General features: G+C 39.0%; 6 protein-coding genes and 1 non-coding gene across 9 annotated transcripts; 2 read left to right on the forward strand and 5 right to left on the reverse strand.

The window, feature by feature from the left end:
- Positions 1 to 3,726: 3,726 nt before the first annotated feature.
- On the forward strand, positions 3,727 to 27,301 carry LOC131689334 (uncharacterized). 3 transcript variants are annotated; one of them, XR_009305377.1, is made up of 4 exons: positions 3,727 to 4,002; positions 4,076 to 5,382; positions 5,441 to 6,709; positions 26,058 to 26,174. XR_009305377.1 is itself a non-coding variant. In XM_058974354.1 (2 exons), the coding sequence occupies exons 1-2, from the start codon at positions 23,833 to 23,835 to the stop codon at positions 27,293 to 27,295; spliced, it is 2,679 nt and encodes an 892-aa protein (XP_058830337.1). In that variant the 5' UTR covers positions 23,599 to 23,832; the 3' UTR covers positions 27,296 to 27,301. The 3 variants fall into 3 exon arrangements, 1 of the variants encoding a protein (XP_058830337.1); XR_009305376.1 differs by having other exon boundaries at positions 3,727 to 5,382; XM_058974354.1 differs by lacking the exons at positions 3,727 to 4,002; positions 4,076 to 5,382; positions 5,441 to 6,709 and adding an exon at positions 23,599 to 25,273 and having other exon boundaries at positions 26,058 to 27,301.
- On the reverse strand, positions 8,057 to 14,212 carry LOC131689336 (transient receptor potential cation channel subfamily A member 1-like). Its single transcript, XM_058974355.1, has 2 exons — positions 12,582 to 14,212; positions 8,057 to 12,526 (listed from the first exon to the last, which is right to left on the reverse strand). The coding sequence occupies exons 1-2, from the start codon at positions 14,011 to 14,013 to the stop codon at positions 11,289 to 11,291; spliced, it is 2,670 nt and encodes an 889-aa protein (XP_058830338.1). The 5' UTR covers positions 14,014 to 14,212; the 3' UTR covers positions 8,057 to 11,288.
- A 5,058-nt stretch (positions 27,302 to 32,359) lies between the features above and the next one.
- LOC131688133 (ankyrin repeat and death domain-containing protein 1B-like) lies at positions 32,360 to 34,442 on the reverse strand. Its single transcript, XM_058972285.1, has 2 exons — positions 34,128 to 34,442; positions 32,360 to 34,034 (listed from the first exon to the last, which is right to left on the reverse strand). Exon 2 carries the CDS (start codon positions 33,860 to 33,862, stop codon positions 32,360 to 32,362), a length of 1,503 nt encoding a protein of 500 aa, XP_058828268.1. The 5' UTR covers positions 33,863 to 34,034; positions 34,128 to 34,442.
- Positions 34,443 to 43,566: 9,124 nt separating this feature from the next.
- LOC131689344 (rutC family protein UK114-like) lies at positions 43,567 to 44,571 on the forward strand. Its single transcript, XM_058974368.1, has 3 exons — positions 43,567 to 43,703; positions 43,991 to 44,220; positions 44,317 to 44,571. Exons 1-3 carry the CDS (start codon positions 43,639 to 43,641, stop codon positions 44,433 to 44,435), a joined length of 414 nt encoding a protein of 137 aa, XP_058830351.1. The 5' UTR covers positions 43,567 to 43,638; the 3' UTR covers positions 44,436 to 44,571.
- Positions 44,572 to 47,433: 2,862 nt separating this feature from the next.
- Trnas-aga (transfer RNA serine (anticodon AGA)) lies at positions 47,434 to 47,506 on the reverse strand. The gene has a single exon. It is a non-coding gene; the product is annotated as a tRNA-Ser (tRNA).
- A 989-nt stretch (positions 47,507 to 48,495) lies between these two features.
- LOC131689342 (rutC family protein UK114-like) lies at positions 48,496 to 49,889 on the reverse strand. The gene is made up of 3 exons (XM_058974365.1): positions 49,120 to 49,889; positions 48,822 to 49,051; positions 48,496 to 48,767 (listed from the first exon to the last, which is right to left on the reverse strand). Exons 1-3 carry the CDS (start codon positions 49,263 to 49,265, stop codon positions 48,649 to 48,651), a joined length of 495 nt encoding a protein of 164 aa, XP_058830348.1. The 5' UTR covers positions 49,266 to 49,889; the 3' UTR covers positions 48,496 to 48,648.
- A 7,682-nt stretch (positions 49,890 to 57,571) lies between these two features.
- On the reverse strand, positions 57,572 to 58,379 carry LOC131689343 (ninjurin-A). The gene is made up of 2 exons (XM_058974367.1): positions 58,117 to 58,379; positions 57,572 to 58,024 (listed from the first exon to the last, which is right to left on the reverse strand). The coding sequence occupies exons 1-2, from the start codon at positions 58,171 to 58,173 to the stop codon at positions 57,662 to 57,664; spliced, it is 420 nt and encodes a 139-aa protein (XP_058830350.1). The 5' UTR covers positions 58,174 to 58,379; the 3' UTR covers positions 57,572 to 57,661.
- Between the last annotated feature and the right edge of the window lie 4,311 nt (positions 58,380 to 62,690).

The raw sequence follows: 62,690 nt of genomic DNA on the forward strand, positions 1-62,690 counted from the left end.
AAAATCCAAGGAATCCGCCATTCGGCGTTTAGCTCGTCGTGGTGGTGTAAAACACATCTCTGATTTAATCTACGAATGTTGATGGTGTGCAGGAAAGTGTCATCCGAGATGCCGTGACCTACACTGAACACGCCAAGCGCAAAACCGCAATGAATGTCGTCTATACTCTGAAGCGGCAGGGACGCACTTTGTATGGATTTGGAAGTTGAAAAGCTAGAACTCACTTGCATCATTATAAAAAAGGCCCTTTTCAGGGCCACCAAAATCATTTCAAAAAATAAGTTTGCATTTTCTGTTTCATGGACTGTTTCTACCTGGAGAGCATTTTGGGTTAAACCCTAAATTATGATGTAGTTCAGTACGCAAATTGCAAATAAATCCAGAAACAAACTGGAGTGAAGTGGAAAACCTTTTTACTAGGCGCATTCAGAAAAGGTTTCAATTCTCAAACATTTTACCAAGGTTCCGTATTACATTACTCTCTTTACCCTGAGTGTTTCATAATCTCCGTATTGGAAACACAATTTCAAATTTGTTCTTTATCAAAAATATGTGGTCGTCCTGAAAAGGACGGTTTTTACAAGAGCATTTCTTTCTCAGCGTTAAATTTATACTTTCTTTTCGGTCTTCTTGGGCAGCAGTACAGCTTGAATATTGGGCAACACACCGCCCTGAGCAATGGTCACTCTGGAAAGCAGTTTGTTCAACACTTCGTCGTTACGAATCCCCAGCTGCAGATAGCGTGGAATAATTTTTGTTGCCACGGGCAGCATTTCCTACCAATTCCAACACTTCAGCAGCAAGGTTTCCATTACAGCTGCTAAATGAACGGACGCTCGGACACGTTCAGCATAATTTGCTTTCCACAGTAGACGGTGAATTCGGCCCACGGCAAATTGAAAACAGGCGCGATTCGAGCGGACTTTGTCTTTCCCTTAACTTTGCCACCTCCGTTCGTAACACTAAAATAGAGCGAACACTGTTACCTTCCGCGCGAAAAGCCCGTCTTTATATACCCGCTTTGATGTGTATCGAAGGGGTGGAGCTTCGAAGAACACATATTGAGGACAACACAAAAAAGGACGAGCTTACATTGTGCTGTAGTCAGGTATAAAAACTCAGCATGCTGTTGCTCACGCTCAGTTCGTTTGCAGCATCGGAACTGTGCGTCGGTCGAACCTCCGAACAATAACCTCCCGCGAAATTCAAACCGCCGTCCGTTTGCTGCTGTCAGAATAGTTGGCCAAGCACGCCGTCTCAAATGGCACCAAAACTGTTACCATATACAGCAGCTCCAAGTAAATTCCGAACACTTCCCAAACAAAATGCCCTTTTCAGGGCCATTAATTTATCGACAAAGAATCGAATTGAAGTTTTGTTATTACAAGCATCAGAAAGTGGCTTGCGTTGGATGGTAAGTGAGCCACTTGTGAACAATATCGTCGCTTTCACGTAGAATGGCACAAAATAAAACGTTATTTGTGTGAAAATTTTCGGTCAGGATGTTGCCTGTTTTTTTAAACGTGAACGTACTATTGTACTGACTGAAAATCTTCTATTTTTGCGCTGATTGGAAATAGTTGTGACTAATTCTGTAGAATGTACAATTACTGAAAATAACGGATTTTGTGAAAGCACTGGTTGGTCCGTACAATTGGATTCCAAGCGAACCAGACTAGTTATCGTTGGAAGGTACACCTCTGACAATAGAAGTAAACTATTTTATTTTGGATTCAACTACAAACAACTTCCTTGAAAACAGCACAGCTGAAAAACTTTTGGGAAAAACGCGCAAACCTAAATTTTCCACTATAATGGAAACTAGTGCCCCGCCGCACAGCATCATCAAGATTGATAGTAATACACGCCAAAGGAAAGGTGGAGGGAGGTTGTAAGACAATGGAAAACGAAAATTTCATTTATATCTTACTGGACTATAAATAGCTGGTCCTGAAAAGAACTTGTTGGTTTGTTGTTTATTTTGAGTCACAATTTAGGCTCACTCGATTTCTGATAGTTGTGAATTTCTCGCAGGGCGACAGTTTCTGTTCGGTAGCGATGAGGCTTCCTACGCCAACCGTGGCTGGGGCACTTTTACACGGACTTCGTTGCCAGCTGCTTGCGAGGAAGCTTTCCTCCGATAGACTTACGAGCGGTCTGTTTGGTACGGGCCATTTAGCGAAAAATGCTGATCTGCTACTTCTTTGATGCTGGTAGTAGGACGACGGTCAAACGCTCGTTTTCGTGCCTTCATTCATAAAAGTTCAACAATATTTTCAAAGAATGTTGCAAATTGACAACTTGATAATTCCAAAAATTCTCCAAATAAACTATGCATGTGCAAAAGACAAAAACGCATAGAAATTGCTTGTTCCAGCACAGAATTTCCTGTCGGGAAATGTTTTTTGGCGGGTAAATTTGCTCGATAGACATGCAGTTCGCTGATTAGCCCATTCAAATTCGCAATTTCGTCCTTTATCAAAAATGTGTGATCGTCCTGAAAAGGACGATTTTTACAGCAATATGCATTTCATTTGCAAGTTTCAGCGTTCGATTTATGCTTTCTTTCGGTCTTCTTGGGCAGCACTACCGATTGGATGTTTTGCAACACACCACCTTGAGCAATGGTCACTCGTTTGTTAAACTTTTCGTTGCTACGAATCGCCAGCTGCTGAAGACGTGGGATAATTCGTCTTTTTGTTGTCACGGGCAGCATTTCCTTCCAATTTCAACACTCTAACAGCAAGGTAATCCATTACAGCTACTAAGTAAACGGCACTCCAACGCGTTCAACACAATTTGCTTGTCTATCGACCAACGAAGGGGAGGAGCTTCGAAGAATACATATTGAGGCCAACACAAAAAGGACGAGCTTACATTGTGCTGCTGTCAGGTATAAAAACTTAGTATGCTGCTGCTCAATATCAGTTCGTTTGTATCGTCGTGCCACATACGTTCATCTATATGTTTCCGAACATTGTCAAAGGATACAAGAAAAAGCGGCCGTCCGTATGCAGCTGTCAGAAAAGTACGCCAAGCACACCGTCTCAGATGGCACAAATACACCAGCTCCAAGTAAATTCCATAATACTGCCCAAACAAAAGGCCCTTTTCAGGGCCATCATTTATCAAAGAATCGAATTGAAATTTTGTTATTACAAGCATCTGATAATGGCTTGCGAAGAGCGTTGGATGGTAAGTGAGCCACTTGTGAACAATATCGTCGGCATGTCGTAGAATGGCACAAAATAAAGTTATCATTTGTGTGATTTGTTTACAGTTTCGTGTAATGATTCAATTTTTAATAACATTCATTAAATGCTCTTTTTAGGATTACCATATGAGGATAAATATGTTCGAATTAGATTTCGATGTACGGGTATCGATATTTCGGTGTTTCCATTAGAAATAACGAAATAACTGCTTTTAATTCCTATACCTAACCTATCAGAAAATAGTCAAAATTGTAGCATTTGTATAACCAGTCTTAAGTGTATTCTACTTCACTCCGGTTATGTCTCTGACATTACCCACCCATCTTTTTTTTCTGTGTGCAGGAGACATCAAAAATCTGTAAAATACAGACATCTGGCATCGCTGCCTTATACGACGTTTAGTTTTGTCGGACTGTTTCGTGAATGAGCAAAAGATAAATGAACAATCCATTCATAAATTTCGACACTCATGAGTGTTTACATCGAAGACCGGACTGACCGGACTCGTAAGGCGCATAGTTCATTTCATTAATTTTCTACCACTAAAAACAAGACCCCGGTTTATTATGAAATAATTGTTAATTCGTGTATCAACGTTGTGAAATCATTTTCAGCAATATTTAATTCAACATATGTATTGTAGTATCAGTAGTTAGAAGTAGAGCGGTCAATACGATGTTTGTTTTGACGAAGAGAATTTACATAGATTCATTTTAAAAAAATACCCGGAAACAGACAGAAAAAAATAGTTAATATCTTGTTTCGAACAGCGATATGAAACCTAATTGTGAGTGTGGATCAAACGAGCACTGTATAAAATTTATAAATCACGTCGAAATCGAATTGGACATGTTCAACAGGTTGTTAAGTTCCAATACAAATGTATACGAACCGGTGCATGGAGGTGACACTGCCCTTCATCTTGCCATACGAAAGGGAGACCAGGCGCAAGTCAACGTACTATTAGCAGCATATCAAAAAGATTTCGAAATGTTCAGTACCTATTTGAAAACTAACTATCAATGGAACCCAGAGAACATGATATGGCACAATAAAACTATCCTAGTGGCAACCAACGCAGATCAATGTCGAGCAGTTAAAGAGATGGCGAGTTGTCCATTAACAGTCGAAGAGCTACCCCGAGCTGTATTTATCCTACTTCAAACTCCAATAGAGGGGGAAAATGTTGCAATGATTCTTCCCAGCAACAATGATCGACTGGCACTTTATCAACTATTCACCTCGCTATTGCCAAATGGATTTCTGACGTGGAACAACGTTGGACAAGGATACAGGCAAACATACGTTGAGGAAGCCGCCTCGTGTGGCAGCATCGAAGTTATCCAACGACTTGTTACCTTGGGAGCTAAGCTTGCCATTCCAAATCACAGCGCTCTGTTGGCAGCTTGTCGAAATCTTCAGAAAGAGACCATTCGGTGGCTGTTGGATGCGCATTTGGATTGTGTATTGCAAAACACCGATCAAAAGCAAGCACTTGTCATACTTTTAAAGAAACGAAACGTCGAGATGTTTGAGTTTGTTCTGGATAAAATGATTGCGTATCGGCGAAAGCGATACAGCGAACCCGATTCAGAAGCGTTGGCAAAAATTATTCACTATGAGTTTATTCCCATCGTTTTCAAACATCTTAGAATGGGTGCAATACGAGATAAAATTGAAGAGTTTATTGTTAAATATAAGCTGGATCTATCCTATCAGTGGAATGGTGGTTCCATGTTGGTATGTGTAATGTGTCGACGACTAGCACTGAACTACTGTTTTGATGTCATTCGTCAAAACCACGAATTGCTTGGAATCAGCAATAAAAATGTTACTGTGCTACACACTTTGATCGCCTTGGGTCATATCGAATTTTTGAAAGAGATATATGAAAAACATCCGATGGTTAAATTATATTTTCAAACCGATCAAGCATTCGTTGAGCTTCAGAATGCGATTTTGGATGCAGATCGAGTTACGATCCAATTTATTCTGGCACACCACTCTGATTACCTAAAGAGCAATTTAGATAAGTTCAAAAGAGAGATATTGTGCCATAAATATCAAACTGAAGCATTCCTTGAACAACCTGGGTTACTCGTTGATTTTTTCCCAGAATTTGAAATAGCAATTGACCAGCAGGTGCCGAAGCAAATATCTAAGACAGGTATGACTATTACTTTAAAAGGGTTTATGCATAACTTAGCATTGGACTCCCATTTCAGAATCAAACTGTACAACAATAAGAAGTGTTGATCAACTGCATTCGGCTGTCGATAAGAGTGATAAACATCTCCTCGTTCAATGTCTAGAAGCTGGTTGGGATATCGATATGCTGGACAACGAAGGAAACCATTTAATTCATTATGTTCGAACCGTAGCTATGCTTAAATTGCTACTCGAGCGCCATCCTGAGGGTACTAAACTAGTGAAACGTTTAAACTATGCCGGATATTCGATTCTTCATCGTGTTTGTTCTGCCGATATTGACCTTGAGAAGCAATATGAGTTAGTGGAAACAATACTGGATTACGGGGCTGACGTGAATCAACTCACAAAAAGTGGGGACTCCGCAGCATTTATGACCAAACATTGCAGAATTTTAGATATCCTAATAAAACACAACATCAAATTAGATGTTGTTAATGATAAAGGTGAGACAGCTCTACTGCGACACCTGTTGAACCGTAACGCTGCAATGGCCAGTACCATACTACCTGTAGTATACAAATTGCCCTCTTTCGGAAAGTACGCCCACCAGTATCTAGCTCCTATGATGAACAACGATCGAATTTCATTTAGTCTCGACTATCAGCCGATACTGGTTAAGCACCCTGAAATAACCGAGTTTCTACTGGGCGCAGTTTATCGCCATTCCCGAGACGAAGCATCGCGCCTTTTTGCCAAGGCTTGTTATGGATCACTTAGTTTCATCGTTGAAAAAATTCTCGATTTTGGCTTTGATCTGGACTACAACTACAAAGCTGATTATGGATGCACACCATTAATAGGCCTGGTGGGCTATGCGCAAGAACGCAACGATCATCTCCTGAAAAGGTTGCTCGAGAAAGTTGTCGATGTGAATCTACGAGATAGCTCAGGAAGAACTGCGCTTTTGTCGTTAGCGTTATTTTTTTGTTCCGTGAAGCGATACGGACATGGAACGCACACGGTTCAGATGTTGCTGGATCGAGGGGAATTGGTCAACGCGAAAGATGCGGATGGAAATACGGCGCTGCATTTTGCTTTCGATAGGAATGAGTGGGAATTAGTGGAAGTACTGGTGCGGAATGGGGGCGATTTGAAGATTCAAAACAGCGCCGGCAAATTACCGTATCAGACAGGGTCCAGCATAAACCAAGAGCTGTTCAGTTTTATGAGTTGATTGGTTCTGTGATTGTTTGGTTTTATCCAGAGGTGTTGTTTATTACAAAAGGCCCACTGAAACCGAAGACAAATCTGTATATCGAACGTGTTAATGGCTACAAATCAAGGTAAACCAACATTTTTACTTCGGTTGACATACAAGAAAAAATTTAGTACCTATCGGTAGAAAAATTATTGTGATCGTTTATTTCATTCGTCTGACAAAAACTTCATTTTATTATTCTATTTTATTATGTATAATTTGCTCTAGCTATAAGGTCCGATTTTCTCACACACGAAAACCACCCCCCTTCTAAGGACCTAATGTGAGTTGGTTGGGTTGTTAGGACATGGTGGGGTATGCGCAGCCTTGGGCTCTGTTAAACCTGTAAAAAAGCCATATTTAGAATAGTAACTCCGACGAAGCGAGCCTGTGCAGCTTCTGTTGAAATCCTATTAAAGAATGAAGATCTTAGCATAAAAGCATCCTAGCCCAACCAGAAGGCCAACCGGCACATCAAGATCAATGCCAGTCACGTCCTGATAACGGCATTCTGGTCATGGCGAACGTCAACGGACAGGACACGGATCACGAATTGGACGGCAATTTTGGGCGAATAGGCATGCTGTTCTAATCCCTGGATAAGATAGGATGACACCGAGCTGAAATGACAAGTGGGCTAATAGTACGGCTCCATTCGTCCCGTTAAAATTTTGGCAGGTCTCCCGGTACGTTCAAACCACCACTGCTGATTTTGCGGCGATCCGGATCTGAATACTACCTCCCATGAAGGAAGTGTCAACCCCAGCATGGCCTCCCTGCTTGCATAGATAACCGTGGGATCATAGGAGGCGACCACGTAAAGCGAGTGAAGATAGTGGCACGGAGTTGGGACCCAACAAATTGGAAAGGGAACAATAAAATCACACATATGGAGGCGGTGAATCCGTTCACCAGCGGTGGTTTGGTGAGGTCGCCAGTACCAGCAGCTGAAGTTATTCAGCAAAAGCAAGAGAGAAGCCGCAGCAATAACCGCATCAGCAACAGTAGCTGCAGCAGCCAACGCAGAGTGGGATGAGCAATACTCCACATCAGTCGAAAATAGTGACAGAAGGAGCAACCCAGTAGAACCCAGTAGAAGACCAGGGGGGCAAGAGGCAGAAGCGCGAGGACGCTCTCACTGCTGAAAGGAAGGAAGTCACTCAGCAAGGAGAAAACTTGAGTACCGTTGTATGTCGGAAGGAAAAACACAAAGCGGAAGAAAGAGAGAAAAGTGAGGCAGAAGAGGAAAGAAAAACCTTCGGCTTGTTAGAAGAACGACTTTTGCAGCGCACCTCAAAAAAGTTAGAGAGGATCCGGAGCTAAGGGATTTAAGGGAAAACGTGATAAGAACCAGGCGTACCCAAAAAGGTGATATGATCTTCGAGTGGAAGGAGGATCCCACGATTGACAACTCGACTATACAGGAGATTATTACCAAATCACTGGAAAACGAAGCAGAAGATAAAAGCCTCAAGCCCGGAAACGGCGATCGTGTGCAAGGACCTGGATGAGATCACGACGGTAGATGAGCTACGAGGGGCACAGAAGCAACAGTACAGCCGAGGTGCACATGGGGTACGGAGGAACTCAGGAAGCCATGATTCGTCTACCGGTAACTGCTGGAGGTAGGCAAAGTTACGGTTGAATGGTCGAGATGCCTATTGAGAGCTGCCCATGAGTGAATAAACAAGCGCAACATAAAAAATAGGATACACAAGGACTGGTTTTGAAGATACAAGGAAAGCCAGGATTAGCCGTCAAGGATTGGAGAACCGAAAGCAAAACCAGCCAAACAGCCAAAACCCCAAGAAACGGAAACCGCGTTCTTCTGTACGCCGAGGAGACCGAGAGTTTCGTCAGGTGATGTGAGACCAGGAGATTTCAAGAAACACAATGAGGGGAACAAAGGGACGAAGCAAAGGTGAAGTATTCATAGTCAAAGCTAACGATGATTCGTACGAGAAGGTACTGCGCGCAACGCGGATAAACCCGGCACTCAACCCAAGTAACCAAAAGTTCGTGTAAGGGAGCTGCATAAGCTTCCCGTTTAAAGTAATTCTGCAATACGTTTTATGTTCTAATAGCGGCTTAAGCAGCTTCCAAGTTCCATTAAAGCTTAAGCAGCTTGAAAGTTCGCTAAGAACTTTATGTGAACTTTGAAGTGTGCTTTTTAAGTATTATCCACACTTCTGGTTGCTTGGGAAGAAGCTACGCTCAGACTTTAAGAAAATCCGGCGCTCGTACCGGAGATGATCCTGGAATTGAAAAGGGATCCGATGTCAAACAGCTCTGCTTATAAAGAGCTCACCGAGAAAGCCATGGGCGACGTAATGGAAATGAGAACCTTGTGTCCGGAGGCAACCATCCAAAGAAAGGACCTAGATGAAGTATCCTCGGAAGAAGAGATGAGAGAAGCTCTCCAATAACAGTGTGATCTTGGAGATGACGATCCGAATGAGACACACCTGGATGAAGTATTCTCGGAAGAAGAGATGAGAGAAGCTCTCCAATACCAGTGTGAATTTGGAGATGACGATCCGAATGAGATAGGGACCTTTCGACATGCAAGTGTCTTCAGTTAGGCTTCCAGTCGAAGCAGCAAGCAAAGCACTAAAAACCAGGAAGATCGAAGTTGGCTGGTCGGTATGTCAACTGATTGTCTCTCAGCAACCGGAAGTGTGCTTCAAGTGTCAAAAGTTTGGCCAGCTGGCTAAAAATTGCACTGGACCTGATAGGAGCAAATTATGCAGAAGGTACGGGGAAGAAGGTAACAACATCACAAGAGGCCCACGATGCCCGGCCTTCAAAGAGGCGATTGCAAGGAAGTCACAGTGGAGGTAACGCAAAGCAATCTCAACCAATGTGACAACACAACACTTGCTGCGACAATCTGTAGCAGAGTCTAAGTGCGATGTAGCTATCATCTCGGTACCATAGCGTATCCCGGCCAGCGATGGCAACTGGATATCAAATATCAGATAACGCAAAATCGGATTTGGACGACGGTAAGTGGTTTATCGCGCAGATGAAGGCTTTGTTATATCCAAAATCAATGGCGTCTTTTTCTGCAGCTGCTACGCACCTTCGCGGTGGAAGATAGACTTCCGATAAACTGACAGAAGAGCTTATCGAAGGGAGACTAGTAGTCATAGCTGGCGATTTCAACGCTTTGGTAGTAAAATGGGGCAGCCGCTTTACCAACTCAAGGGAAATTAGTCTACTCGCTGAAACTGCCAAACCGAAGCTGAACGTAGATGTTTCCAACGATGGTACAATCAGCATCTACCGCCGGGAACGTAGGCAATAGCCGCCCTTAACAAGGAAATCAAGTGAGAAAGCCTGTCTAGAGAAGTTTTACCACACTGCCAATCAGTTGCACAGCATGAATTGACGGCCTGGCCGCCTACACCGTACGGGGCTTAGGATGACCACGAAGAAGAAACTCGAGTGACCAACGAGGAGCTGATAGCAGTGGCAAAAGCTTTGAAAACCAAAAAGGTTTGGGACCAGACGGTATCACCAACGTGGCTCTGAAAACAGCAATCTTAACGAACCCGAACGTGTTCAGGACCGCGTTTCATAAGTGTAACGACGATGGAAACTTCCCCGACGTCTGGAATCGACAAAATCTGGTGTTGTTGCCGAAGCTAGGTAAGTTCCTTTGAAATCCTGCAGCATACAGGCCGATATGCCTGTTAGATATACAGTCGGTAAGGTGCTTGAAAGAGTAATCCTTAACAGGCTTACAACATACACGGAGGGCGAGAATGATGGATATGCAGTTCGGCTTCCGGGAAGGTAGATCCACTGTGGACGCAATACGGTACTGTATAATGGTTACGCTGAACGTAAAACACGCCTTCAACAGTGCTAGTTAGACTGCAATCGCCGATGCGCTACATAGACTAAGATTTCCCGTGCATCACTGTAGGATTCTGAGGCACACTTCTACCGGAATCGTCGGACCGACCTCGATACTCGATAATTCTGGTTACTGAAAGGAGTGAAGGAGACCTGCGGGTGCGACCGAAGTAGGCTAGATCCACCGCCGGGGTCTAAACTGAGAATCACGTATCGTCGATGATAGGTCGTCGGGGCTCCTGAGAGCCACTCCACCCGGAATCGCAGGACTGATCTCGGCGCCTGACCGACCGCCGTCGAGATCACTTTTGAGATAACTTTCAACGGGAAATTTTTCCGTCGGAGTAGGCTAGTAGTATTGTGTGGCGGGCCACCTGTGAGCTGAAAGTCACCCTGCTCTCCCCAAGTAGTGGTCACTTCAAATGGTTCCGGAATGATCAAGCAAATGTCGGTATTTTGGTGGGGGTTAGAGGAGTAGAGTACAGAGTTATCTTCTCTGTTCAGAGTCCCTCACTCTGACACGCGATGGACAAAATCTATAATCAAACTACTGAACGTGTGCTGGTCGGCTCAAAAGCTTCACCACCAAGAGAAAAAATACACACACCTTCACAATTATATAAGAAATTCTCTATTTACGTTGGCCCTTCCATCCAGCGGGAGGGTATACTTTTTATTTATTTCAATCCGCCTCTCATTATTCCCTTTTGGTATCCCTGTCTTAATATGTAATTAGATGGTCTAATTTCAGTGTTTCGAAAGGTTTCAGCCTATTTCCTACAGTTAAATCCCGACTGCCTCCATCAAACCATGAAGTAGAACAATTCCTGATTTAAACGCGATCCCATTTGACAAGGAACTTTCCCATCTTTATTCCTAGCCTTCAAATCACCTCCGTTCCTTATCAAACTTTCTACCAACTCCAATTCACTCGAAGAGAAGGCTAAATGCAAAGCCGTGTTTCCATTGCTATCCGTCGCATTAACGTTTGCTCCGTGATCCAACAACAGTTGTACCGTTTCAACACTGTGGCCGTACCATTTCGCCGATCTGAACCTCTCCACAAGCGTAAGCAACGCATTTCTTCCCCAGCTATTGCGCGTTTCCAAGTCGACACCTTTTTCAAGTAAGCGTTTAACTAAGTGGACATTGTTTTCCTCCATGTAGCTAAGCAGTCCGATAATAGGCGTGTATTCGTAGTCATCCTTATGGTTATAGTCCAGGTCGTAGTCGTAATCCAAGAATTTTTCCACTGCAAAATTGAGTGCTTTGGAGCATGCATCGGCGAACAGCCGAGAAGCATCTTCTCGCGAATGAGCGTATGCCGAATCGAACAACAGTTTGGTAGTCGCTGGGTATTTTTCCAGAAATCGCTGGTAATCACAGTAGAAGGTATCGAGACTTCTAGATCTTATCATTAGAGACAGACATTCGTGGGCATGCTCTTTGAAACTGGGAAGTTCGTGAACTAGTGGTAACAGAGCAGTCACCATACAAGTATGCCTGTTGCGTACATGTCGCAGGAAAGCGGTTTCACCTTTTTTGCTAACGATGTCCAATTTCACACCGTACTTTTCAAGGGCATCCAGAACAGTACAACTGGAGGCCATGAAAAGGGGCGATTCGCCACTGTTGTTCAGTTGATTCACATCCGCTCCGCAGTCTATCACTTTTTCTAGCAGTGAGGTTAACAGTTTACGTTCCAAGTAACGAGAACATAGCCGATGTATGAGGGCATTGCCGTCGGAGTTGGTCAAATTGACCAATTTTTTACCTTCCGGGTAACGATCTATTAGCAGATCCAGCATGGGTATGTCTTGAACGTAATGTACAGCATGGTTTCCATCACTGTCTAGAGCATCCGGGTTGACGCCACCTTCTAATAATTCGGTGAAAAAAACTGCATCATTTTTAGCAACCGCCAAATGTAGCAATGTTTCTCCATTTGCGCCTCTAATGCTGTGCAAAGGTTGTGTGCTTTGCACTTTAAGAGGAGACGCCGAAAAATCTATAGCTAGACTGGAAAAAGCAGCTTCTATATCTAAAATGGACAGTTGGTTAAACAACAAGAATGGTTTTAATTGTTAGACTCTTACCATCTTTATAATAAACTGGTTTCGACGAATCCAATTCTCCAATATTACTTTGAAGCTCGGGAAAGTGTTCAAACAGAACTTCACGTAGACTGTCCGATGCCTTGAGGCCACAGCCCATTGCTTCCCGCATTTTCTCCGAATTTTCTTGTAGGAATGTTAGATGGTGCGCTGCTAAAAACTGAACTGTATCTCGATTTCCACCGTAGATTGCCTTTTGCATGGTCGTAAAGCTACCGTCAGTCTCGAAATATTTCTTCACTTCCGGTTTTAGTTTATACATTTCTACAAGAAAATCCAGATAGCCCCAATCTATTAAACATTGCAAAATTGTCTGGCATCCATAGTCTACCAGTCCAAGTAAGTCAGGGTTTTCACGAATTCCATCCAAACAGTATTCTACGGCTAACTTACGTCCTAGCAAGCAAGCGAGCGTCGTAACGTTCTCCCATTGATAGAATAAATCCAGTTTGTACTTCACAATACATTGCTCAATCTTTGCTAGCAAAGGCCCCTTTCCAACATAAGTTAATATTGATAGGCATGTGTACTCCGCGTTTTCGAAACGGAAGATCATGTTAAACGCTTCCGATTCAGATTCGTTGTAATACTTTTGCCGATAGGCGATCATTCTCTTCAGAACAAAATCAAACAATTCTTCGTTTCTCTTCTGCATCAATATAATCAATGCGTTATGTTGTCCACTATCCCTAGTCGTACAGTCAAAATGATCAAAGTGTTCTGTTAGTAACCAGCGGATGGTATTCTTCTGAAGTCGTCGGCAAGCTGCCAAAAGTGCATTGTGATCCGGAATAGCGATTTCAGCTCCTAAGTCAAACAATTGTTGAATGATATCAGTTCGACCACAAGACGCAGCAATTTCCATGAACGTTTCGCGGGTTTTCTCGGTGCACACACTGTTCCATGTCAGGAGTCCATTGGGTATTAAGCCTGAGATCAGCTGGACCGCTGCTAGACTGGTGGTCTCATCCGGATGAATCACAGCTACTTCTTCTTCATCTATGGGTATTAGTAGTAAAACAAACACTGCGTGTGTTAGATTTTCCTTTGAAAGCTGGCGGTTCTCTAGTTGCTTTGCAGACCGACATTGATCTTCACTAGCTGCTATCAGAATATTTTTCCTGAGCCACAATTTATCACTTGGATCCCACTGATATTTGGACACTACATAATCACGAACCTTGTCAAAATCTGATTGATACGCAGCGAGCAAGACATTGATTTCGAACTTATTGCCACTTCGGATGGCGCGATGCAGTAATGTTTCGCCTTTCTCCGGCTTGTAGATATTGGTTTTGGTGTCAGTCAATTTTTGCCGCATATCTTCCTCACTTTCATAGTCATCTATTTGCAACGGATGAATTTCGTCTTCAGAGAAGTCGTCGAACAATCCGAAATCACGGATAGATTCCATTTTGAGGTTCTCCAACTCCCGTATAACGAATTAGTATAGCTTCTTACTCCAGTTCAACTAAATTACTAAACAATTATACCGCCAGGCTGGTCCCTTTAAATACGGAACAAGTAGTTTTATTTCGTAACGTTGCACATCGCGGTGCAACTTTAGGTTCGTGCATCATATTTGCCAATGATAACAAAACACAACTACACTAGCAAACTTACTACTGCGTCTGCGAATAGTTCATTTCATTCATGCTGGTGGAACTCAGGGAGCTCAGTGTTTTCTTATTATTTCTATCTACGTGATGAATAAAAACAACCTTTCATTCATCATGATTAGGGTTGCCCGCTTGAAATAGGCGTAGACCCGAAGGTTTTTACCAGCCCCGTGAAAACTGTTTGTTGCCTGAAGCTGCCACCAAATGCCAGTAGCGCTAGCTATGTTTCAAATGTTCAAGGTCCCCTCTAAGAACGGTTGGTTTCAAAATCGTCCAATGAAGGACGTTCGTTGGACCAATTTGGACAACGTCCAAATAACCGTTCAACGAACGTCCATCGTTGGACCCGTGTTGAACGATTTTAAAACAATTTTTTGGACGTCTCAGTGGGTCTGTTCACATGAACTGTATAACACTGTTTAAAAATTGGAATCAAAACAAGTAAATAATGACAATATATGAGAATTCACGCTTTCTCTTGCATCGCTTCTTCTCCACAAAATCCGAACGCTTTTATAACCTGAGTACCAATTAAGCACATCAAAATGAAGTTTGTTTGCATTCGGAAAGTTTCAGGTCGAATTAACAACATTGGCTCGTAGCAACCCAATCAAACCATTCGGAATTTGATTCGGAATCCTGAATGGAGTCAGTATGGATTCCAAATCAAATGCAACAACCGATTCTGAGTCGGAATCGGTTGTTGCATTTGATTTGGAATCCATAATGACTCCATTAAGAAATCCGAACCGGTTCCGGAATGAGTTTAACTGGGAATGTGAGCGTTGCTTAAAGCGCGTTCGCTGTCATTTTTGACAACTAGCCGAGCCAGAAAGCCAGCTTATGTTCGCTTCACTCATTTTTCAAAGAAACGTCGAAACATTCACCCTCTTGGTTTTTACTAACTTGAAAAAAGTTTCAAAAGATGGGAGATTACGAATGTATAACGAATATGAAAAAGATAACATCGGTTAGATAACCGGAATGTCGTGACTGCACTTCGGACATGTTATTTCAAATCTAATGATATTTAACGGTATCATTAGATTTGAAACGAGATATTTGAATGAGGAATTTTCAAATTATTCTTTATTTTTTTTTTTAATAATTATTAAATTTATTTAGGCCCAAATGCGGTAGCTCGACAAGGCCGATTGTTCGTTTTTTACAATAAATTAAAAAAAACAACTAAGTCAAGTTTTTTGTCTCGTTCAGACGCAGCTTTCTGCTGCGTGTTGAGATCCTTTTTCTAGGGGGCGAAATATTGCCAGTGTTGTCCACTGCAATTTGAGGTTAGATCCGTTTGTCTTCTTTCGCGTTGTCGTTCATGTCCATGTCCTCATCCGTAGTACTTTCCTGCTGCTCGCGGTCAGATGTTCCAGTTTGTGTCTTACTCTTATCGGTCGTTATTGTATGTTCGTATTTTTCGGCATTCGTTTCGTTGTTGTTGTTGCTGGTTGTTGGTGCTTGATCCGGAGATGTTGGTTTTGCAGCTGTTAGTGGTTTAGCGTAAGATGGTTCTGGGCTGATTTCAGCTGGATTGGTTAAGTTTTCCTTAACAGTTTCTACGCAAGGTTTTCCGAGGTGCAGCTTCTTCGTGCAGAACTGGCACGTAGGAATTTGCCCTGGGTACGTGACTAGTGATGTCTGTTGAAAGAGAGCATCGTCCCTTCCTAACACTGTGAAGCTTAAGTATGAGGGAATTGGCTTGGTCACACGCATTCTCACCACACGAACACCGTTAGGGATGCCTGGGAAAAAATTCCTCCATGAGTCTACTTCTCCGTATTTTTGCAAGCATTTTTTAATCGCGCCGTCAGGGGTACGCGTAGCCAAATCATGGACCCGTTCTCGATGTATACGGGAATGCTATATTTAACATTGCCGCATTCGGCGGTGTGCTGCTTGTTGTTTCGCGAGGCGAATGTCTCAGCTTGGTTAATGTTGTTGAACGAAATCAGCACGCAATGTTTGATGTGATGCATTTGTAGGGTTTTCACTTCAGCCAGATTGAGTTCCATCTGCACTTTTAATAACTGTTCCACTTCCCGAATGGCTGGCCTTACGGGGCATTTTGAAAAATCAACAGCAACACAGTTCGGCCGCATCTGGGTTGCTTTTTGCTGGGCACCGTCACTCATCACTTAATCGCACAGTAGGTATAGGCTATTGTTATATGGACTGCTTGTGTGATAGGCACCGATTGATTTTTAGGTAGAATTGACTGTTTCACTTGCGCGGGACGATTTTTTGCTTCTGCTCAAGGCGAGATGTGAAGACAAACTGAAATTATTCTTTATGATAATTATGGTAGTTTGGAAAAGAATATTAGACGTTTGTGCTGAATTCAAAGATCGTTGAATACTTCTGACCTCACTTCTGACATGATTGGTGTAGGTGTGGGTCGTCAACCGGTTATAATTTTACCATTTGTTGTGTATTGCAGATCAAATCTCGACAATCATAGGATTACGGCGTAAAAGCCAACTGTCAAAATTCTCTTTGAAAGGAAATTCCGGACAAACCGTTACTGACCGAATACAGTACATAGCAGTTAACGATAAAGAAAACTTTTCTCTTTAATCTACTGCCAACATCTGTGATTTGCGAGTTACGGTTTGTCCGGAATTTCCAATCAAAGTGAATTTTGACAGTTGGCTTTTAAGCCGTAATCATATGTTTGTCGAGAAATGAAGTATTGGTACAATATGAAAAGTGCAAAATATGTCTTCTACTTTCTACATTAAAATTTTTATTTACGAAGCAAAATAACCCTTGGCAAAAGTTAAAAAGTCCGAAGTGTAGTCACTACACTCCAGTTGTACCTTACTCACCCATCTTTTTGCACATACAGTCGTGATTCGTTGGTTTGTCAGTTTTTAACTGGACTGCCTTAAGACTGTGAACCATTTGGTGTAATTTTTAACTTTTAGTTAAAATCTGACACTTCGAAAGTTATTTGCAAAATAACCCTACTCTGGATCATGGTTAAAATTGACAGAGCGATAGTTAAATTTCACAGCTCGATGGTTAAAATTTTGCCCATGATGCAGAATAAAAAGGTGGAAACATTTTCTGTACCTAATTGAGGTTGTCAATATTTTTCAATACAAAATTAAGGACTAAAGATGGAAACGATAACGTGTTGTGTTAAGATTTGTTTGGATTATTTCATGATGTGGATATTTACTTTTCGAGGCTATGACTGTCATACTTAAGGTAATAAGAAAAAAAAACTAATTTTAAAATATCGACAAATGTTCACACCTCTACCAACTTGTGGTCATCGCAGCTGTTAATTCTAAATAACTATCTATATGTCAACTTTTGAAATGGTTCGCTCTCTCGGTTAAATTTTTCCATTCACGAGAAAATAACTTTCGAACTGTCAAATTTTAACTAAAGGTTAAAAAATCGCCAAATGGTTCACATCCTTAGTTAGACCTCCTCTAGTTGGATCATTGTCCAACTAAAAAGCATCTGAATGTCAAAATCTCGTGTCAAATTCACTTTGACAATCAAACCGATAATAATTAGAGATGCGAGCAGATACATTTTCGGTCCAACTAGCGAATCGAATTAATTAGTTGGACTAGCGAATCACGACTGTACTGAGCTGCCTTCGAGAGTATGTTGTAAGATTTTATCTATCTCGCATTAAAACACATCACTTTGGACATGGTTTTGTAAGCAAGCGCTCAACAACTACTAATCTGGTGAGCTGCGTGTTGTCGCTGATTGAAAAATTGGAAAAACTACACCAGATCGATGCGGTGTACTTCGATTTCTCGAAAGCTTGTTGTGGAAAAGCCAAGGCGAACTGGACTGCCGGACTAATTGAATCTCGTCGTACCTCGCGAATCGTAGCGCCTCGGTGCGACTTGAAACTACATTCTCGGATCCATTCCTTCCACATTATATCGGGCGTACCTCAAGGGAGTCATCTCGAACCTCTTCTATTTGTGCTCTTTGTGAACGACCTCTGCAGTGAATTGTCGCCGTCTAATGTCATCTATGCTGACGATGTGAAAATTTACCAAGTTATAACAACTATGCTAGACTGTTATGCATTGCAAATGGACGTTGATAGGATCATCGACTGGAGCGACAAAAACGGAATAAGTGTGAATATTCAAAAGTGCTGCACAATCACCTTTACATGAGTACATTCTCCAATTGTGTTCGAATACTCTATGTGTTCTGCTCCCATAGAACGAGTCGTGTCCGTCAAGGACCTTGGTGTCATTCTCGACTGTAAGCTACGCTTTACCGCACGGTACTCTTCCGTTATAGCTAAAGCCTACGCTGTACTTGGACTCATCAAACATAACACTCGCGATTTTAATGACGTTTATTGTCCAAAAACACTATACAGCACACTGGTACGCAGCATTCTAGAATATGGAGTTACTATTTGGGCTCTGTATCACCATACACGTTAATCGTATCGAACGGGTATAGAAGAACTTTATCGGCTTCGCACTTCGTCGATTACCCTGGCAGAATCGATTTCAGATACTTCATATGAAGATCGCTGTACGCTGCGAAACAGACGAATCTTTCTTCAACGACTTTTCATTTTCGACTTGCTGATACACAACGTACACTCTCCTGAGCTTCTAGCAAAACTTAACCAGTGGAAGAGTTTTGTGTGCCTTTTGTAGAGAGGATGCCAAACAAAAAAGTATACGGTAGTTGATTAGAACCAGGTAACCCATACGGTGTTGGTTCCGAGGTAGAAATAGATGCAGTATGAAGTTGTCGACGATTTGATGTATCATAGTGCCTAGTGACAATCGTGACATGTAATAACGGAGATGGCCGTGAGATAAAAAGCGGTTGGCGGCTATACATGGAATCTTCTACGAAGTCCCGTAGCTTCCGGCGCGCACAAAATATTCTGCATGCATGTCACTGATACTCCCTGTTGCTCTGTATGGACATGAGGCGTAGTCGTTGAAAGAGACTGAATATCGACTGGTTGGTGTTTACGGACATGCTGATATCGCAAGGCTTATAAGGCATGGCCGACTACGCTTGACTGGACATGTTGTTAGAATGTCGGAAGAGTACTCGATGAATAGGTGCGGGCGAGAAATATTCAACGCGGTAAACATTGCAAGAAGGGTATGCCCGTACTCCGTTTCTTTGCAGAAAATTGTGCGCGACTTGTCGCCACGGAACTACACAATTCACTCACATTTAATGATGAATTCTCAGATGCACGTCAGCGCATGAAAAAAAATGCTCTTGGGTCAGACAAAATTAAACTCAGTTTTTTGAAGAATCTGCATTTCGATCAAGAGTCGACTATTGAATTTATACAACAGTTTTCTGCAGCAGAGCATTGGTCCGAGGGACTGGAGACAAGTAACATTGATTGTTACTCATAAACCTTCATAACTAGTTTTCGATCACAGTTCGTATCGACCGATTGCAATGCTATTCTATTACGCATAGACAATTCATTTAAGATAAACGGGCAATAAGCATCGCTGAATCCTTCGCTATTCGATAACAGACCTTTATACGTTTAATTTAAGATTTGTTTGAAAATAATCCACCGAGGGTCATTATTATTTTTTCAATTCAGTGAGGATGGCTAACTATCGCCAAAAACAGAAAGGGCCATAATAACTCTTCTAAAGCTTTAATCATGCCATATGTATTCGATAACATATAGAATGGTTTCAATTTGAGTGTTTTATTACAAGACTTACATACATACTAATAAATAAATCTAATCAATCGTGAATGTTATACATGATTAAAGTTATCACTTATTATTCGAAAAAGTTGTTGATCATGCACAATTCCATAAATGTCTCAATAACTACCTTAGAATAAGATGGTAAATATGACATATGTAAGATAGAGTGAAATCCTTTTTATTTGATACCCAAAATGCCTACAACTACTCAAGTTGAGATAATGATCCATTAAAAAAATGTGGCAAAGTTTCATGGTCTGAAAGCATTTACTTAAAATGCTACATCTCTGCCCCCCGATCGAACTTTCACAATATTTATTCACGAAAACTTTTGTAATGAATAGTAATTTCCAGTACAAGCATTTGGTTTATTGAAAAAAAAATACTGATATTTGTTTTGTGTGGATTTTCTTCAAAATTTAAAAAAATATTGTTTTCGATTTGTTAAAGGGGGTTTTCTTATATAATTGTGCAAAAAGTACCTAATGTTTGATAATTTTTTTGAAGAAGTAAAATGACTTAGACATGTGACGCCATTTTTGACACCATGCACTCGAAAAATTTTATTTTATAGATGAAACCTTAATAAAAAATTTGCAGCATAGCGCACATGTCTAAGTCATTTTACGGCTTCCAAAAAAAATAAAATAAACATGCTTTTTTCACTTTTTCCACAATTATATAAGAGGATCGCCTTTAGGGAGCGTCTGGTGTAAAGTGCTCTAACCGAAGGTTATTTTGGTTTACGAGGAAAGGTAACAATGGATCTTTTTTGTAATGTTAAGATTTATTTATACATTCATTGTGCATGAAAAAATATATTTTCAGTCACGCAGAGGCACACATACGAACGTTCCAAGAGTAGACGTCCAACCATTTCCACGTCGAGGAGCGCCACGGCGAATACGATAACTCTCGATGAAATTGTCTGATACGGGAAATTCAATAAGTTTTGTAAAGCTTAGACTTGTTTGTCGATGTTAGTCGATGAACCTAAAAAAATCAAGTTTCGGATTATGGCTTCATGAAAACCGAAAAATTTAATATTTTACTGTGAAATTCGCTAACTTTTTTTTTTCAAAATAATAGGGTGAAAATTTATTTTATTTAGTTTTCTGTGGTTCATCGACAGGTACAACATATTGTGCATTCTCCTAAAAAAATCAAGACAACTCGTTATTAGTTTTTGAGTCATCGTGCTCGCCAATTTGTAAAACGCGTTTTCAAGAAAATACCCTAATAAACTATCATTCAAGAGCCTAACGACCTGTTCAGGGTATCATCCAAACAATATGTGGAATCGTTGGGCTATATGGTTTAAAGTTCGTGTATAATATTTTTTATTAGGGTAGCTTTTAAAGGGTATCCCACATCAAATTGCATCACGGAAAAAGCGCTGTAAAAATAACTCATTGGTTATTTTCTCTTAAAAAATTGGTTAGAAATAGTTTAGAGTGTATTGTTTACACTGTATTATAAGGGCATGTTCAGGAGCGATTTATTTTGTATAGGAGTTTCAAAGTAGAACTGGAACTGAAACATTCACATCCCCAGCAGAGCGTTTTGTTTTATAATTTCGAACAGTTTTGTTTCAAAATTTAAAACTGTTATACGACGCCGTTCTATTTGTTGCTCATTTTAAAACACGTTTAGAACTGTGTTTTAAATACATGCAAAGTTTTCAGCACAGACACTTAGACCCGATAGACTGGGGAAAAATAAATTTGAATGCAGCGACGCTGAAGGCATGACATGAATTTTAAACTGAATAGAACATCCGCTAAAACTGCTGCTGGGGATAGCAAGTTCTAGTTTTAAAATTTTCAGTTTTATATAAAAGAACTGTCAAAATTATGAATCTAAAACTGAAACACTCCTGAACATGCTCTAACAGTTTTAAATTTTGAAACAAAACTGTTCGAAATTATTCTGGTTGCAGTTGAAAACTGGAAAATCCAACCAGCGACAATCGTATTTTCTCTGGTTCTAAACAATGGAATCACGTCGAAAGTAGTGCGCTGTTTTCGTACAATGATGCGCTATCCAGCGCACTACTTCCGACATCATGGATTAGCACTAAACAGGAGAAAAACCGATTGTCGCTGGATGGATTTTCCAGCGCTCAACTGCAACCAGAATATAAAACAAAACGCTCTGCTGGGGATGTGAATGTTTCAGTTCCAGTTCTACTTTGAAACTCCTATACAAAATAAAACGCTCCTGAACATGCCCTTAGGGCGAGTCCATTGAGGAAGATCTGTTTACAACAATAGTTTTTTGTAGTTTATTCCAAGGTGCTTAGAGTTGATTAAAGAGAATAAAAACTTCTTGGTTTATTCAGCCAAGAAGCCTTCAAACAGCTACAGCAAGTTCAGGTTAGACGAGATGCACGTATGGGCGAAGAAGTCTCGGATGAGCTGCTCGTGATGTTATTCAAATTACCGAAAAACATTTAAGCGATTTATGAAAATTGTTCAGCCTAAAACAAGTGTTCGTAATTAAACCTGCTCAATTTCTTGTCTTACTGCGATATCTGAATACCAATAGTAATGTTCATCTAGTAAGTATGTCCAGCTATCCAACTGCGGCAACAGAAATCGACAGAAATAGATGATATGTACAACGGAATAAAGTGTATGTTGTTTGTGTAACTGCCGAAAACAACCAAATTAACATCACCATGGGCAGGCTAAACAGATTGCGTTGCCGGTTATATTTATTTCCATAAACTTTAACCTGTCAAGGCAGAGCAGAGCAATTGGGTTGCGTAATTTGATTGTTAGGTGAACCAAGTTTTGATTTTGCTTTTGTATGGGACCTTGGCGTATTTAATTTGTATTTGCTTCAACTAACTGGATGGTACTCCTCGTTTGACTGCTATAATTTTGTTTCTACACGCGATACATTCATACATAATGATGAATCAATAGAATTAATGAAGACTGTCCGTCTTGCATATTTTTTAAACGTTTGCACTTATTCACTTATTCACGCATAAATCAACTTAACTGTTATTTTCCACGCAGATGTCACTTAAGAGTTACTTTATCGAAATAAAGAAAAAAAAAATCCGCGAATGAATTGATTTTTTCCTCGATAAATCTGAAAATTGGAAGCTTGAAAATTACATCCGCACGAAGCTGCACTGCTGATTATCAATATTTGCTTAAATTGTACACATTTAGCAGTATTCAAGGCCTACTGAGTGTTTCATAATTCAAGGTTACCCATAATGATAGAGTACACATACAATACAACGGAAGTTTTATCGTCAAATCCCTAAAATAACCATGTGTCCGTCTTACCCCACCTGTCCGTCTTAGCCACAATTCCCTTACCAAGTTATCGAGCATCGCCGTCTCGCAAAATACATATTTCTTACCACCTTAAACCAATCTTCGCGAAATGAAAACCACCTGAACCTTCCAAATATATTTAAAAGATTAAACTAAATTTAACTATAGAAAAGTTCGCCGTCTCGCTCGACCCAACGAAATTGATATATAACCTAAAGACTCGGAGATCTCCGAAAATCGGTGTGTCTGGATCAAGCATGTCCAGATGGCAACCCTAATCATGATAATTGAAAAAATGCAAAGAGAATAAACAAAAACCATGAGTTACCTTCGTCAGCTGTTTTAGTTTAGTTGTGACTTTTGAGTGAAGCGGTTTTTAGTAGTGTCCCGCTAGTAACTACGTACTACTACATATACACGCTTAGCTATACCGACAAGATGTTGTTAGTGAGTCACGCTAGCCGATCAGTTTCAAATCATGGAGGCAAGGTGGCGCAATCGAAGAACTAAAATCGATAAGTTATCAGCTATTTTATCATATCGCGGGTAACCTAGGCCCGTATATGAAATCATCACAGACCAGCTTCTGCAAACAGTAAGCAATAGTCATGCATCGAAAGCGCTACTTTCCGGCGGATTTGGAGCCGCACCCGTTGCACTACGCCGCCTTGAGAGGATATTTGGACCGGGTTCGAGAACTAATTGCAGCTGGTCATAATGTTTACGAACCCATTCAAGATGGGGAAACCGCAGCGCACGTGGCTATCGCCGAAGGTCAACCGGAAGTGGCTAAGCTACTATTAGAAGAATACCGTAAGGATTTCGAGATTGTTGGCGAGCAACTAGTACGAAGCAAACCGAGTGATCAAGCAAAATTCTGGTTACGAAAAACTATCCTAATAGCAGTGAATGAAGATCAACGTAATATTGTGCAACAAGTTTGTCAATCATTAACTTCTGTAGAAACGATGAAGGAAACAATGTTGATTTTAATTAAAGTACCAAATGGAAACAAAGAACTAACCGTAGTGCCGAGCAATTCAAAAGATCAAATGCAGCTTTTTAAACTTGCCAAAAAGCTGTTACCCAACGGAATTCTATCTTGGAACAGCACTGGGCCGGAGGGAAAGTGCGAAACATTGCTTCAACTCGCTGCCTATCATGGAAAAGCAGAAATTCTTGAACTGTTAGCGAAATTGGGAGCGGATTTGTCATTTGCTGGTTCTGGAAAACGAAGACCCCTTCATTCGGCCTGTGAAGCATCTCAGAATGATATTATTGAGATACTTATAAATAAATATGGTGACCAGTTTGATCCCACGGCGTTAGATGAAAATTGCGAGCATGCTCTACATTACATCCTCAGTCGAAAAAATAAAACTAATTTTGAACTACTACTGAATGCAATGGTCGACCATCGGAAGCGACATTTTGGTGATTCGGCATCGAAAGCCTTTAATTTTATATTTAAAGCAGAGAACAAAGAATACCCTTACATAGGCATATGGAGTCAACTGGATACGACTTTTTGGGGTGAGCTGCTTGAAAGGCAACTGGAACGGTTTCATTACGACCTGTCCTACAAGTGGAAACATGTTACAGCATTGCTCGATATGATACCCTATAGAAAAGCAAGGAAGTATTATTTAGCTCAAATTCAAAATAATCCACAGCTTCTGAAGGTATCCAATGAGTATGGTTGTACCGCATTGCACGCATTGATTTCGTCCAATGAGCTGCAAGTAGTCAAAGGATTGTATGCAGATCATAAAGATATTCCTGAATTATTCGAATGTGATGCTGCTATTCAAACACTTACCGCAGTTATGGTGAATGGACATGTTGAAATGACGAAATTTATACTTGAACGCCATACAGCATTCTTTCACCAGATAGCAGAAGATATATGCGAAAAAGTCGTGATGGAATACATTGCGTCAAATTATGATGTGATGTTTGATATATTGCAGCAATATTTGCCAGAAGTCGAACCCTTTCTTAAGGAACGGAGATCGTGGATTAAGAATCTTTCGGATGCAGTAACAACAGGTATGTTATATCTCATAAAACGGTGCCGGATCCAGGAGAGGGTTCTGTGGGTCCGGAATTCCCGAATTTTTTTGAAGTTGATGGGAAATTTTAAATTATTTTCAATTTTAAATTAGTCCATGATGACTCCGTACAGCCTGGAAAAGTAGAAAGTCACTTGGAGATTCAATCGTAGGAAAATATCCATGAAACCTAGTCGCCAAACCTACTTCGTAGAGGTCCTAGGTTGTATATTGGGGATTTCAATGTATGACGATACCTAGCGAGACGTTTAAATGATCAAAGACGATGTACTTCCCAAGTAACAATTGAAGTTTTATAGCATCTTACAAGTGCAATCTAAGTTTTATGAGTGGCTATAAACCTACCCTAAAACTTAAATTGTTACTAGGGTTATGATCAGATAACGACGGTTTGGGCTCGTTGGGTACGAACCAGTTTACCAACTCATGCTTAACACCGTTAGAGGTGATGGTTCATTATGCGGGAAATATGTGCATGCGCACTTTACTTGCATTTCGGCAAATGACGCTGAATTTCTGAATAAATCCATAATGTCAAAAATACATAGAAATGTAAGAGATTAGTTTGATTAAACGGGTTTAGTTTTTCTGACGAACATTGTTTCGGGATTTTTTAAATATATTCCACCAGCCCCGAGTACGCATTTCTTCCAATTTAGGTTTCCTAATCTGTGGTAAATCAGTTTTGTTTCATTTGTAACGAATACTCCTTTACTAGTGAACTTCATCATAATCGAACTAATTCCTGCTTCCATTTCCAGAATACAACGAAACCTACGATAATCTTCTCGCCGACTTCTCGACTACCCTGGAGACACTCCAAAAAGTCGGAAAAACTCTTAACAGTTTCAGCGGAGGATGTTTCCTGAACCAAGCGATTCGCGAAAATCAATTCGAACTCGTTGAACAACTGCTAAATGCCGGAGTCGATTTCGATTATATCGACACAGATGAACGCCATGCCATCCATTGGGTAAACAGCGTGAAAATGTTACGACTTCTGGTGGCCAAACATCCCGATGGTTCATCCCTAGTGCATCGAAAGGATCGCATTGGAATGACATTACTGCATGTGACTTGTCCGGGCAAAACGAACGAAAGGGAGGAACTTATCCTGGAGCTTCTACGGCTTGGTGCGAAAATAGATGAACGGACGTATGATCAGGCAACAGTGCTGTTTTGCACCTATGACGAGGAGCTGTTTTGTTTTTTGACGGATCAAATTAAATCGAAAGGATTCCCCTGCATCGACACAGAGTTACGAGATTTTGAAGGAAAAACGGCTCTTCACATGCATTTGAGACACCTGAACAGTCACATATCTTCGATAATGCTGCGGGCTGCCTCTAGTTGGGTTAACTTTACCAACAAGGGGGACTCTTACCTGGCGTATTTGATTCGATTTGAACCAGGCTTGTTTGATGCTGTGTTCAGACCCATACTGGAAGCTAATCCCGATAAAACGGAACAGATGTTCCGTGAAGAGCTAAAAGCATCACGGGCACGTTGTTCCGAGTTGTTTGTTGATGCTTGTTTAAATGTAAACAGTTACTGTATCGACAAGTTTTTAGATATGGATCTTGATTTCGACATTCGAGATTACCGAGGATTCGTAGGACTGTTATGTTTACTAGAGAGTCAAGAAATTCCGGAGTCGGGGTTCGTAAAACGATTGTTAGAAAAAGGAATTGATGTTAATATACGGGATGCTGACGGGCGAAACGCGTTGATGATTCTAGGTCAGAATTATGCCAAAGCGAAAAAGAATGGTTACACAATAGAAACAGTGAAAGCTCTCATTGATCGAAACGCGAAGGTCGATGAGGTTGATCGAAACGGGGAGACGGTACTGCATTATGCTTTCAAATCGCTAGAGATGGACTGGATTGAAGTTTTGTTGGAAGGTGGTGCCAATTTTAGATTGGTGAATGGTGATGGCAAATTGCCGTATGAAATGGCACCCGGTGGGTTTTCAGAAATATTTTCCTTCCTATGTTGAACGAGTCAATGGAAACTGAACGTATCAAAAAAAAACCAGAGACAAATGATATCTAGAACATATTCTCGAAGCGTCCATCATCTATTAAACCATGCTAGTCACGTTTCTGATTCTGATTCTGGTTCATGCCTCATTGCTGGCCACTTCTAGTTAATACAACGAAAAAAACGGACCATTATCAGCTAACAACATAATATCGAGCAATAATGGCGAACCTGAGGTTGAATCTTCATCAAAATAATACAAGACGACACAATAAACAAACACGTTCAACAATATAAACCCAGTTCGTCAATAGACGCCGAAGATCATTGCACGCAGTAAAAATGTGTGCGCAAAGTGGAATCTGTCCACAGAAGTATTTTTATTGAACATTATTATAAAACTATGTATTTCAAATATATGAAATACTCACTGTTTCTACTAACCTAACTCATTGCCGTATGATACGCATAGTCAGCGATATATGTGATATATGTTCATTCGAACATATGGACGATCCTTCTCGAAGATGACGTATTTAAGCACAAAGCAGTCCCACCATCTACGAGTTTATAGAGACACACTGTTTTGTCCCGTCTGGTGCGATTGCCATTGAAAATCTTCGCGCAATGAAGCAAAGACTTCTTCAAACAGCCATGGCTCGACTGTCGCGCTTTTTCGTCTCAGATATTTGGACCCGAATACGTCTTTCGCTGCGACCGAAATCCATGTAACAGTAAAAAGCTAAGTGGCGGAGGCGTTGCTGTTGCTGTGCATAAACAACTGAAAGCTAGAGTTGTTGACGACGTGCGTGGAAATGCGTTGAACAAATCTGGGTAGCTATTGAGCTTGGTGACCGAACCCTTTTTCTATGTGCAGTTTACTTCCCACCGGATCGCATTCGTGACTCCATGTTGATCGATGCTCACATCCAGTCAATTTCGCATGTTATGACACGTATGACTCCAGTCGACGAAATCGCTATTCTGGGCGATTTTAATCTTCCAGGACTGTCGTGGCAACCATCTCATAGTGGCTTCCTGTACCCTGACCCTGATAATTCCGTGTTTTATGCAAGTTCAATCAACCTTCTCGACAGCTACAGCACAGCTACGCTTTTTCAAATCAACGACGTGGTTAACGAAAATGGCCGTAGTTTGGACCTCTGCTTCGTAAGCGCCCAGGACGTTGCTCCAACTATTTATGCCGCGCCAGCTCCACTGGTGAAAATTGTCCCCCATCACCGGCCTCTCGTTGTCGTGATGAATCGAAAACGATCCCGTGTAGCTGAGATAATTCCTGACCCGGTTTTCTACGAGTATCGCAATGCAGACCATCGCAGCATCGAGGTTTTTCTAGCAGAGTTTGACTGGGACGGCATTCTCGATAGCAATAATGTCGATCAAGCAGCGCAGACCTTCACACATGTCATAGCGTATATCATCGATAGATTCAATCCGAAGAAGGTAAACCGCAATGGGGTACATCCGCCGTGGCAATCCGCTGAGATACGGCGACTCAAAACAGTAAAGCGAGCCGCCTTAAGAAAATTTACAAAATATCGCACTATGCCACTTTTTTTTCACTTTATTTTTATTTACGTGACTTTAAATCACTATGCCACTCAGGAACTATTATGTGAGGCTTAACATCGAGTACAAAAAAGGAAACAAACGTTACTCGCATCATAAACGCAATGTTCAACGCAAACTCAAATCGAATCCAAATTTGTTTTAGAAATATATCAACGAGCAACGCAGAGTCTGGTCTCCCGTCGACGATGACTTTGAACGGAGATATGGGTACCGATAACAATGAAATCTGTCGTCTCTTCTCCATTAAGTTCGCCAGTGTTTTCAATGCTGAAGTTTTACCTCCTGAGCATATTTCCGTCGCCGCCAGAAACATCCCTTTTCAAACACAGACTTTTAGTCAAATGGATGTAGACGATGCAATGATAACCCGAGCAGCCCGCCAATTGAAGTCAACTCATAAACCGGGACCTGATGGAATACCGTCCGTTCTTTTGAAGCATCATGTCGATCGTTTGCTGTCTTCACTTTGTCACATTTTTCAACTGTCTTTATCTAAAGGAATTTTCCCCTCATGCTGGAAATACGCGCATATGTTTCCTGTATATAAAAAAGGTAAAAGAAATGACATCGACAACTACCGTGACATCACATCTCTTTGCGCCGTTTCAAAGCTGTTTGAACTTGTCGTCACGGAGCCTCTTTTCAGTCACTGCAAGCAATACCTGAGCGATGACCAACACGGTTTCATGCCCGGACGCTCGACTTCTACGAATTTGCTGTGTCTTACCTCATTCATCACTACAACTATGGCGGAACGGAATCAAACGGATGTTATTTACACTGATCTGTCGGCAGCTTTCGACAAGATTAATCACGCTATAGCCGTTGCCAAGATGCAGAGACTAGGATTACATGGTTCACTCCTTAAATGGTTAAATTGTTATCTTACCGACCGGTGGATGAATGCCACTATAGGTGATTCACAGTCAGATAAGTTTAAAGCTACTTCCGGTATTCCACAGGGAAGTCATCTTGGACCGATAATTTTTTTATTGTATTTCAACGATGTAAACCATGTTTTGGAAGGACCTCGTCTGTCCTTTGCGGATAACTTGAAAATGTATGCACAGATTCATTCCTACAAGAACAACTGGACAGTTTCGCAGCTTGGTGTGATTTAAATGGAATGATCGTCAACCCTAGTAAATCCTCTGTGATCGCCTTTACAAGGAAAAAGCAACCTATTCGCTTCAAATACACCTTGGGGGAAGTTGAAATCGATCGCGTCACCCACGTTAAAGATCTTGGAGTTATCCTGGATGCCCAACTCACTTTCAAACAGCACGTTTCGTTCATCGTACGTAAAGCATCACAAACGCTGGGCCTCATCATGCGAATAGCTAGAGATTTCACCGATGTACATTGTTTGAAGTCATTGTACTGTGCATTGGTCCGCCCAACTATTGAGTTCAGCTCCGCAGTGTGGAGTCCTTTCTACTTGAACAGAGCGGGAAGAATAGAATCTATACAACGAAGATTTATTAGATTCGCTTTGCGCAGATGGCTAGATCCGCATCGGTTACCCAGCTACGAAAGTCGTTGTCTACTTATTGACCTGGACACCCTGCGAACCCGGCGGGATCTCTCCAAAGCGCTTTTAGTAGCAGACATTCTGCAGAATAGGATCAACTGCACTGCCCTTTTGCAAGATATCTCGCTCAACGTCCTCCCCAGAGCTCTAAGGAACAGACTCATGCTACGGTTGCCATTTCGTCGAACCAACTACGGGATGAACACAGCGATCAACGGTATTCAGAGGACCTTCAATAGAGCTTCAGTCTTCGACTACCATCTTCCACGCCCAACGCTCCGTCGTCGGTTTGCGAGTATGCTGTCAGGATCAGAACCATACTGACTAATAGTGTTGTCCATACTCGTTAATATGTTTGACTATGTTATTTGTATGTTATTATGTGCGTTAATTGTGTATTTTAATGATAATCTTTTAATTTGTATTTTATGTTAATAATTTATTTTATCATTGGGGCATAACAACATAGCCTGTTGATATACATGAACAATAAAGCCATTCCCGTGGTGCAGTAGGTCCACGCATGACAAACTCGAATCGTTCACCACACCATCGATCTCAACGCTGTGAGCAATTACGTAGACGCGGTAATTGTTAAGTTTTGTGTTTTCTTCAGATGCTATTCAAATATATTTTTGACACTTTTCATTACGTTACATTTGCTATACGAGACGGAAATCTTCTATGATAATCCAGCGCCATTCTCGATATATTACTGCTGACCAATACGAATGTAGCTGACGAAAGAAAATTCTGAGGTAATTATAAATGAATATAACTAAATGTCGGCAGAGATTGCGGCACTGCGTTCAGTTATGTTTGAACATAATAATTATACAATTATCATTTTTTACAAAGTACACTTATGACAAACGGTAAAACAATTAACACCGTCACACGTGCAATATCAGCTCAGAGGTACTATTTGTGTGGGGCAACTTACTCACAATTCACTCAACTGAAGGGAATGCCCATTAATGCATTTTTTAAAGTTCAGCATCGTTTCCTTACATTCTTTAATCAGAATTTATAAATGTATCATTTATATTGTCTACCGCCTTGATTTCAAAAAAATGGAAGAAGAAAGAGCTTCACGTTGACATCCAATTTTGGTAATTGCAATGATAGAAATACGGCCAGACGCTTTTTGGAAAACGCTAAACCATCAGCGGACCTAACAGGAGTTGACGTTAGCTAATTGAACGCTTGAGAACCATCCTAGTTGTATGTGGGGAAGCAATTATTGCAAGGGAAAAAATGGATGCACCAATTTGTGCTTAAGGGCGCAAAACCTAACCTAAATAAGTTGGATTTGAAGGTTTCGTGTTCCACTCGTGGATAACTAACACCAACTTGCTATCAGTTAGACGATATATCCAAACTAACACCAAAGTGGCGTTAGTTAGCCATTCAAACAGTTCACACAACATGTGTGAACACCTAAAGCAACTGGCTGGTACTGAGTGATGTCTCGGTTAGCCAAGCACAGAGGCTCTGGGTCCCTGACGAGTATAGGGAACCGAACTCTTGTCATATGAAACAACAATCCTCATCGCTTACATTGTGCTAAAGCCTACATTTATGCGTTTGATTCGTTGCTGCACGGTCGCTTCGTGTAATAATCGGAGATGAATGAAAATCTGCATGGATGAATGGGCGGTTCGTTCGTTTGACGTTTTTAGCTGCGTCACTGAATATTGAAAATGAATGCGGCTGAATATGATCATTTTTCATTGAATGAATTTGAATATTTTTAACTCTGGCCGTAACTTAACACGATCACAATTGAAGCTTTGTTTGTTATTAAAACATCGCTCTGCCTAAACATACTTTCCGAACTGTAATTTGCAATAAAAAGAATTCATTCCGTTTTGCAACAGTTTTATTGACATTATGTAATTAAATAGAAATAAAATATTTTATTTACAAAAAATCGCAAACTCAACCTAATGGAAATCAATCCTGATAGTAGCAATCTTCCTCCATCATCATCTGCATCTCCTCTTCCATAATTTTATTCTTCAATTCTTCGACCCGTTCCTCCAGCTGCGGCAGGTGTTCTACCAAAATATCGATGGGCTCATCAAACATTCCCTCAGGTAGCAAATCCTCTTCGAAGAAATTGTCCATCATTTGATCGGCAATGGTTTCAACGAATTCATAATGTCGTTCCAATATAAACAGCAAAACTGGACAGTTCCCGTGCGTAATAACGCTAGCTAGACAAATAACCGCCCCATCGCACTCGAACAGCGTCCGACAGTGATCCGGCCGCGATGCGTACAATTCCCGAACAAAGTTCAACTCGTCCGACCACAGTAAGCAGTGTAGCACGTTGCAACCTTCCGGGTCGGTTAGTTCAAGCAACTCTGGCTTTCGACGGATTTCTTCCTGGTAGTAGCTTTTTGCCGTGTGACGAATAATCACTTCCATGAGCATTACCTGGTAGCCGGAGCAAAAGCTAAGGTCGTATGCATAATGCTTTAAATACGGCTCCAGGAAAGATTCCCTAGATTTTTCGTCTGTCATACTCCAAATTGAAAGTTCCGGCCAAGATGAGTGTTCGTAACGAAAAACTTTGTTGAATGCTTCACTATCTGTTTCCAGGAACTTATCCTTTCTGTAGGTAATCGTCTTCTTAAGAACGTAGTCAAATGTATCAGCATTCCCATTTTGTAGGATATAGGTCAAAGCCGTGTGACCGATATGGTCTTTTGCAGTTGGATCAATCAGATTGCTGTACTCTTCCAACAGCATTTTAACAATAGCTATGTTGTTTGTGCTACAAACCTCCATTAGGGGAGTTATTTGCTTTCTACCGGGATACGCAGGATCTGCTCCTGCGGATATCATTCGTTTCAGAAGATCAGCATTTCCTTGAAAAGCTGCAATCTGCAAATAGGTTTCACACTCCTGTTTCGGACCACAGTAATTCCAAGACAGGTATCCGTTTTGCTTTACACTTTCCAGATAATGTTTCACTTGCTGTTGGTTACTCTCAGAAACATGAATAATGGCAACGTGTTTCGAATCACATGTTCTACTGAGTAGTACCAATTCTACCTCCCCAGGCTCAACGTGCTCACTAGACATCAAACTTTCAAATTCTCTTGCTCGTTTGCATTCTTCCTCCGTACACGCCACTGCAATTAGTTTGTTAAACCAAAACTTATCGAATCCAAGCGAAGCGCACTTCTGCCGCAAATACTCCTCAACTCTTGAAAAATCCCTTTCATAAATCTTCAGCAACATATCACAAGCCGTTGTCTGTCGATTCCAAATCGCGACGTGCAGCGCAGTTTCACCATCTTTTAGCGGTTTGTACACGTTCGCGCCTTTCGCAATCAAATCCTGAATGCAGTCCGCATTATCCTCAGCCGCCGCGAAGTGAAGCGGATGCTCTGAGTACGATGTCGGGTTGTACTTTTTGCGTAACATCGGGAAATAAGAAGTTAGCATCTGTATGCCGGTAGTACACTATCGAATAAACGACAAATAGGATTGTTCCAACGTTTGCCGAATGTCTGGTAAAATTGTGCAGAACCAGATTGACGTTTGATCTGCTTGATTTTGAGTGAATAGTGCACCAGCGTCTTTAGTTGTTGGCTCTTTCGGAGCGACTGTAGTTACTCTAGAAAATTTAGAATGCATTCATCAGCAATGATTTTCATGACAATACATGAATTTGCTCGTGTTATCCAAAGTCATGGTATTGTATACAAACCCTACAGACCATCTAGTTTGATCTAGTGTTATAAGTGTTATCATAAATGAACTGATGCACATATTCACTGAATGAATTTATTCAGTTGCCTTAGTATTGACATGGTATGACGTTTGAAATTAGCGAAAAACAAATCGTTTGTGCGAGGAATTTGAAGGTAAGCGTTTGTAGCTTATCCATTGCCTATGAAAAACGTAACTTCTTCACCCCCGCTTAACTTTTACGCCAGGTTTACCGGTGTGACTTAAACGTTAAGCGAGGGAAAATAAATCGGCCCTTAATTCTAATAAAGAAAACTTTCTGTTCGTGCGAGAGACTTTTCCACAATCTGTTTATTGATGTGGAGGTAATGTATGACACGATGCAGCGGAAAAGTAGTGGTCGTAGCAGACCAAATAACGGAAGAAACTGTGTCTATGTATAGTATACGTGTGTGGGTGGGGGTGGTTTTAGCACACCCTACCGAAATGGGTTAGTCACATATTCTGCTGTTTTTTTTATTTATTCATTTTTTTATATATTATTTTCTATTTGATTATATTGTTTTGTTTGCATTACATTTCTAATTTAGTATATTGGGTGTTCAGCCACAAGTGGTGACTTTTCATCGCTATTGTTTACATGATTCGGTTAATTATTATCAAGATATAATATGCTTTCGCAGTTAAATATTTTTTTTTTTTCAGTAGGATGTTTTAAACCTACTTGTCTTCTGAATAAGGAGCTAAACAAATCTTATAAACTAACTTATAAACTATAAAGAGAGCCAATCGTTGCAATTGAAGATTGCAACGATTTTTGTCGGAAGTTGCTTATAATACTGTTCGTCATAATTTCTAATGTTTCTATGTTTGCGAGTCTGTGCAACTCATTTGTGCTAAACCAAGGAGGACGCTTCAAAATCATTTTCAGAATTTTATTCTGAATTCTTTGAATCGTTTTCTTCCTAGTAGCACAACTTGCCCAGATTGGCACTGCATATAGCATTGCCGGTCTAAATATTCGTTTATATATTAATAGTTTGTTCTTTAGGCAGCGCCTAGACTTTCTATTTACAAGAGGGTATAAACATTTTATATATTTGTTGCATTTTGCTTGGATTCCTTAAATGTGATCCTTAAAAGTGAGTTTTTTGTCGTAAATCAAACCCAAGTATTTAACTTGATCTGACCACCATTAAATTTAATAATATGGTTATTATTTGGTTTAAGAGAAGAAGCTCTTGGCTTATGCGGAAACACAATCAATTGTGTTTTTGCCGCATTAGTAGAAATTTTCCATTTTTTCAGGTAATCATTGAAAATATTTAAGCTTCGTTGCAATCGACTGCAGATAATACGAAGACTCCTACCAGTGGCTGAGATGCTAGTATCATCACAGAAAAGTGACTTTTTACAGCCTGTAGGTAGATTTGGAAGATCAGAGGTAAAAATATTGTATAGTATTGGTGCGACGCTTGATCCTTGAGGGACACCTGCTTTAACGGGCAGCTTATTAGATTTACAATTCTGATAAGAAACCTGTAGGGTACGGTTAGTAAGATAATTTTTAATTTTCTTTATTATGTAAATTGGAAAATTGAAATCCCACATTCTGGCAATTAATCCTTTGCGCCAAACACTGTCGAAGACTTTTTCGATGTCTAGAAGAGCCATTCCAGTGGAATAGCCCTCTGAGATATTTGCCTTTATCATGTTAGTTACTCTCACAAGTTGATGAGTAGTTGAATGTCCATTACGAAATCCAAACTGCTCAGGAAGAAAAATAGAATTCTCATTGATATGTGACATCATTTTAGTTAGGATGATTTTTTCAAATAATTTACTAATAGAAGAGAGTAAATTAATTGGTCGATAGCTAGATGCTTCTGCTGGGTTTTTATATGGCTTCAAAATAGGAATAATCTTGGCATTTTTCCATCTTTCAGGGAAGTATGCTAATTCAAAACATTTGTTGAATATTTTGACCAAGTATCTCATTGTGATTTCGGGAAGGTTTTTAAGAAGAATGTTGAAAATTCTGTCATAACCTGGAGCTTTCATATTTTTTAACTTTTTCATGATGGATTTGATCTCATCAAAGTTTGTTTCAACAATATCGTCTAGAGACAGTACTTGATTTGAAGCGTTTTCGTTTTGTAAGACTTCGGTTTCAATAGGACTCGCAACGTTGAGATTAGAATTATGGACGCTTTCAATCTGCTGAGCAAGTTTTTGAGCTTTATCTTCGTTTGTAAGAAGTATGTGGTCACCTTCCTTTAAAGCTGGAATTGGTTTCTGAGGTTTCTTAAGAACCTTGGAAAGTTTCCAGAAAGGTTTAGAATTTGGCTTGATTTGTTCAACCTCTTTCGCGAAATTTTCATTTCTTAAGATTGTGAATCTATGCTTAATTTCTTTTTGTAGATCCTGATAGATACATTTCATAGCAGGATCACGAGAACGTTGATATTGACGTCTTCGAACATTCTTCAAGCGAGTCAGAAGTTGAAGATCGTCGTCAATAATAAGAGTATTAAATTTTTCTGTGTTGTTGGTACTGATAAATTTCTAGCATCAACTATAGAATTACTTAAATTTTGTAATGCCGTATCAATGTCAGCTTTATTTTGTAAATCAAGGTCATGATAAAAATTATTCTCAATATAAGTTTTGTACCTTTCCCAATTCGCTTTGTGATAATTGAACACTGAACTAATAGGATTGGAAACAGCTTCTTGAGAAAGTGAAAAAGTTACTGGAAGATCATCAGAATCAAAGTCAGCATGTGTAATCAATTCGCTACAAAGGTGACTTTGATCTGTCAAAACCAAATCAATTGATGAATTCCTTACAGACGAATAGCACGTAGGACCATTCGGGAACAAAATTGTATAATAACCAGCAGAGCAATCATTAAAAAGTAGTTTACCGCTGGAATTGCTTCGACCAGGCTCGGTGTTTGGCGTTAAAATCACCGATTATGAAGAATTTCGGCCGATTTATTGTAAGTTTTTGTAAAAAAATAATTTGCTCGCCAGTGCACTGAAAAGGCAAATAGGCTGCAGCAATAAAAATGATACCAAGATCAGTTTCAACTTCGATACCCAAACTCTCGATCACCTTTGTGTCAAGAGACGGCGTAACGGAATGTTTTATCCTGCGATTAACCGCTATTGCGATTCCTCCGCAGAATCCAACAATTCGATCAAATCGATGAATAACAATTTAATATTTGGTTTAAAAAAGTTTCGGTCACAACGGCTATATGCACATTATGTATCCTGAAGAAGTTGAAAAATTCGTCTTCGCACGTTTTTAATGAACGAGCATTCCAATTTAATAAATTTAAATGATTATTTAAAGTCATTGTTAAACTTTAATTTCATTACAATTTTGTTAGCAAATTCCCACCCCGCTTGAAAAGCTTCAATCATGGAGGTAGAATTTGACATGGCAATCATCATAGGTAACATAGAGTCTTGCAGGTATTTTAATTTTTCTTCCGTTACGCTACCTAGATCCATTGGACTAAAGGAAGCGTTGGGTGCAAACGAGTTTGTGGGCGTGGTAACGGTAGCCGTTATTTTGGCCTTGTTACCTGCCTGTACCTGTAGGATGGTGTGACGGAGGTAGAAGAAGTTGTTAATTTATTTTGAATCGGATTAACACGTGTTTTCTTGAAGTGTACCTGAAGAAGCAGGTACATTTTTTATTTGTTGCTTTTGTTGTCTAGAACGAGAATTTATAATTTTTTCTCGAACTGGACAACCCCAGAAATTCGATTTATGATTTTCGCAACAATTAGCGCATTTGAAACTTTTTGTGGATTTTTTTTCACCGGACAAGTATCTTTAGTGTGCGATTTATCACCACAGATCATACATTCGGAATCCAAATGGCAATTTTTTGTGCCGTGCCCAAAGCCTTGGCATCTACGACACTGGGTCAGATTTTGAATTCTGCCCCCATGTCGTCTATAATGTTCCCACTTTACTCGCACGTGGAACATAAAACGTGTTTTTTCAAACACTTTCAAATTATTAATCTCATTACGGTTAAAATGAATTAAATAAAGCTCCTGGATAATTCCAGAGCGTACTGGCGTGTCATCGCCGGTAACATTTCTCTTCATAAGAATAACTTGTGAAGAAGAAAATCCAAGTAAATTTTTCAATTCGTTAGATATTTTATCCAAACTTTGACCTTGTGGTAGCCCTTTCAAGACAGCCTTGAATGGTCTATTTGTCTTGAAATTATATGAATAAAATTTTTATAACTTCTTCGTAAGATACTGGAGTAGTCGTTTGTGGCCAATCAATTCCTCCGCTGTAACTCGACATTCTCCTCTTCGGCCAATCTGAAAAGAGACTTTCACGTCCAGAAGGAACGTCGAAAGCTCAGTTCGAAAGGCTTTGAAATCGGAGCAGAGATGCCAGGTACTTTTTTCAAATGTCTGCAATAATAATTTTAAAAGTCTGGGAAGTACAAAAAATGTGCGGCAAGCTAGTGTAACCAAAAGCCTTTATATTCAAAAATCTGCAAATATCTGCAACCAAACTAAAAAATCTGCAAATATCTGCAACCAAACGGAAAAATCTGCAAATATCTGCGTCATCGAAAAAATCTGCAACTTAAATTAAAAGTCTGCGAATTTGCAGACTTGTCTGCAAATCTGGCATCTCTGAATCGGAGATCATCACTGTTATAGGCGGAGATGATTGCGTTTTCTTCTCATTGGCATTATGCGCAATGCGAGGAAATTTAGAAATTTCATCAGCTTCACATTCGGATAAAAATCGAATGAGTTACTGCAGTCAATTGAATTTTCGGGTGGAGAAGATAGCCTTTTCCGTTTAGCTTTAATTTTTGGCACACGGCCTTTCTGGGAGGACCCAGGCATGTTGGAAGAATTAAATATTTCTTTAGGCTGAATTGTTCATGAAAAATGTTTTAGTCTTGAAAAAGACTGATTGAGTAGAAAAAGTAGGTAGTCTTGAAATAAACTAATTGTCGAAAAATATAGGTAGTCTTGAGAAAGACTGTTGCTGTTAAAAAACTCTAGATAAACCAGGAGCTATCAAGATTTGTGACCGGTTCGAACGAAGGTTCAAGCCGGTATGCGATTTTTTTTTAATTTTATCGTTCGATACTAGTATATCAACCTCAACACATAGGGGTGGGTGTGGCGTAGTTGGTAAATCGATTGCCTTGTACGCAGCGCACCTGGGTTCGAGTCCCGACCCTGCACATAGGGTTAGAAATTTTCCAGAAGAGATTTTTCTAACCCTAAGAGGCGAATGACCTTAAGGTTAAAACCTCTATAATCAAAAAAACCTCAACACGGGACAAATAATAATATTGTCAGTACAGAGTGATTAGCAGGGGAAGGAGGTGCATGACTTGCTCGCGAAATAATTTGAGCCAGAAATTTCTCTTAAAAATTAAATATTTTTGTAACAACATTGCTGCTAAAACTCATGTACCAAACCAAGTTTCGGTTTCAATAATTCTCACCAGCTTAATCAGAACTCCTTTTCTTGTGGAATATCACGCAGGACTAGGGGTTTGCTCAGAAACACAAATAGGGGTTTAATGTTTGGAGTTTACGTCAATCCGGTGCTAGCTTTGTCGTGTCACTAAGTTAGTGTCGGATTCAGATGGGAGGAACTGGAAACGCATCTACTTAACTAATTTAGTTATAGGTTTTGTGCCCTTTATGCGCAAATGGGGTAGTTCAACACTTGTGACTCTTCTGACCGAGGAATTCTCTGCATCATCCACAAGTGTCGCAGGAGAGGATTGGTGTTGGTAGGTAGGGAAAGGAATCAGGATTTATCTTGGTAGATATTGTGATTTAGCTAAGTTCGAATTCGAATTTTAATAACAAATCTTCAGCGGGGCGTTACATAAAAAAATAAAGCTAACTAAAGGGCGAACACGAAATTATTGCGACACCTTCAACAGGGCATAACTTTTTTACCATTGGATAAAAATCAACCAAATTTTGCACACTTTCTCATTGATGTGTATTGTTTACATGCTGTCAAACTCGAAGTCGTGTTTTTCGATTCAACGAAAATGGAGGTGAACCAACGCGAGTCGAGAGAACAAATTCTTTCCAAACACCTGGAATTTCCTGACCTGTCGCACCGGCAGTTGGGAAAAATGTTGAACATTCACCATTCAACCGTCTCCAGAGTGTTGAAGTGGTTCCAGGAGCGGTTTACGTTGGACCACGGCAAAGGAGCTGGACGAAAACCGGGACCGGAGAACAAAAAGACGGAGGGAAAGGTGAAGCGGATGATTAAAGCAAATCCCATCGTCTCAAGCCGTGATTTGGCTAAAAAGATCGGTATGTCGCAGAGCTACGTCCAGAATGCAAAGAAGAGAGCTGGACTACATACATACAAGGTACAGAACTTCCCAAACCGCGATGAGCGGCAACAATCGAGGCTAAAACTCGGGCACGGAAGCTCTACGAGAAGATGCTGACAAAATATGGCTGCTGTGTGATGGACGACGAAACGTATATAAAAGCCGATTTTAAGCAAATTCCGGGGTTGGAATTTTTCACCGGCAAGAGCAAGTTCTATGTGGACGACAAATTTAAGAAGAAGAAAATGTCGAAGTTCGCCTCCAAATATCTCATTTGGCAGGTCATCTGCTTTTGCGGACTGAGCAGTGAGCCTTTCGTAACAAAGGGCACAGTAAATGGCGTGATCTACAAATCTGAGTGCCTCGAGAAGCGCCTTTTGCCGTTCTTGCAGCAGCACGACGAAGCTCCGCTATTTTGGCCAGATTTGACATCATGCCACTATTCTAAAAGTGTCCTGGAGTGGTATGAGGCTAATTCTGTCCATTTTGTTCCAAAGGACATGAATCCGCCAAACTGTTCGGACCTGCACCCGGTGGAGAAGTACTGGGCAATGATGAAGCGGGAACTTCGGAAGAGCAAGAAGACAGTCAAAGACGAGAAGGACATGCTAAGAAAATGAAAAAAAAACTGAGAAACTGGTACCGGATGACACTGTAAAAACTTTGATGGAGGGCATCAAGCGAAAATGCGTTCAATTTTACACTCAAGGCTCCATCGATTAACTTTTCTTTCGATTTTTGAAGTAAATATATGTATAAAACTACCCTAAAATTTTGGTTTGATTTTAAACATTGTAAGAAAATTGGCATGACATTTTCACTCCAAGATACACAAGGCAACAGGCCATTGGAAAATATAATTGAGGTATCTATTAATCTATTTTTGCGACGAAAAAAAAAATAAATATTCCGAACAGACGCAGAGAGTTATTAATGATAACACGTGCTTCATTTCCCGGTCGATTGACATTTGCGCGTGTCAAGTAGTCATGTTGTATGAAAGTAGTTTCGAAAACATTTATTGAGGGTAGTAGACAACGGAAAACTCGATTTTATTTGTCATTTGAGTGATTTGAGCGACCTAAAATGAGCAGTAACTGTACCATATGTCACAACAGGTTACAATTTGTCGTACCTCCTCTTCCCCCTAAAAGCGTTACGTAATTTATGAATGTTCTCTTAACAGTTCAACGTGTGCGTCGTTTGTTTCCTTTCTCCGTCAGCATATGACCCGCAGCTCTTCACTAATGCAGCTTCTACCCGAAATGGAACTGAGTCAGGCTCCAGCCCCAACAGCTGTCAAAATGTACTAACTGATAGCGGTTGGGGCCAGAACCCGACCCATGCCCGGATCCAAGCAAAAACGCATAAGGTGCCCCAGTTGGAACCGGATTTTTTCCTTGTACTGTTTTAAGAATTGCACTTTGTTTCTCGTATTCCGGGTTGAATAAAAGGACATTTTTGAAAGCACCTTACGTTTCGCTATTCGTACGACCATGATGCGTCAGGTGTCAAAATTTTAATTGAAACTGTTTCCCAAAGCATAGTATGTATAATGACCCGCAAACTTAAATTAATCAAACACGAAGCTGATCATCTTCATTCAGAAGTTGCATTTGTGTTTCGTATTTTCTTCGTCAGTAACTGACACCAACTTGGGGTGAATTAACCGATAAATCCAAACTGGCATCCAATTAGCGCTAGTTAGACACTAAACCCAAATAGTTCACATAGCATATGTGAACTTTTAGCAACAGACTGGTCTGTGAGAGTATATGTTTTGGTTTTCTTTGTCCTTGTTTTTGTTTGTTTTAATTAAAAACCTTTGAAAACTACATTGAATTCAGTGACTATCTCAAATTATCAGAATTAATTCATTTATGAATACAAATTCTAAGCCGTTTCCGAAAAAAACAAGCCGGTTATACGTAACTATTTTTATTACATTAAATATAAATGTCTGCTATATAGTCTGTCAAATAAGAACATGATCGACGATACTTTTCGTCGTTGATGTGTATAACAAATTTAAGTAAAGGAACATGGGAGACTCGATCAGGTTTTCATTTAAGCTGTACGCACACGAGGCGTCAGGACACAGGTCACAAAAAATATTCGCTGTGCAGTTTTTTTTTTCTAGCTATTCCAAAGCGACAACAGCATCCCAGCTAAAAAAGGCAGACGAACATTATCAGGCAAATTGAATATTTTGACGTTTTACTCTACTCGCCCAACAATCAAATGCGGAAAATTGAGAAATATTAGGCCATCAAAAAACAAGCTCTCCGGCAGCATCCTAAGGAAATGAAAACGGAAGCATAAATGGGGAAAAATTGATCACCTTAAAAACAAGATACCCCAAACGTTGTTTAAGACCTTATGAGCAGAATTAAGCGGAAGGTACGTGCATTTGGATATAGGTACGAAATTCAATAATTGTTTAATTTTATTCTCTGAAAGTTTGAAAACAATCCGATGAATGCGTGAATTTTAACGAACCTTACCCTGTGACGCAATTTGATTCCGTACACCCTTTACATCGTTTGCTTCGGTTTGGGATAGTCTTTCATGGCTATGTCTTGAAATCGAGAAATTTAGTTCTGATCGTTTTCACTAAACTGCCACAAGAATAATTCGATAAATTTTTCTAGCGACGCATTTTCAAGCAGGATCTATCCATACCACATTTTCTTTTAGCCGCTTAGTTGTCCTTATTCATACATTCACAAAGCAGAAATACATTTCGCATCGCATTTAACCACTGCAACCAGTATTGCGAATCTATTAATTAACTAATTAATTAATTTATTTATTTATGTATTTATTTATTTATTTATTTATTTATTTATTTATTTATTTATTTATTTATTTATTTATTTATTTATTTATTTATTTATTTATTTATTTATTTATTCATTTATTTATTTATTTATTTATGTATTTATTTATTTATTTATTTATTTATTTCTGTCCTGCCGCCACTTATTTTAATCCAGATAGTTTGCCCCTGTTGTGATCATGTTATTAGTGGGTGTGTAATAAATAGCTATTATCAGTTCCTATTTACTTTCTACGCACGCTGGATCGGCAGGGCAGCCAAGAACAGGCAGCTAAATCAGTTAACTTTTGTACTCTGTTCGAGGTGATACGCTTTCATAATGGCTAGTATTGTGCGAAAAATTATTTCTACTGCAAAGTGTCCTAAGGCAGCAGCTCCCTACAAGTAAGTATTCTGTTAAATTGATACTTATCCTATTCTGTAGTCTGAGTCTGATGATACGATTAGACCGAATGCTCGAAGGATGATCGGTGTACTGACCCTTTAATTATCATGTATGTGTACGCTAAGAACCGGCTATGCAGTCTGCCGAAAATGAAAGTCAAATTCCGCCTCGGTAGATCTTTGTATTGCTTTGCTTGTTCCGATGCAAATAAGACAAATCAACATCTCAAATAGATAGAACGCTTATACGATTCGGATGATTATTGCAATTTGCTAAAAACTTCCAGCCAAGCAGTGATTGCCGATCGTACGGTCTATTGCTCCGGCGTTCTGGGCATGGAGTTAGGATCGCTGAAACTGGTCGACGGAGGAGCTGCAACCCAAACCGCTAAAGCACTTCAGCATCTGACCACACTGTTGAAAGAATCCGGATCCAGCATTGATAAAGTCGTGAAAACTACAATTCTGTTGACTGATATGAACGATTACGGGGCCGTTAACGATGAGTACAAGAAAGGTAAGGTTCAAGTGCATAGCGATAAGCAACGGTCGCCGCAGGTCAAGTTGATTGTTGATTTATTGATCAATCCTTTTGTTTTCATTTCGATGGCAGTATTCACTAGCAACTTTCCGGCCCGGACCTGTTTCGCCGTCCATAAACTTCCGCTGGGGGCTGCTGTAGAAATTGAAGCTATTGCATTGGTGGGTGATGTGATGCAGGTTTCAACGTGACTGACGACCAAGCTGTAGTTCTTGACTTCCGCAATTTAGGTACCTACGGGTGTGATCCCGATTTGCTGTAACAGCTGTTAATGCGCTTCATTAATTTGTTTCGTGTTTATCAATAAAGTAATGTTTATAGTCGTCAGTATGTAGTATCACCCTCACGTTTGTGGAACTGGAAGAGATTTCGTATTCTCAGTCGCATGTTATACTGAAAAACAGTTTTATCTTCTTTGTATCTTTCTGGCACTGCATTCCAACTGCAACATGGCCTTTCTCTCAGAGTGTTGTAATAAATCCAATGTTTTCCAGGATTCTAGTTATATTGATGACAATTATGATCTGCTGATTTTATTTCCAATCCTTTTTATTTAGTGATGACCAGAACTTATTTCTTACTGCAATAAACATGTCACTTAGTTCCAACTTTGGTTCAATATTTGCAATATAATGTAATGTCTCGCGCAATACTTATGGAAAAAGTACAGTTTCCATCTCACTTGCAGTGGCATTAGTCATCAAACTATTACTATCGAAAAACCAGTTTCGTGGCCGTAGTTTTTTTTACAAATAAAAATCGATATAATACTGATCAAGCACAAACAAAAATTTTACAACAATATATTGACAATTACTTTGGCAACCTATTTATCAAACATTATTGCATAGAAATAATAGGAATATTGTAATCGTGATGTCATATTTGGGATTACATAGTTGTACAAATTTATTAAAATAAAATACACGCATGGAAACACTAAAAAAGCTGATTATGGAATCAGGAGCTAATTATATTCATCAGATTACAAATCATTTTTAGCACACTTTTAATATTTGTCTTACGAAATTTAGATTAGAAACAGTTTTGAATTGGAACTGAAAATAAGTCGTTCTTCAAGATTTTGAAATATTTAACCTGTAAGTAGGGACTTGGATTGCTCCTTTGCAATTAGCTTTCCTTTTCAGGGGACCCTACATCACAGAACTCAACACTCGAACAACAGTAGGCACTTTCGACGGGAATTTACTGGCGCACATGGGCACTTTCTTGTGCGTTGCGGTGGCGGGAAACTAAAGATTAATTTTGAAACATCTGTTCGTTGCCATTTAGATCGATACATCCGTTGAAATACGCAAAATTGTGCTAATTGTGAACGGTATGGAGCAGCGGCGAGCATAATGTTGCACGCTACGCTGTGTATACTACAAATGTAACCGAAATAGATAGATGGGTAATGTCAGAGACATAACCGAAGTACAGTAGAATCCACTTAGGCTGCTTATTCGAATGCTTCAATTTTATCTTCCGTTTTACTTACCATTATTGAGTTTTTTCATTGCACATATAAGCGACAGAAAACAAAAGTCGCAAGGACAGAACGTGCTTCGTATAACCCGTTTCAAATATATTATAATATAAAAATCGGAAATAATCGTCAAGCTTAAAAATCGGACAGAGATCCTGCAGCATAAGAATCAAAAATGTTCACCCGTAAAATTCAGCAAGGATGATCCTCTAGTATAAAAACCAAATAAAAATAAATAAATCGTTCGTAGGAGCATCCGTATATCGTGATGTTCAAGATTAAAAGTCGACTAAAAAAAACTGCTTCGTAAAAATCGGATATATTTTTTTCCGGGTTTTATACTGAAGATTTTTTTATCCGACTCTCGTAAAGGAATGTCCCAGTCCGATTTTTATACTTGAAGTTTATATCCGGTTTTTATATTCTAATATATTTGAGGCGGGTTTTACGAATCATGTTCTGTCCTAGCGACTTTTACTTTCGGTCGCTCATATGAGCGACCGAAATTAAAAGTCGTAAGGACAGAACATGCGTCGTAAAACCCGTTTCAACTGTATTAGAATATAAAAACTGGATATAAACTTCAAGCATTAAAATCGGACTGGGATTTTCCTTTGTAAGAGTCGGATAAAAAACCTTCAGCAAAAAAAAACGGAAAAATATATCCGATTCTTATAAAGTAGTTTTAGTTAGCCGACTTTTAATCTTGAATATCAAGATATACGGATGCTCCTACGAGCGATTTATTTATTTTTAACCGATTTTTGTACTGGAGGTTCATTCTTGCCGAATTTTACGGGTGACAACTTTTTAAGCGGTTCTTATGCTGAAGAATTTCTGTCCGATTTTTATTTATTTGATTTTGCTTGAAGTTTATTTCCGACTTTTATATTCTAATATGTTTGAAACGGGTTTTCCGAAGCATGTTCTATCCTTGCGACTTTTATTTTCGGCCACTCATATAGTGGTCCCGAAAAGCGATCGTCTTGCTGCATTTTGTTATCATGGGCAGCGTTTCCTGCCAGTTCCAGTGGCACCGACACAGTTGGCGTAGTGACGCTTTCTCAGCAAACGATGGATTCGGTCGACAGGAAACTGGCTACCAGCACGAACCGAGCGGAATTTAGGCTGTCCCTCCACTTTTCCTCCTCTACTGCATCCAGACAAAACGAGCGTATAGTGGGTGTAACTAGCATGAGTGTAAGGCCGCTTGCAGAAATGCGGTAAGAAGCTGAGGTGATGTTGGTACTGACATTAGTATGCGATATGCAAGAAACTTGCTTGCCACAAATCAATTGGATCCTGTTACAGTAAAAGCAGGCAGTCGGCGCAGATCCGCTCGGCTCAGCCTTCACTCTGACATCATCCCTTTAGTTTACTGCTAGCAGCCCCTGCTCAGCGTCTTGCCGCCACTCTGTAAGCGGCCTAAGACACGATTAATGCCGCACTCGCATACGACCTCCGGTTTTGTACTTGGTTCAGTTTACGGTCAACGCAAAAGGGGCCGGGAATCAGATGAAAGCTGATCAAATAAATAAATTTCATATATTCCTTGTTTGGACGTGAGTCTTTATTTTTTTCTTTCTTAAGGATTTTTATGAACGTGTCCACTGAAAAAAGACAGAGAAAGAATGACCGGAACGGTGAGAATGAAGAAACGGTGAAAATTCACCTTTATTGGAAACACTGAGAAAAGATATGTCCTCGAGCAGGAATCGAACCTGCGATCTCCCAGTCTCTAGTTGGGTGCGTTAACCACTCCGCTATCGAGGAACTTTCATGATTCCATCATATGTTCCCAACAGTTTTTGTAATCACCGCCGCAGCCTCTAATACCTCCTAATTGACCCATCGACCCCCAATGTCTCCTATAAGCAGATCGTGACCTCTCACTCTCACCGATCAGGCCAAATCTCTCTCGTTATCTATTTTTAGGTCCAGTGGATTACGCTCAAGGCTTTAGATATTTTTATCGCTGTTTGCCCCCTTTCCTAACTCAGTCGCCGCCAGACATTTGGCAGTAAAAGAGCTATGGAGGGGTATGTTGATGTCTGCCCGCAAAGCCTATCGGCAGAAGTTAACGACAAATCCGTTGATGGAATTTAATATATTCCTTGTTTGGACGTGTTTGTTTTTTCCCTTCTTACGGTTTTTTTTCTATTCATTTTCAGCTTTACATCAAAAATTTCTACACTGAAAAAACGTTAACATGATGTGGAAATCTCTTGAATTATTTCAATCCACAAACACATGAAATGCACACAGTTGCCATTTGAATATCCAGTAGTGAGTGTGAGTAATATGGGTTTCAAATGAAATTCATGCGAACATGGTGTGAAAAGCACATCAGCATCATAAGAAATACCCGTGACTAAAATTTCCAATTATATTCACTTTTTTTTACTTATAGCTTTCATTGGCAGAAGAATCTGTGAAATTGATTGATTGACATATAGAAATGCACTATAAGTTTTTAATGCGAAAGTCAAGTGAAAAGTTCATACTATACGACTCAATAGCATGGTAATGAACATTCAATCAATAAATATGTCGTATTCACGTGTGATTTGTTTGAATTTAATTTGAAACACTACATGAAATGCGTTTTAATGGATTGAGATTCAAAGGGATTTTTTTTACTTTTTAACATGAGAACGCACATGAAAGTGATGTTTAATTACTTATAGTTTTATGGTGTCGATTATTCTCAGTGTAGAAAAAAAATAACTTTTTTGTAATGAATACAATATTTATTTCGTTCGAACACCACAACCGTTATTCACTTTAAAGCGAAAAGTAAATTGCAGAACAAATATTGAACTCACATCACAGACGACTTTCAGCAATTCCACTTAGCACCCACGTAGCTCTCTATAGCACGTGATAATCAGCGTCTGCACTCAAACCAAAACGTCTTACATTGAGACATGTATCACATCTCCGGTCATTGCGATGGCTTCGATTTCCACGGCAGCTCCGAGGGGAAGTTTGTTCACAGCGAAGCAAGTTCGTGCCGGGAAGTTGCTGGAAAACACTGTAACAAAACAATAATTTAACAAAATATATAAACTAGGTTCCAAATACTTACCCTTTTTGTATTCATCATTGACGGCGACATAGTCGTTCATATCGGCGAGCAGAACGGTTGTTTTAACGACATTAGCTATACTGGAACCAGACACCTCCAGCAGTGTTGCCAAGTGCTCCAATGCTTTGGCAGTTTGAGATGCCGCCCCACCTTCAACCAGTTGCAAGGATTCCAACTCCAATCCGAGAACTCCGGAACAGTAAACCGTATGTTCGGCAACAACGGCTTGACTGAAATAATACAGAATTTAACAAATAGACACTATCAAGTTCAAACGCTTAACGTAGCATTCACCTACTTGTAAGGAGCCAGAGCTTTGGGGCATTTTTTAGTGGAGATGATCTTGCGAATGTTAGCCATACTGGCAGTATGATTTAAGATCCTGGCAAATGGATGCGAACTGATCGAGTAGTCAACTGGTACTGGTATACTTGGCTCAAGCATTGTACGCTGATATATTAGACAGATGTTGAAAATTATGATAGCGAGGTGGTGCTAAATAAGATCATTAGACCTGTATATTGCCGGTTCTTTAGCTCTTGATTGTCACGATGAATTGTAGAATTTGACAATTCGATCACGAATGCCTTATAAATAGTACACATAATTGAATAATGATAACAATAAATAAATTTTATATGCAGCCTCTCTTCGGTTCTCACGTGATAATTTTTTAGGAACACTTTAGGCTTGTTGTCTTCGCAGCACGGAACGTATGAAACTAGAAAAATGTAATTGATTTCTAGTTAATCCGCAGTGGAACATTTTCCTATGGGTAATCTAATTTTATCTTTAGTCATTCACTATTTTCTCAACACGGAGAAAAGTGAAATATACTGTTTTGTTTTAATTTACATGAATAACTCAGAATAAACAAATTCTGGAGGCAGGGTAACAGCTCCCTAATTCATCTCAGCACTTCTATTCATTCCACCCATATGAATACATTAGTTAGAGCAGTGTCTGCTATCTCTATTCAATACGCTAGCTTAAATGGTAGGATGAATAAGGGTGCGTTGTGCGGGTTCGCTTAAACGCGAGTATTTTACATTTTCCAGGCCAGCTCTTTCATTGTATTGCTTCTTAGGAACGAAGCAAGGCTGTTAAAACCTATTTAAGCGTAATCCAATGTGTGTGTGACATCCTGACTAATGAGATGAATATGTGCTTATTGTGCAATGGCATAATGCTTATGGTTACTTGGGTTTAAGGTGTAAATAACCCTGAAATTATATGAAAATTTGAAATATCTTTTTAAATTCAACAGATAAGAAACTCTGTTCTTCAGCGAAAATACGTGTTTTAATACAGTAAATAACTTTGTATTTGAGACAAAGAACGTAAAAGAATGCCGAAGTTAACACGAAACAACTAGTTTTAAGGGGTCTTCCATATAAAATTATCCAAAGCCTGAGAACCATTAAAGCTTGATTCAGAATGTTTTCAGTATTTTTATTTGCAACTTTACTAAAGACATAAAGTCTCTATCTAAATTGCTACGGACACATTCCAGCGTTAGGGGACAACGTTTGCACGCATCATGCAACTGTTAACAGCTCGTCGTTTGAAAAATCCTACGATGTACGCCCAAAAAACATAATTGAATACTATAAAAGTCCTAACACAACGTTAATGTTATGGGTTTGATGTTTTTCAGGTTTTCCTTTCATTCTGAGAGGTGAAAATGTCGCGTTAGGGGACAACAGCGCAAAATATTGATTTTCCAACCTACAGTTGTATTTATCGAAAAACCTGCTCTGTCTCAAACTTTAGAGCATCTATTTGTTCTAGAAATTTGATAATCGATAGTCACAGAACAATACTGTATACTTAGATTTTCGAGTTATTAGGAATTTTTTTACACGACCGCTGCGAACACTGCGTTAGGGGACAACACCAAAATGAACACAAACGGTCGCATATGAAGTGTCGTCCCCTAATGCGACTGAAGAATTTGTTGAAGCTCAAACTAAGCGATGTATATTACCTCTGAACCTGTGAATAACTCAAAATAACGATTTGAAATGCCAAACCAGACGTATTTCTTGTTTCACCTTCATGTGTTTTATTAAGAAATCAAATTAATATGAAATGAGAACAGTACACACCGCATACCACAGTGTGGCCCGTTATAGAAGAGATTGTAGACCAAAATCGCCACTTTCTAATGGATCGAAAAAGGTGGTTTCAAGTAGTTTTGGTAAGTTTAATATATTATTGACATCAGTGGCAGATCCAGGGGGAGGGTCTTGGGGGTCCGGATACCCCCCCCCCCCCAAAATTTTTTTTAACATCTTGAGAATTTTTAAAAAAATTTCCTTTTTAAATTAATTCTAAGTTAAAAATCTTTGCAAACCAGATTCGATGACAAAAACTGATTTTAATTAAATGAGGGTATTACATATTACGTATTGTATAATGAACATTTTAAAGTCGAAATTTTGGACCCCTTCCGAAATTTTTTTCTGGATCCGCTCCTGATTGACATAGGAAAATATATGAAATAAATTTAACTGTTTCTTAGGGTGACTCAAAGTTTTTTTTTATTTTGTTCACCAACTAAGTTTTTTTCATGTAAGTTTGGTGCACTGACTTTGTTTTTTGACCTTATAAAATCTTGAAAATAAAATTGACTGGTGGTTAGGGCAGATAAAATACGTCATAGGGTTGTTCAATATCTATTTTCTTGTTACGTTACAAATACACAAATGTGACTCTGAAGCAATTCAACAAAGGAAAGACTGTCAAACGATTATACTCAGTCGAGCAGTTATTATATTTACATATTGTATATAATGTAGCGAAATACGAGTAATACGGTTGAAAAAAAATAATTTCGAAAGAGAATATCGCCCTTCCAGTTCATCCTCTGGCGTTTGCACAACTGTTTCTACTCATAGATCTGCAAAACGACACTTATTAGTGACGATTGCGGAAAATTATCAAAATGTAGCCGTTTTGCGCAATTTTTGGAAAAGAAGGGTAAGCTCCAGCTTTTTGAAAATTTAGATATATTAGAGTACAAAAAAATTCGTTAAAAAATTTCACACAATTGTGGTTTTATGGCTCAGATGGCTGGCTTGTCATTGAATTACCTAAATAATAGAAAACTGGAGAATTTCGTGAAATTGTATCTTTTATTAGCGAATTCTAAGAAATATGCATTTTCAGGATAACAATTTGAATTTAACGTGCTATAAAGACATCAAAAAACTGCATTAAACTACGATGTTTCGTTCATGTTCAAGAAAATCTATTCCGAAAAGACAAACCGGGTTAGTTTCAAGTGGTCAATAATTATCCCGCTAATTTAAAAGAATGTGACGACGAGGGAGTGTTATTCCCTATGACCAAATTCTTCCGCGCGCTCTCATACTTTTTTGGTATTCTAATGCGTTCCATTCTATATCTTTGAAATCACTTCGAACTCTGTTCTGAAATTGTTGATTTATCCTTAGATAGCTTATTTACTGATATATGTCATAAAAAACTTGATAATTTTTCGATATTATAAGGCATTCCCCTTAATGGAACCCACCCCTCTCCCCGCACCTGAGACCACCCATGACACTGCATGGCTGCGGTATTGCTGAAATAGGTTGGTTATATCTTTTATGTCCATATACTGTTCTGTAGGCTCTCAAAGTAACTCTGCAGAAGGATTTGCAACGTAAGCGTTAGGGGACAACACTTCAGTGTACCCCTCTGAAAGAACGATTCCAAAGCTTGTTATATACAAATAGCATATTTTTAGAAAGGTATTGATGAGTACTAATAGCTTCTAAAAAGATTTCAAAGATAGCGTGCTTTGTTTTCATGAAAATTGAAAAAAACATGATATTTGCGTTAGGGGACAACGCAAAAATGGTCAATTTTTGCCCCCCATTTATCCGACGATCAATTCACTCAATAAATCTGCGTCCGAAGATGAAATTTTTGTACAATATGTGAATAAAAAAAATGGAATTTAAGATTATTCCAAATAAATTTTCTTACAAACCTGTCGGTGTGGTACGGAAAAATCAATTCAATTATTAAAAACCTAATTTAATCCACCTAGCGGTGCAATTGTGCCTTTCTCAATCATGAATCACGAGAATGTGTGCGTTGTTTATATTCATTAAAAGCTTTTAAATGCATATATTACATTTTATTATTGTACATCACATGACAACTATATACAGGAAAATAAATAATTATTCGAGTTCTAAAATTTAGAAGAAGAAAAAACAGCCACGGTAATATTGAACTGAAAAAAGGTGCGAAATCGGCAAAGTCCCAAAAAGTCGATTTTTACAAAAAAAATTTTTCGAGATAACATAAAATCTCGACGTTTCATGCATTTTAAAGATGTTTGGCATCAAAAATACGAATTCGATTTCTGAAATTTCATGGGGTCCCCCCTTTGAAAAAAAATTGAGTTCCGGCTTATATGGGAATTTCTTATGTGACCCGACGATTTAGTCTATATTTCCGGCCCCATATAAGCGATCCGTACGAAATTTTATAAACATCTGTGGGGATATTATAGCTATCATTTGGGACTAAGTTTGTGAAAATCGGCCCAACCGTTTCCGGGAAACTGATGTGAGTTCGTAAATTTTGAAAGATGGCCGCTTTTCCCGGGCACTTCCGGAACCGTCTATGGTGGTCAATGTAGTGAACGAAAGTTTGGTTGGCCGTCGGTGACCTAGAACAGCAAATTTAAGTTGTTTGAGAGACATTTTAGCGAAAATTTAGTAATCCTTTAATTCCAGAACCGGAAGTCGGATCGGGATGAAATTAAATAGCCATTTACGGGGACGCAATACTTTTCATTTGAGGCCAAGTTTAGTCGAATCGGTCTAGCCATCTCCGAGAAACCGATGTGACTGTTATTCTGAATTTAGATACTTCCGCCGGGGCTTCCGGAACCGATGATGGTGGCCAATGTGGCCAAATAGACTTTGAATGGATGTTAGTGACCTAATACTACAAATCGAAGCAGTTGTGGTCATATTTTCGAAAAAAATTCACCTTTATGCATTCATTGCAGAATTTATTAAAATCGACATTTTCTGCGTTTTCGTACTCATCACCCTGTAATTCCGGAACCGGAAGTCGGATCCATTAGAAATTCAACAGCAGCTGATGGACCCTCCATTTAAAATCAAGTTTGTCAAAATCGGTTCAGAAAATTCCGAGAAACCGATGTGGACAAATCAACAAATTTTGTTTTGTAACCATACTCTTCAACTCGTAATCCGGGACAAGATGTCGGTTGAAAATTAAATTCAATAGCAACCTATGGGAATAGTATACCTTTCATTTGAATCTTAGTTTGTAAAAATCGGTTCAGCCATCTCCGAGAAACCGATGTGGACATTTTGTTAACAAATCCGCACATACACACATACATACATACATACATACATACATACATACATACATACATACATACATACATACATATATACATACATACATACATACATACATACATACATACATACATACATACATACATACATACATACATACATACATACATACATACATACATACATACATACATATATACATACATACATACATACATACATACATACATACATACATACATACATACATACATACATACATACATACATACATACATACATACATACATACATACATACATACATACATACATACATACATACATACATACATACATACATACATACATACATACATACATACATACATACATACATACATACATACATACATACATACATACATACATACATACATACATACATACATACATACATACATACATACATACATACATACATACATACATACATACATACATACATACATACATACATACATACATACATACATACATACATACATACATACATACATACATACATACATACATACATACATACATACATACATACATACATACATACATACATACATACATACATACATACATACATACATACATACATACATACATACATACATACATACATACATACATACATACATACATACATACATACATACATACATACATACATACATACATACATACATACATACATACATACATACATACATACATACATACATACATACATACACACATACATACACACAGATATTTTGCGATCTCGGCGAACTGAGTCGAATGTTATATGAGACTCGGCCCTCCGGGCCTCGGTTGAAAAGTCGGTTTTTGGAGCAATTGCGTAACCTTTCTATATGAGAAAGGCAAAAGAATAGTATTTAATTATGGCTCTGATGCAATACTCAGCTGCATATTTTGCCTTCCATTTGAGACTTGGTTTGAGAAAATCGGTTCAGTCATCACCGAAGAACCGATGTGACTTTATTTGTGGAATATGCCCGGAATTCCGGACTTCCGGAATCGTCGATAGTGGACAATATATTCAAAGAATGTTTGATTGGCAATCAGTGATCTAGATCTGCGATTAGAAGTAATTTTGGGACCATCAATAGTTTTTAGCCTCTGAGGTATTACGATTGTACCGATTTATATGGGAAATTCCAGTGTATCCTTACTAACACCCCTGTAACTCCGGAAGCAAGAGTCAGAACAGAATGAAATTCAGCAGCAGTCAATGGTATTACTGTATCTTTCATTTGAAATCAAGTTTGTAAAAATCGGTAGAGAATTCGTTGGGGAATGGGTGTGATATTAGCTTAGGAACTTGGCGGGTTCCCCGGGGGCGTCATGAACTGTCATAGGTGGCCAATGTGGTCAAAGCTACTTTGATTGATCATTAGTGATCCAGACCCGCAAACTAGAGTAATGTTACATCAATTTTAATATGTTTTACATCATTTGAACATCATGGTGGTACCAGTTTATATGGGAATTTGCTGTGTGACCGCACTCTTCAACCCGTAACTCCGGAACCGGAAGTCGGATCAACTAAAAATTCAATAGCAGCTTATGGGAGCGTTATACCTTTCATATGAAACTAAGTTTGCGAAAATCGGTTCAGCCATCTCTGAGAAAATTGTGTGAGTTTAAATGACACACACACACATACACACACACATACATACATACACACAGACATTTGCCGATCTCGACGAACTGAATCGAATGGTGTATGACACTCGGCCCTCCGGGCCTCCGTTAAAAAGTCGATTTTTACAGTGATTGCATAGCCTTTCTTTATATGAGAAAGGCAAAACGAGTCATAAATGTATTACTGGTTTTCATTGACGACCGTCATAAAATTCTTTTAAAAAATTTCTATATATCTATAATTTGGGAACCTTAAACCTACACCAACATTTTTCAGAACAACTTTTACTTATATTAGCAAATTTATTTTCATGAGGTAAGCGATACAAGTGCGTGGAATGTGTCTACGGAAAATAAATGTTGTATTTCACCTATATATTGTAATTCACCTATAGATGAATGAATCACTGAACCGTGCATTCCTGAAGAAGCGTGGTCACAAAAGCAACAACTTCTCCGAACAAACTATGCTTCTAAAGTGACCAGTTTCGACGCTATTAGTCTTGAGCATGAGAAAGGCGTTTTCAAACACTGTGTAATGGACAAAAAAATCTCGAAAACCGGGAAACTAGCCTCCGATCACAACTCATATTGGCCGATGCGATGCTGCCCTGTGTCCGGATATTCTTCGAATTCCGCCTCGACAATTGAATCGACGCAAATGGCGCATAGGACTTTCGCAAAGGTAAAGCGACGAATGACTACCTTACGTTGCTCTCAACAGAAATTCGTATAGAATTGATTTACGATCATTCCGAGAAGTTGCACCATAGACCGTGGTGTTTCATCGGTTTGAAACAACTTTTTGCTAAATTTGTCTAACCATCATTTGATTTTCCCAAAATAATTTTTACCAATGTCATGTGTCTCCCTATTTTTGTTACACTCAAAATGGCCTTGTTCTAAATAAAACAAATTTTAAAAAAAGTGCACTCTTAGTCTAAAAATTCAAATAGTATAGTCTTAATAAAAACATTAAATGTGTACGCCTAGAGTCAAAATACTTTTATACCAAATATTTTGATACCACTTAGTATTGAATAATAAAATTCAATTATATTATAAGACCAGACTTTAAATCGCGTAATTTATGTGTTTAAAACAATGCAAAAATTGTAAGCTTTCAAGCTACCAAAATGTACATTGTCAAATAAACTTCACATGAATAACCCGAATTTAAGTTAAGTGCAGTATCAGTTTATCACCCTCTGCAAACACGAATTGAATATTTTCTGTAATAAAAATGGTCGTAAGTTTTAGCAAATATCGGTGAAAATAAACTATTACCAGAATGTTTGTCCAGTTAACGAGATCCAAATTAAAGCTACCTTCCAATGGATATAAAAAGGCATGATAACGTTTTCCACCTTCTTTTCTGAAATTAATTTGTTGATTGCTCCACGCTAAATGTAGTTGGTGGAAATTGGTTGATTCGTTACCCCTTTTTATGCTCGTGAAATCCGGAGCGTCCCGATAGATGCATAATAATTGCAAGTTTTTTTTATTATGATGTTTACTTAATTTTGACACATTGACCTAATTTCAAAAAAAAATTAAAAACTGCAATTTTATTAGCGCAATACAAAGGAAACTTCAATTGAATCGCTTGTTATTTATCGTGTTGATTAGCTATGCAATTTCGGAATTTGTTTGTCCACAGTAAAACACAAATTAAAATAAACAGAAATAAACTATTTTTAACCTATATTATATATTATATATATATATTATTAACCTAACCTGTGAGCAAAAATCACACTTGAACACAAACCAAATTCACAATCCTCCACATTAGCATTCAGTCCACTTTAGGAGCCACTCCGAACGCCGATATCAGCACATTGACCAGCGTTATCAGAAAGATGCCGATCGTGACTAAATCGTTGATTTTGTTCGCTTTGCAAATTTCGCGCCTGTCGTTCACGTCGTACCGGCTATTCATGATCAGTCCGATGCCGACCGCTATCTGTATTATTAAACTAACCGAAATGAAGATCAAACTGAAGTAGTAGTATGGATGGCGCGTGAAAGACTCCAGCACATAGCGCAGCTGATTGGCGTTGGCGGAAACCAACGCCAAATCCATCATACCCTGGGCTAGGTTCTTCTTCTGCTGGTAGGTGTTTACGTTCGGAATCACTTCACCCGTCGTTGGATCAACCTGTTGTGGTGACGGTTGTCGGAGGTTAAAAATAATTCTATTGGCCCTCAACCAATGCTGTGCTTTGAACATTTTTCTTCTCTGTCGCTTACCACAGGTTTACTTGGTCCTGGTTTAAATGACGAATTGTTGCTGTTTTCGACGTCCATTTTGGAGATAATTAACTTGTATACAAAGAACTTAAATTATAATACTTTTCGCTCTAGAACAAAAATCTCGTTTTCCCGAAATATGCAGTGACAAATCGTGATACAAATTTGCAAGTAAACCGATTGAACGTATAACTCTTACTAAACTGCACTAAGGGCAGCAAAATGTGAGAGCGGATGCTGCTCTCGTTTCGATGCTTTTCCATCTCGTATGTGCGGTTCATTTTATTCATCAACAATACTATTCAAGCAAACCAATTTATTTCTGTTCATGAACAGTTCGTGTTATTTATTTCCTTCCGACGATCCTAATAGTACTAACACAAGATACACACAGTGAAAAGCCCGACTTTAATATACTAGCGTGTTTTGAATTTATTCAAGCCATGTTGGGAAGAGTTTTCTGTCCAAGGTAGAGCGTTTTTTATCATATCAGGAAAATACCTCACGATAATTATTTAACTTAAAGCAAAAAATCAAACATATTCAATGAAGAATATGTTTGGGAATAAAAAGGAACTGAAATTTTCATGATACCGTTTGCGCTAAAGCGTTTAGCAGAGATAACAGGACTCCATTTCATTAGTTTTAAAGCAAAGGTTGACAATAGAACCCTAGGATTATTACAAACCGCATGGATTTTCGGGAAAATTCGCTTGGACTTCTGAAATTACCTTTACATTTGTTTTATATCATGCTTGATCATATTTTAAAAACGCGTATTTTTTAATTTTATAATTCCACTGAAATTTTTGTTTAAAAAATACCACCACTTTAATTTTTGATGATTCACTGATTATGTACAATCTACTTCAAATATATGAAATTGAACTGATTGAGGAAATTTTGGAAAAACGTAAACTCGAAAAAGAAGAATGAAAGCTTGGTACCGTCTTCTGCCATCTCAGAATGGTTCTGATTCTATCTGATTCTGCAACACTTCTAGGGCGCCGCAGGGAAGCACGATAGGCCCTCTTTTCTCAAGATATATTTTTACGACATTTCCGTCTACTTTCTCTAGCAATTTGCTTGCTTTACGTTGACGACAGTAAGATCTACGTGTTGGTTCGGAATCTGGACGACTGTGAATGGTTGCAGAGTTCCATCCATATGTTCACTGATTTTTTTCAATTTTTTCAACAGGTTGTTTTGAACTTGAAGGAGGAAAAAATCTCAAATCATGTCCTACTATGTTCAAACTGTCAAGATTTTTTCCGAGGCCCGGAGGGCCGAGTCTTATATACCAATCGACTCAGCTCGACGATTTGGGACAATGTCTGTATGTGTCTGTGTGTGTATGTAACGGACAAACTCTCATTCGTGTTTCTCAGCAAGGGCTGAACCGATCTTATCCAAACCAATTTTCAATGAAAGGCCAATCACCCACACAGAACGCTATTAATTTGTTTTTGATTTTGATGTTTAGTTTTCAAGATATAAATGTTTGAAAGTGTAAAAATGATGTTTCTTGCAGTTTTTTAAATTATCAGCCGAAATTGACGACATAGATAAACACTTTATTTATCTTTGGACAGCCTATACGAATACCTTTCGAACGAGCTATAGATTGTTGAAATCGGACTATTATCAAAAGAGATATTTATCATTAAATATGGACGAAAAATTTTTATCATTTCCCCTAGCCACAAATAAGACCAAAAACAGGCAATCTATTTTTAACGCCAAAACGGCTAATTTTAGGTCAATAGTATCTTCGGGGAATTTGATGGATGTAATATGGCCTTTCTTTAAGTATTATTTTTTGCTGATTAATCCACCTACGAGTGAGATATTTTCATAAATTTTCTTGGAAGTGATTGTATTGAAATTATGTCTTCAGCAAATTTGTAGCTCTTACCTTTGCGTATAACTTTACTGAAGACATCAAATATCTATTTTGAGTACTTTAAAAGTTGTAGCTTGTAGTTTGTGGATTACCCTTTGTCGCTTATTTCTTGGCCAATATAGTAGTAAAGTATTTAAATTAGCCGAATATTATTTCGATAAAACGAATTTCGTATTTCATTTTTCTATCTACAATCGCCAGAAATAACCGCCGAACAATTTCAAGTTGTCTACATGGAACTTGATCACTTATCGATGCAAAACATTTCATTTACGCGAACCTGATGACTGCAAAGTTTCTAAGTCACAAACATCGGATCGATCTGAAACATATCTTGGAAAATGAAAAGCTATATAAATAACTCTAAGCAACGGCGTAGCCAAGAGAAGGCTTCAGGATTCAACCCCACCCCTTGCCACCCTCCCAAAAAAAATAATTGGATTGATGGATCTTGACCTGTAACTGATCTCTTGGTCTCTACAGTTGTCTAATCACATCAATATCAAATACCTGCCTTAAAACATTCCTATAGACACTCATTCCAGAGCTCTGAAATCAATCATAATCCTCAGGTTTCCTATCATATTGAGCTCACTTTTGAATGGATGTACTGTAATATGGATTAGGGTCTTTTTAATAGGAAGCGAAGTTGGAAACACAGAAACATAAAACATAGAACTGCTCACCGAAAAATTGCACAGCATTCAACATTTGCTGAACATGTCTTTATTTTGGGAATGCGTAGAGTTGTGACGAAAACGTAGTATGATTAATAGCGAGGATAACGCTTTTCGAAAGTAGAGTAAAACTTATGAAAAATGGCGTTTTCCGTTCGACTTTAGCAGGTCCTGATCAATTTTGATGAGCTTTTGTTTTTGTTGTGTTACAGTTATATGAATAGGTAAAATAAATGTTCGCAAACAGTAATTTAAAGTCAAGATTACATCATTTTGCAACCGCCAATTCCGGAGGTTTAGTATCTTCGATGAATTTCACAAACGTGAAACAGCACATCTTCTGTTAAAATAACTTTGGCGTTATATCCTCTAAGAAGTATTTATGGAGAATTTACTCTTCAAACAGATCTAGTTCGATGGGGAGTGCTATTACAAACCACTTTGTTGAAGACATGAAGGCTCCGTGTGTTCAGGGTGTCAACATATTTTAGGCTATTTGTACCTTTAAAATAAATTAGTATGATTTTACTGTTTATGATCTTCTACTATTTATAAACAATAAATTTTATATTTTATCCAAAGCTTGAGTTTGTGAAGCTCGCAATAAAAAGTTGTTTAAGATAAAAAACTAAATTAAGGAACATTTCCTAAATATCATTTTAAAACTCGATATACTCCCTACACGTAGTATTCATTCCTGCAAATAAAGTTGTTTTAAATGATAGCCTCAACAAATTCGCTAAAGAAACGAACTCTGTTACTATTTTTAAAAAAATAAATTTTCCATAATTTTAAAACTTCAAATATGACGGTTTCGGAATTATGTCATTTGGAGATTAAGTTCGATTTTCACCAAACCCCCATTAAACCAAAGTCGTGCTACACTCGTCCACAAGAAACTTCTTCGAATACTGCCTATCTATTACAACACAGTGAAGACCCCATTTAATTAGCCTTCGATTTTGTCAGTCTCATATGAAAATATGTTTGATGGGCTCTAGCAGACGAACAAGGCTGAATTTGAATAAACCATTTCTTGAGCATATTTTTCTTACCTTAAAGATGCAAACATGCAAAATAATTTTTTTTTTAAATTTGCGTTAGAAGGCCCCTTTAGGAGAAATTTATATTATATAATAAAAAATAGCTATCACACTAGATCAAGAGAAGGAAAGAATATTTTAAAAGCTTCAGTTTATTATAAAGAAGGAAAGAAATATTTCCCGATTTAGTCAATGTCAGCTTAAAACACACCATGAGGCTGATAAAAACGGATCTTTACTGTATTTATTATTCACTGTGTCCCACATTAATAGGTCCATCCCATTTCTGAGGATATTTTCTTTCAATTGCATCGAACTACCCCAATTTTTTGGTAGTTTTCAAGGGGTTATTTTATCGATTTCTTCCAATATTTTGGTGATCCTATTTCTATTCGTGCGATAGTTTATGTTAAAAGGGCTTCCTGAATTAATTGGTATACTTAAGAGTTTATATGTTGCAGATTGAGAAAATACAGAAGTTTACAGCTTTTTTTCCTACTCATTATTACCAAAGCTTATTAAACAACTTTCCCTAATAAGGTTGTAAAAATCTAAAAGTATTTGAAAATTATTAATAGCTTTAGTGAAGTGACCGTCGCTCCACAACGCAGTTTATTTTTCATGACTTGCGGTTAGCATGATTTCTCGAATCGGTGAACTGAAAATTATGGAATAGAAGTTAGTTTTTTTAAATTCTTTAAAGATTTAACCCGCCGAAAATCGCGCAAATAGCTCAGAATGAGACCCGCTGGTGCTCTAAGACGATTTCGTTAGATTTTCAGAGCAGCGTGCACCCACCCCACTAACACAAGTGACGGAAGGTTGTCGTAAAGTTTCGTGGAAACGAAAATTCCAGTGATGATGATTTTCTTTAACGGGTTTCGAGAGTTTTTTATTTGTTCTTTGGCATTAGGATGAGCGATAATAATTCAAATCAAAGATACTACTGGG

The sequence above is a fragment of the Topomyia yanbarensis genome, chromosome 3, assembly GCF_030247195.1.
Source record: "Topomyia yanbarensis strain Yona2022 chromosome 3, ASM3024719v1, whole genome shotgun sequence".
Lineage (NCBI taxonomy): Eukaryota > Metazoa > Arthropoda > Insecta > Diptera > Culicidae > Topomyia > Topomyia yanbarensis.

Bases quoted from the DNA above. Each gene is read 5' to 3' on its own strand.
- LOC131689343 (XM_058974367.1), bottom strand. From the start codon at position 58,173: ATGGACGTCGAAAACAGCAACAATTCGTCATTTAAACCAGGACCAAGT. The intron at 58,025-58,116 runs GTAAGCGACAGA...TCACCACAACAG, and splicing joins CAGGACCAAGTAAACCTGTG to GTTGATCCAACGACGGGTGA.
- LOC131689336 (XM_058974355.1), bottom strand. From the start codon at position 14,013: ATGGAATCTATCCGTGATTTCGGATTGTTCGACGACTTCTCTGAAGAC. The intron at 12,527-12,581 runs GTAAGAGTCTAA...TGTCCATTTTAG, and splicing joins ACCAGTTTATTATAAAGATG to ATATAGAAGCTGCTTTTTCC.
- LOC131689344 (XM_058974368.1), top strand. From the start codon at position 43,639: ATGGCTAGTATTGTGCGAAAAATTATTTCTACTGCAAAGTGTCCTAAG. The intron at 43,704-43,990 runs GTAAGTATTCTG...AAAAACTTCCAG, and splicing joins AAGGCAGCAGCTCCCTACAA to CCAAGCAGTGATTGCCGATC. The intron at 44,221-44,316 runs GTAAGGTTCAAG...TTTCGATGGCAG, and splicing joins TAACGATGAGTACAAGAAAG to TATTCACTAGCAACTTTCCG.
- LOC131688133 (XM_058972285.1), bottom strand. From the start codon at position 33,862: ATGCTAACTTCTTATTTCCCGATGTTACGCAAAAAGTACAACCCGACA.
- LOC131689342 (XM_058974365.1), bottom strand. From the start codon at position 49,265: ATGCTTGAGCCAAGTATACCAGTACCAGTTGACTACTCGATCAGTTCG. The intron at 49,052-49,119 runs GTAGGTGAATGC...GTATTATTTCAG, and splicing joins AAAGCTCTGGCTCCTTACAA to TCAAGCCGTTGTTGCCGAAC. The intron at 48,768-48,821 runs GTAAGTATTTGG...GTTTTGTTACAG, and splicing joins CAATGATGAATACAAAAAGG to TGTTTTCCAGCAACTTCCCG.
- LOC131689334 (XM_058974354.1), top strand. From the start codon at position 23,833: ATGCATCGAAAGCGCTACTTTCCGGCGGATTTGGAGCCGCACCCGTTG. The intron at 25,274-26,057 runs GTATGTTATATC...TTCCATTTCCAG, and splicing joins TTCGGATGCAGTAACAACAG to AATACAACGAAACCTACGAT.